This window comes from Schistocerca piceifrons, chromosome 2 (assembly GCF_021461385.2).
Source record: "Schistocerca piceifrons isolate TAMUIC-IGC-003096 chromosome 2, iqSchPice1.1, whole genome shotgun sequence".
Classification (NCBI taxonomy): Eukaryota; Metazoa; Arthropoda; class Insecta; order Orthoptera; family Acrididae; genus Schistocerca; species Schistocerca piceifrons.
In genome coordinates, this window is record NC_060139.1 from 695,830,776 (window position 1) to 695,902,864 (window position 72,089).

Sequence of the window (72,089 nt, forward strand, 5' to 3'; positions counted from 1 at the left end):
TTGTTTTTCAATAAACAATGTTGGGCCCACAGTGTTCTTCATATTAGTTCCTTTTGATGCTTTTTGCACTGTGCCCAATTAACGCCGCAATTATGTCTGCCATAACATGCAATTCTTGCAGTTTGGTACCCCACAATATACCGCACTACATGCCCCTAGCAACCACTACTCCTTGGGCACTTCTGTCAGACTCTGTTGCATTACAGCTCGCACCAGACTTCACTGCACTTTGCGCCTCCTCGGCCAGCAACAATGTACCATACCTCAAATATACTCCTTGACTGTTCACAATAGCAAATTTCGCTGACTAGACCAGCGTGTTTACTACATGTTATAACATAATTATTTATTAGAAATCCCATTTAAATTACATAATCATATTCAGTCATAAGAAAATTTTTAAAAAGTATATTACATGAAAAATTGCCCCATTACTGAAAATTACAACACTAATACGGCGAAAATTTCTTATGTGAAACACTGTGCTGTGGTGTTACGATGCCCATCTTCGTTTCCGTTATCTTTTGTAAGAGATTAAACCACAAAAACGTGGATCCAAGACTTACTCGGGGTGCAGATTCGACATTCATCACACTGTAATACACAATAAAAATAATTCGTTGATATTCCCATTAAATTTATTATTGTTAACGTCTATCAATTTAATTTATTAACCCTGTACACAAATCTACATTTTAAGACATTTATGCAAATCGTCCATCGATTACAGTTCAAATCGTCCGTTAATACTGCCTTTGTCCATCGGATTTAATGAGGGAGCCTTTTGCTATATAAACGGCGATTTTAAAAAATCATCAACTACCTCAGTTTACTCACTCCGTCCTTCTGGGAGCTCTAGTGGTACAACAAAGTTACGGACACTTAATTCTGGCCACCTTCCCGCACGAACTGAAGGTGCATACCCACTCATCCGCTTCGTAGCCGCTGTTATTTCGCACAATTGTTTAGTACCTGCCACGTTCCAGAGAATATGGGTCACTGCCTGCTATTTCATTCTAGAGCAGGCAAGTCAGCGTCTCAGAATCAACCATCAGCAAATGCCAAGCCCTATGAAACACTCGCGATACACTCTGGTGGCAACCGAAATGGTAGTTTCTGTCTTACGTATCTAATGAGCGACTTGGCAGGGCTTCACAACCAACATCTCCACCGGCAGACGGTGAGCGCGGCCCTGTGAGCAGTGAGCACTGTAGCCCCTCTACAGTCACAGCACAGGAGGGGGAGGTGGGAGGGGGGGGGGGGACCACCGGGAGACTTTAGAACAGACGAGATGACGTGTGTTTATCAGGCTAATTATGCACTCAGAAGGATCTAAGTCACTGTAAATGAGTTTCACTGCTACAAATGTATCAAACTAAACACGTACATCTGTCACATAATTCTGTTGTTAAGTAGGTACATATTTCTCATTTAACTACTACGTTCTCTTTCTATGTTGTTTTTCTCTTTGGAAGAAGTATATACAATCCACACAATCCTCCGCGTGCTCTGTATACGCAGCGTACAGTTGAGGTTACTCAAACTCGTTTTATTGTTCATTATTGAAAGCACTTGTTCACTGACGAACGTGAAAAGAAACGTTAATATTATCATTATGCCTGCAGAAATCTCGTGTAAATGAAGGAATCGAACCTTAGGCAAACGTTTGTAGCAATCTCGAACGTTTTTCCTGTTATTAGAGTTGCCTCTATATTCTCTGTCGCATACCAGGTCAGTTAGTTCAAACTGGTGAATGTTACCAATACTCAATATAACGAGCAAAACGGATGAAAATCAGGCTCGAGAATCGTCACACCCGTAAACCGTCTGTGGTATTCTTCCTTAAGGCTATGTTGAATAGGTGGATAGCTTTCGAATTCTACGTTAGGCAAGAAGCCCTCATGAAGATAACTTTTGGACATTTACTTTGACGAACTGACTCCTTAAAATTGACAGGATCATTTTGAATCAGGCCATCGGCTGATATTTACCCAGAATTCTCTAAGTCGTTCAAGATGGCAGCATGTATTGCAGTTGTGTCCTAATCACCGAACACCGGGATTAAAACAGGTAGCAACATATTTACCATGCCATAGCAACTATTTCTGCGTTTTAAAACGTAGGTTTGACACCTGCAGGGAATTTTTGAAATATAAAAATATAACTGAGTCATGACAGAAGAAGTCAGTCAACTTCCTTCCTATATCAAGGTGATTCTAATTAATTAAGAAACCGGGGAATGTTGACACGGGATTAGAACTAATAAAACAGAGACAATCTACGAACATTCATAAATACGAGTATACAGCCGAGAACAACTTAGCAACTTTCACTAACGAGTTAGCAGTACTTACAGAAAAGGTAAGTATGCGGAAATCTGGGAGTGTTGAGTGGCCTATTAAACTAAACGTTCGTAATATCTAATTTGCTTAAAATCACCAATAGCAGACCAGACACTCTAAACAGCAAAACACTTTCTTTCTCTGTGTCTCATCCGTCAATTAATTCAAAACTAATAACTGACAGAATTCCAGTAGCAAGAGTGAAATTACAGTGCACAATTATAATACCAAAATAGCAGGTCAACAGCCGACGAAGGAAGTTAAAGCCTCATCCTGAGAAACTTCGTTCAGAAGTTGGTACAAGAATTATTTACATTCGCCACAAATTTCAACGTGCCTTCCCACCAGATTCAGACAAGTATATTGAAACAATTGGGTTTTAGAGCTCTGAGACAGAGAAAAACGACTTTACTACACATGCCACATTTTAAAACAATTACACTAAAGGAAGGCAGCAGAGTTGCACATTTTCCACAAATCAACAAAAACTCTACGACAGCCAACGACCACCTCAGCCTGTTCAAAACAAAGTGAAGTTTGTGGTAGGGCCCCACCCATGGGGTGCAGTATTTACAGATCAGGTTAAATCACAAGAGCGTACTCCCTTTGGAATTTTAGATAGAAGAAAATATAAATTTAACATGTTGTACCACAATAGCTCCCATCCAATTTTTAAGGATCAAAAACAGAACTACTTTTCGTCAGCAAACGTTACAAGAGAGGCTTTGTGCATCACGGAGAGATTTACTGTTGAAATTTCGGTACGGCACTTTTCAGGAGGAATCAGGCAACATATTACTTTCCCCCACATGCATCTCGCATATTGACCACAAGGAGAGAATTCGAGAAATTAGAACAAATTCAGAGGCTTACCGACACTCATTCTTCCCACGCACTATTCGCGAGTGGAACAGGGTTGGAGGGATCAGATAGTGGTACCGAAAGTACCCTCCGCCACAACCATTAGGTGGCTTGCGGAGTATGATGTAGATAGTCAATGTACGTAAAAAAAAAAGAAGAGGGTAAAACAAATACTGACTTTCCATATAAAATAATAAGAAAACAAAAACATTTGAAATATTAAAGAATATATATAGAGGCTGTGGCAGTACAAAAACAGAAAGCACAATTGCAAAGGACACAGATAATAGACAGTCACTTTACGATGGCTTCCCTTTCTTTCTTTTATGACAGTTTTCGGAAGTGAGGGTGGGAAACGTGACTTAGTCCTGTTGAGAACAAGGAGCCTTCTGTCTTTTCTCTTTTTTTTTTTTTTAATACAAAATGTTGGCACTTCTGCTATCCACATCATTGGTGAGGGATAGGGGGTGTCGAGTCTATGTCAGGAGATTAGTCATATAAACAACAACACGTTTCTCAATGTGACATCTTTCATCCTTTTCTCACAAATTCTCCGGGTCTATTACGCAGTGAACACCCCTGATTTCATGGAGTACTAAATATATCATTTTTCACTTACTCCCTCAATTGCTCTACTAATTCTTTAATTATTTACTAACATGGCTGCAGACCCGTTTATAGACACAGAGAGTACTAAATTCCGTAATGAACCTGTATTTTCTACACTTTTTTCAATACTACTAAGACTACTGTTACTAACAATGGGTCTAGGAGCTCTTCTCTGAGCTAGAGTTCGTTGTTTATGTCTCCGATATAGCGCCGGCCACTGTGGCCGAGAGATTCTAGGCGCTTCAGTCCGGAACCGGTCTGCTACTGCGGTCGCAGGTTCGAATCCATCCTCGGGATGGATGTGTGTGATGTCCTTAGATTAGTTAGGTTTAAGTAGTTCTAAGTCTATGGGACTGATGACCTCAGGTTTCCCATAGTGCTCAGAGCCATTTGAACTACTTTGTTGCCTCCGATATAAGTGGGTAACTGGACTGTACCAGTGGTGTCTACACTTTCATCGAGCACTGTATATTTTAAAGTTTATTCTGCATAATGTATGCTCTGTCCTACGTATACACTATGTGATCAAAAGTATCCGGACACTTCCAAAAACATATTTTTTTCATAATAGGTGCATTGTGCTGCCACCTACTGCCAGGTAGTCCATATCAGCGTCCTCAGTAGTCATTAGACATCGTGAGAGACCAGAATGGGGTGCTTCGCATGAACTCACGGACTTCGAACGTGGTCAGGTGATTGGGTGTCATTTGTGTCATACGTCTGTACGCGGGATTTCCACACTCCTAAACATCCCTAGGTCCAATGTTTCCCATATGATAGAGAAGTGAAAACGTGATGGGACAGGTACAGCACAAAAGCGTAGAGGGCGACCTCGTCTGTTGACTGACAGAGACCGCCGACAGTTGAAGAGGGTCGTAATGTGTAATAGGCAGACATCGATCCAGACCACCACACAGGAATTCCAAACTGCGTCAGGATCCACTGCAGATACTATGACAGTTAGGTGGGAGGTGAGAAAATTTGGATTTCATTGTCGAGCAGCTGCTCGTAAGCCACACATGACGCGGTTAAATGCCAAACGACGCCTCGTTTGGTCTAAGGAGCGTAAACATTGGACGATTGAAGAGTGGAAAAACGTTGGGAGTGATGAATACGGGACACAATGTGGCCATCCGATGGCTGGGTGTGGGTATGGGGTTTCTTCGTGGAGGGGCTTGCACCACTTGTTTTGCGTGGCACTATCACAGCATAGGCCTACATTGATGTATTAAGCACCTTCTTGCTTCCCACTGTTGAAGAGCAATTCGTGGATGGCGTCTTTCAATACAATCGACCAGCTGTTCATAATGCACGGCCTGTGCCGGAAGCGGTTACATGACAATAACATCCCTGTAATGGACTGGCCTGCACAGAGTTCTGACCTGAATCCTATAGAACACCTTTGGGACGTTTTGGAACGCCGACTTCGTGCCAGGCGTCATCGACTGACGTCGATATGTCTCCTCACTGCAGCACCCCGTGAAGAAAGTACTGCCATTCCCGAAGAAACCTTCCAGCACGTGATTGAGCGTATGCCTGCGAGAGTGGAAGCTGTCATCAAGGCTAAGAGTGGGCCAACACCATACTGAAGTCCAGCATTACCGATGGAGGGCGCCTCGAACTTGCAAGTCATATTCAGCCAGGTGATCGGATACTTTTGATCACATGGTGTAATACCTGATTGTCATGTTCGATAAGGAAACATCCGAATCCGTTGCACTTGAAGGGGACGTAAATATTCACGTACTACTACCAAGCATTGTTATATTAAACACTGGCAGTGTAAGTGTGCAAGTACTTTGCTTGACGTAGAGCGGCCTTTTATCTCCTGAACGGCAGATTCACTTTCTTTTGCTTTATCTTCTTCGCCCTCTTCAGAGAGCTCCTTTCACATTTTCAAATTTTGTATACATAGTCATTTCTCCACTTTTCTGTTTCCGTATTTCTTCACATAGTAAGACAAGTAATGCCTTTGTGAACTGAATTTACTAAAAATACTATCACATAGTAGCACATTTTTCTATAGAAAATAAGGTTCGTCCCACTGTGGACTGAAACGCGAAGACATTGTTCGTGTTACTTGACGGCGTTTCACCATTGTTCCTAGTTCGCGTCTCCACTGTCAAGGGGATGCCCTGTTTCGTTTCTACAGCGTCGTCACATTGTGTGTGCACCTGTCCCTCACACCCAACAAGTGCAACGACTTCAGAACTGGTCGCGCTCAAGAGCCCAACCGGCGAGATTTTATAAACGATGCGTTTGAAAACAATTGCGTGCAGACGAGTAGACATGAAAAGTGATCGTTGTGCACACATATATCTTAGCTCAGCGAGTAGCAGTCGTGACCCAGTAGCAGCCACGCGGTTCGCAGCGGCCGTATTAGAAGGCAGGCACACTCGGGATTAGGGCGGCGCGTCCCAGCGACCGCAGAACAGCCCTGCGGTTTAGACCCTAACTCGGCGACCAGGCGAGGCCCCGTTTCCTGCCCTCTACCAGCCGCTACCTCCACCTGGAGTCTAATGCACAGGCGCTCGACCGCCGCTACTCACAAGGGAGCCTCCCCATCGCACCCCCCTCAGATTTAGTGATAAGTTAGTACAGTGGATACGCCTTGAAAAACTGAACACAGATCAATGAAGAAAACAGGAAGAAGTTGTGTGGAACTACGAAAAAAATAAGCAAAATATACAAACTGAGTAGTCCATGCGTAAGATAGGCAACATTAAGGACTGTGTGAGCTCAGGAGCGTCGTGGTCCCGTGGTTAGCGTGAGCAGCGGCGGAACGGCAGGTCGTAGGTTCAAGTCTTCCCTCAAGTGAAAATTTTACTTTATTTTCGAAATGTTATGATCTGTCCGTTCGTTTATTGATGTCTCTGTCCACTGTAATAAGTTTGGTGTCTGTGTTTTGCAACCGCACCGCAAAACCGTGCGATTAGTAGACGGAAGGACGTGCCTCTCCAATGCGAACCGAAAACATTTGATCGCAAGGTCATAGGTCAACCGATTCCTCCACAGGAAAACACGTCTGATATATTCTATACGACACTGGTGACGGCATGTGCGTCACGTGACAGGAATATCTTGTCGACCCACCTAACTTGTACACATGGCGAATGGGTAAAAAGATTCTTCTACCTAGCCTGATTTAGGTTTTCTTGTTAATGTGATAATCACTCCCAAAAAAGTTATGAAAACATAAGAGTTTGTCACATATACTGCAAAAAATGAATTAACAGTTTCACAGTCGCACAGTTTTCCCTGTGCTCTGTCAAAACATATGTATTTAACGTTTTCATACAACGTCCCCATACTACGGCGCAGTTACGTCGCATCGGACGGACGGACGGACAAATAATAATAGTCTGAAAATAAAAAAATAAACTTTTCACACGAGGGGAAGACTTGAACCGAGGCTCTTTCGTTCGGCAGGTGCTCACGTTAACCACGGGACCATGGCGCTCTTGGGCGCACAAAAGCCTCGATGTTGACTATCTTCCGCATGGACTACTCAGTTTGTATATTTTGATTATTTTTTTCATAGTTCCACGCAACTTCTTCCTGTTTTCTCGATTGATCTGTGTTCAGTTTTTCAAGGCCTATCCATTGTGCTAACTTATCACTAAATCTGAGGGGGGTGCGATGGGGAGGTTCCCTTGTCAGCAGGTACTAGGTGTAATCACGTGTCAGTCTCAAGATTTTTATTTTCAGTTTTTTGGGGAGGAGGGGGAGGGGCGAGAGGTGACATCAGTTTTCCAACTGGTCTGACGAGGCCTCCACGAATTTCTCTGCTGTATCAACCTCTTCATATCAGAGTAGTATAAACAAGAAAGTTGGGGAAGCTAAGTGGAAATGGCTGAATGGAAAACGTGAAGAAATTGAAAAAGAAATTATTGTCCGGAGGACTGACTCAGCATACAGAAAAGTCGAAAAACCTACCGCGAAATTAAAAGCAACATCAAGAGTGCAATGGGAATTCCACTGTTAAATACAGAAGAGAGAGCGGATAGGTGGAAGGAGTATAGTGAAGGCTTCTATAAGAGAGGGTGGGGGGCAGGGTGGTAGACTTGTCCTACAACGTGGTAGAAGAAGAAACACTAGTCAACAGGGAAGAGATATGGGATCCAGCATTTCAATCAGAGTTTAAAAAAGCTTTCGAAGACTTAAGATCAAACGAGGTCGAAATGAGAGGCAACATTCGATCGGAATTCCTAAAATGATTCGAGGAAGTGGAAACGAAACGACTGTTCATGTTGGTGCGTAGAATGTATGAGACTGGTGATATACCATCTGACTAGGAAAAACGCCACTAGCCCAACTCGAAAGTTGCAAGAGCCGACAAGTGCAACAACTATCGCACAATCAGCTTTACAGGATCTTTGGAATGATGTGAACGAGTATGGATAGGGACTAAACCGAAGAAAATCCCAAAGTAACGAGAAGAAGCAGAAATAAGAACAGCGAGAAACTTTACATCAGAACTTGTGATCATGGAGTAGATGAAGTTAAGAAATTAGGCAGTAAAGTAACTGATGACGGAATTAGCAAGAAAGACATAAAAACAGACTAACACTGACAAAAAAGCATTCCTCACAAAAAGAAGTATACTAGTATCAAACATCGGCCTTAATTTCAGGAAGATATTTCTGAGAACGTACGTTTGGAGCACAGCATTGTATGGTAGTGAGACATGGACAAAAAAAAGAGTCGAAACATATTAAATATGATGCTACAGAGGTGGAAAAATAAGGTAAGGAATGAGAAGTTCATCGCAGAATCGGCGAGGAAGGGAGTTTACGGAATACACTTGCAACCAGTCCACTATATACGTTTCTGTATGCAATTTAGCCCAATTTTATCTCCCACTCTATAAAAATCTACATATTACCAAAGGTATGTACCCACAAACTGTTAAACAACTTAAACTCGTATGGTAACCACTGACTGCAGAGAACCTAATTTGAACTGAACTGTAACTGTTCTCAACACTACTTTATGTGGAACATTTAATGTGCAACTGACGTAAAACAGTTATCTGGCCCTAATCAAAATTTCCACTTACCTCTCGTCTTGAGAACATTGTTCCACCTTTTCGAAAGCACAAAAGCAAAAAGCAAGCTAGATTTCTGTTTCTAAATAAATATTCAAATTATTGCATACCACATGGTGCAGTGTGGTAAAGCGTAATGATAAAAAGTGGGATGGGGAGAGAAACTAATCCTATGAAATGACATTCCAAGACAACGATTTTAGAATGAAGTATGTATTCAAAAAGACAGAGTAAAACCTTACGTGATCACACAAAGCATTCATCTAAGCAATATTACGCTTCACAAAGTGAACGATGATTTAAATAGGGTACAATATTAACAGAGTATTTCTACAAAAATCAAACAGCTTAATCAGCTGGTATCTTAGTGCCTGGTTAAGGGAAGTGGGGTGGTCTTTCTCTCAAGCTCTGAGCAAATGACCAAAGTTAACTAACTGCCCATAATCATTCCTACAAATTAATTTCGCAGAGCTGCAGTCTTACCTCAATCTTCTTCAAAAAATAAGTTTATTCAAAATTTATATCCCTTTCGCCTTTCAGTATACACATCACATTCATCCTTGCTGTCTTTTACAATACCCTTCCGTCGGAGGTTCGAGTCCTCCCTCGGGCATGGGTGTGTGTGTTCTTAGCATAAGTTAGTTTAAGTAGTGTGTAAGTCTAGGAACCGATGACGTTAACAGTTTGGTCCGTTTTGCAACCTGCACCACGCAAGTAACGAGCAGCCCTTAGTGGCTCGCCATCACAGTTTTCTTTATCTTAAATATCTTTATGACTAATTCCGTTTTGGCATATTTATTTTTTTAAATGACATAATAGTACGATAATTCCGTACTTATACTCTACCATACGCTTTTAGTCATAATTCTGTGACCATGTTATAGAATATAGACCATTCTTTGATTTTAAATTCTGAGGAGGACACTCCAAGCAGTGTTGAAACCCGGTTAATTCGTTTAAATATAGTGACCGAGGGCTGTTTTTCTTTCAGTTGTGACAGTGGGAACTGCCATTTCTCCTTATCGTCGTGCATCTGTTTTGTTACTTAAATGTTACTCGCTCGTTCTGTTTTTTTTTTTTTTTACAGTTCGACAATTTGTCTGACTGCTTTGCGCTTCGTCAGTATTCTTCCCAATACTATACAGCCTTCCTCCTCTTCCGTAACTTCCATGTATTTTCGGAGTGTCAAAATCAACAGCTTTTTAGATCGATCACTGCGCTGCATGTTTCGTCTCAGCTGTATCCGGTACTACTGTCGCGCAGCACTGTACCGCGTCTGTACTAGCGATATGTTCCTCCCAGAGCTCTGGAATTCGCTTCGCGCCAATGAACTGCACAATACTGCTGTCGTCTGAGAGAAACTGTGACACACATCGACTTCCAACAAACTGTAAAAATAAATCCACACCTTTCCCTAAGTTTTTCTCGCTTTGACCCCCACATAAAGTGTAAAGGGAAAAAGTTTGTCGCTTATTACATTTCGGATGTTGGTTTGCTAAAAATTTCGCGTCATATGTGATATTTTAATTTATTACTTCAGTGTTACTACCTATTGGACATATACTACTGAAGCCAACTATAAACGTACGTTGTTGTATAGTTTACGACATATCGCGTGATAGATGTTGGTTAGCATGAAAAACCAAATTTTCTTAAAAGCTAAAATATTTCTCTATTTCAATACTCCAAAGTTTTCATTGAATTAAAAAAAGATATCTGAAAGTAGTTCTTATGACACTCTCACGTACGGCTGTCAAATTATAATAAACACCACTTCCATTTTTTACGTCCTCATGCGGACCGCCCTGTGCCTGGAAAAACGTTTCACACAGCGTCCTGTGGCCCGTATTGGACAGCGGAAGACGCAAGCGTATTCCTCACCAGGCTGCGATAAATTTTCGCTCTTAGGAAAGCTTGCTATAGCTTTAGCAAATGAGACGGGTTTCGGGCATCAGGGGACCAGCGATTGTGAGCAAAAACAGCTATAGAGTTGGATATGAATGGCATTCTACTTGCAGGCTTCTGGAAGGACGCTGGTGCCCAAATCTATAATGAGTAGTGATAATTTTAGCTCATTTTTAAAAATGAGCCCTGGAAACAATACATTCTTTGTCGTAAGTGGACACCACCGCAAAACTTACACAGGAATTTTCTAATGTTGTCCGAGCTAGTCGTAATATGCCGATCAGTTAGAATAGGCCTCTATGATTACCAACAGCAAAGTAATTTATGAATATTGTATCTTGTAAAGTAATTAATTTTTCTTACAGTGCTTTTTACACGAGCTACCTAGGATCAATGTCTCTTTCTTGTTGGAGGACTCTTGTTGTATAACGTGTTGTAGTTTCGCTATTACTGGATTTATTTTATGTCGTTTCTTCGGCTGTCGCTGTGGAATAAATAGCATACAGTACCACTGTATAAAAATATAAGATATTAAGAGAGTGAAACATAATTTTATTCAGTGACGGCAAAATTTGCCGAAACGAGAAGTACTGAAGAATAAGGTAAGCTTAACTGTTTTTTTATATGCACAACCGAGTTTTAAAAACTGGATTTTTTGTGCAATGTATGTAACAATGACGGCATCATTTATCGGTGTTTCATATGATCATAAAATGATATTGGCACTATGACACGAAGGATGGCGATGAGTTTTTGAAACTACCCATACACTGGTATAGGACTGGGTGTCAGGTTTCAAAGCGTGCATCCATCCACCCAAGTGGATACTCGTTTGTGACAATGTGCTCCGCAGCATAATGGCTAAAGTTCTAGGCTCGTAAATTCGTCATTTCTATGGCCATAGTATCCGTAGTTGCTTTATAATGCTTGAGGATATTTTTGGTCTGTCGTTGCAACTACAAAAATGCGTGTTTTTTTCACCAGAAGTGTTTCACTTTATTGAGGTAAAGCATCGCCTTTGGTGGTGAGTTTTCGGCTGATTTCTCCCTTACATCGGGAAGTGCGGACTGCTAGCACATCGTTGTTTTTCTGTTTTTGACATTGATAATTTTCGTCTAATTTTTAGATGTTCTGCAGCACTATGCGTTTCTCACATCACACTTTTACAAACACCATTTTATGCTGCAGAACGTATAAAAATTAGACGAAAATTATCAGTGTCAAAAACAGAAAAACATCGATGTGTTAGTAGACCGCATTTCCCGATGTAAGGCAGAAATCAGACGAAAAATCACCACCACTGATGATGCTTTACCTCAACAAAGCGAAACGCGTCTGGTGAAAAACATCAGGCATTTTTGTAGTTGCAACGACAGACCAAAAATATCCTCAAGAATTTTAGATTCGTATACCGAAGCTCTCGTTTTCAATACTTAAAGAACGATATTTGTTTAAAATCTTCATATAAATAACTGTGGTCTTTATTTTTATTCTTTTAATTTGATTTTAAATATAATTATTTTCTTAAACTTTATATCTCAATTCAATATTTGCAGTAAATAAACTATTTTTCAAAAATTTAATGAAATGAACTTTCATTAAAAATGTGGTTGCAGTAAGATAGCATTTATATTTTGTCACGGTGCGAAAAGAATTTATATTTTAAATATTTATACGGCGATAACAATACAAGAAACTTTACATAGCGTTTTCGGACCAATACATGGCAAATATGCAGTCTGTAAAACTTTTAGTAAGTCTAGCCGTTCTAGTTCCGTTCGGTATATGTCGGAAAAATTCGGTAGGCATCGTGTCACTTCTCACTGCTGCCGATCTTTGGCTAACTTAAGTGTAGACGTGTTAATTTCATATTTAGTATTACAATTAAGTACCACACCTCAAAGTGAGCGTCTTTATATCGAATATATATATATATATATTCGATATAAATCTTTATATCGAATATATAAACTTTGTTAACTTCCGTGACATTTCGTCCGTAACAGGAACATTGGTTGTCAAGCCTGACGCAACAGCAACTCCGTCTGATGTAGCCACATCTCCTACAAGTGATATTGTAACCAAACGGACAACACCCCCGCCCACCCTTCCACCAAATTCAGCCATATCGTCCTCCAATCAAAGTTAAAAGCACGGTAAGCTCTCTCGTCGAGACGTCTTCTTCAAGCCAGAGAGAGATGGAAAGTCTATTACATGCTGCTAATATTATTACATGTTCCACAGGCCAAATATGACACGAAAGTAAATTGCACTCCAACAATATTGGTGAACGGCTGAGCAGCTTTGATGGACAGTATTAGATTGCGAATGGTCACATATGAACAGCAATTTTTGTCTTCAAAGAAACTGCACGACAAAGAAAATAAACCACGATTCTGTCATTTTTCACATTTAGATATGAAATAACGAATAAAACTCATGTTAAAGAGCATTTGTGTTATACAGAATCCAAAGGGAAGCATTTCTGTTTTGTTTTCAAAGCTATGGATTCAAATGATTCGTCAGTGTACATCAAAGATGGATTACGTGACTGGAAGAATACGAATATTTTTTTGAAACGACGTGAAGAAAGCACTTCACATACGCCATCTCTAATTTCGTTGTTAGTTCACAAAAACAAGGATGCGCCTATCGATTCTCAACTTGTGATTCACATTGAGACCGGACAAAACTATTGGCGGACACTATTAGAAAGAGTTGCTGCAGTTATAACTCTTTTAGCAGAAAGTAGTATCGAAATTGTTGTATCATCTCACAATAGATATTATTTAGGTTTATTAGAATTACTAGCCATATCAGAGATTTTCCTTGTCCAATATATACATATTCACGCAAATGAAGGAACAGGACGTATGACATTCTCTGAAGAGCCAAAGAAACTGGTACACCTGCCTAATATCTTGTAGGGCCCCCGCGAGCACGCAGAAGTACCGCAACGCGACGTGGCATGGACTCGACAAATGTCTGACATAGTCCTGTAGGGAACTGACTCCATGAATCCTGCAGGGCTGTCCATTAATCCGTAAGAATACGAGGTGGCTGTGATCTCTTCTGAACAGCACGTCGCCAGGCATCCCAGATATGCTCAATAATGTTCATGTCTGAGGAGTTTGATGGGCAGCAGACGTGTTTAAACTCAGAAGAGTGTTCCTGGAGCAATTCTGGATGCGTGGTGTATCGCATTGTCCTGGTCGAATTGCCCAACTCCCTAGGAATGCACAATGGACATGAGTGGATGCAGGTCATCATACAGGATGATTACGTACGCGCCACCTGTCAGAATTGTATTTGACGTATCACCAGTCCCGTGTCATTCGAGCTGCATACACTCCACACCATTACAAAACCTTCACCATTTTAACAGTCCCCTGCTGACATACCCCATGCCCGTACAAGTCCACTCGATACAATTTGAAACGAGATTATCCGCCCACGCAACATGTTTCCAGTCATCAACAGCCCAATGTCGGCGTTGACGGGTTCAGGCGACCCATAAGGCTTTGGATCGTGCAGTCATCAATGGTACACTAGCGGGCCTTCGGCTCCTCCGAAAGCCCATATCGATTATACACTCCTGGAAATTGAAATAAGAACACCGTGAATTCATTGTCCCAGGAAGGGGAAACTTTATTGACACATTCCTGGGGTCAGATACATCACATGATCACACTGACAGAACTACAGGCACATAGACACAGGCAACAGAGCATCCACAATGTCGGCACTAGTACAGTGTATATCCACCTTTCGCAGCAATGCAGGCTGCTATTCTCCCATGGAGACGATCGTAGAGATGCTGGATGTAGTCCTGTGGAACGGCTTGCCATGCCATTTCCACCTGGTGCCTCAGTTGGACCAGCGTTCGTGCTGGACGTGCAGACCGCGTGAGACGACGCTTCATCCAGTCCCAAACATGCTCAATGGGGGACAGATCCGGAGATCTTGCTGGCCAGGGTAGTTGACTTACACCTTCTAGAGCACGTTGGGTGGCACGGGATACATGCGGACGTGCATTGTCCTGTTGGAACAGCAAGTTCCCTTGCCGGTCTAGGAATGGTAGAACGATGGGTTCGACGACGATTTGGATGTACCGTGCACTATTCAGTGTCCCCTCGACGATCACCAGTGGTGTACGGCCAGTGTAGGAGATCGATCCCCACACCATGATGCCGGGTGTTGGCCCTGTGTGCCTCGGTCGTATGCAGTCCTGATTGTGGCGCTCACCTGCACGGCGCCAAACACGCATACGACCATCATTGGCACCAAAGTAGAAGCGACCCTCATCGCTGAAGACGACACGTCTCCATTCGTCCCTCCATTCACGCCTGTCGCGACACCACTGGAGGCGGGCTGCACGATGTTGGGGCGTGAGCGGAAGACGGCCTAACGGTGTGCGGGACCGTAGCCCAGCTTCATGGAGACGGTTGCGAATGGTCCTCGCCGATACCCCAGGAGCAACAGTGTCCCTAATTTGCTGGGAAGTGGCGGTGCGGTCCCCTACGGCACTGCGTAGGATCCTACGGTCTTGGCATGCATCCGTGCGTCGCTGCGGTCCGGTCCCAGGTCGACGGGCACGTGCACCTTCCGCCGACCACTGGCGACAACATCGATGTACTGTGGAGACCTCACGCCCCACGTGTTGAGCAATTCGGCGGTACGTCCACCCGGCCTCCCGCATGCCCACTATACGCCCTCGCTCAAAGTCCGTCAACTGCACATACGGTTCACGTCCACGCTGTCACGGCATGCTACCAGTGTTAAAGACTGCGATGGAGCTCCGTATGCCACGGCAAACTGGCTGACACTGACGGCGGCGGTGCACAAATGCTGCGCAGCTAGCGCCATTCGACGGCCAACACCGCGGTTCCTGGTGTGTCCGCTGTGCCGTGCGTGTGATCATTGCTTGTACAGCCCTCTCGCAGTGTCCGGGGCAAGTATGGTGGGTCTGACACACCGGTGTCAATGTGTTCTTTTTTCCATTTCCAGGAGTGTATATGAAGGTTGTACCTGTTCCCGAAAAAACAGATACCATTGATGACCGTACAGCTTCTCTATAATGAAATTATAATTAAATCGACACCCTAGCTGCAAACAGGCGTTGATATACATCATTGGGGACATTCATTCAAGAGAAGCTGTATGGTCATCAATGGTATCTGCTCTGTCGGGAACAGATACCACCTTCATATAAGGTTAAAATGTGGCTACCCGGCCACTTACCTTCTTGTGCGAACGCACACGCTATGCCCCATCTCGTATGAGACTTGGTAGATTAATCTGTCGCGAGTAATTAGTGTAATGGCAAACATCTATTAGGCGCACTACGAATGTAGTGGTGCGGATATGTTGGGAATGTGGGTCTCACGGGGAGCGTGAAGTAATAAGTCCCTGCAGGCGCACTATCCTCTGTGCCCTCGCTAGCTCGGCTAGATGCCTGCACGGTAGCTCAGCGTGTTCGGTCAGAGAGACGATTGGCCTCTGTAATAAAAAAAAAACTGAGTGAAAGGGTGAACAACGACCTTGAACGGATGTCATCTGTCGTCCGCAACGACCAAATACAACGATCATCAACGAACAAAACGCGAAAAAAAATGGATAGAGTGTATGCTATGCAAGCAGGAGATCCCGGGTTCGAGTCCCGGTTGGGGCACACATTTTCCACATCTCCCCAATGATTTACATCAACGCCTGTTTGCAGCTAGGGTGTCGATTTAATTATCATTCCATATCAATGATGTTTCGTTGAATGTTTCGCATGCTGAGACTTGTTCATGGCCCAGCATGGAAATCTGCAGCAATTTGCACAAGGGTTGCACTTCTGTCATGATGAACGATTCCGCTCTTGCAGGATCCTTTCCCGGCCTCAGCGATGTCGGAGATTGGATGTTTTACCGGATTCCTGATATTCAAGGTACACTCGTGAAACGGTCGTACGGGAAAATCCGCACTTCATCGCTACCTCGGAGATGCTGTGTCTCATCGCTCGTGCGCCGACTATAAAACACGTTCAGACTCACTTAAATCTTGATAACATGCCATTGTAGCAATAGGAACCGATCTAACAACTGCGACAGACCCTTGTTGTCTTGTATAGACGTTGCCGACCGCAGCGCCGTATTTGCCCGTTTACACATCTCTGCATTTGAATACGCGTTCCTATACCAGTTTCTTTGGTTCTTCAGTATATATTGTCCGCAGCTCGTGGTCGTGCGGTAGCGTTCTCGCTTCCCGCTTCCCGCGTCGGGATATCCCGAGTTCGATTCCCGGTGGGGTCAGGGATTTTCCCTGCCTCGTGATGACTGGGTGTTGTGTGATGTCCTTAGGTTAGTTAGGTTTAAGTAGTTCTAAGTTCTAAGGGACTGATGACCATAGCTGTTAAGTCCCATAGTGCTCAGAGCCATTTGAACCATCAGTATATATTGACGGAAAAGAATCACACCACAAAAAGCAAATAATATAGAGTACTGAAATTTCGGGAATAAGTTTGTCTAGGTAACATATTTAAGTGATCAGTATTGCAAGATCACAGGTTAATGTAAGCGCAAGGTAAGCCATTGTAAATGTGGACTGTTTGTGCATGTGTAACCGGCAGAACGTTGGATACAAGAATGAAAATGTGCATGCATCGTGTTCTACAGGAGGCAGATGTCAGATTGTGGTATGGAGTTCCATGCATGTTGCAATTGGTTGATCAACACAGGGACGGTTAACGATGTATGTGGAAGACGCTCGAGTTGCCGTCCGACGATGTCCCATACGTGCTCGACTGGAGACTGATCTGGCGATACAGCAGGCCAAGGAAACATGTTGACACAGTAGAGCATGTTGGGTTACAACAGCGGTATGTGGGCGAGCGTTATACTGTTGGAAAATACCCACTGGAACGCTCTTATGATTGGCAGCACAACAGGTCGAATCACCACACCGACGTGCAAGTTTACCGTCACGTTCTGTGGGATACCACGACAGCGCTCGTGCTGTCATATGAAAACGCAGTCCAGACCCTAGCTCCAGGTTTGTTCGCAGGCCCTCAAGTCGCCTCCATCTAGCCAATATACGGCCTTCGCTGGAAGCGAGGCAAAACCCGGTTTCATCAGAAAACACAACAGACCTTCACCCTGTCCTCCAAGGAGCTCTCGCTTGACACCACCGAAGTCGCAAATGGCGGTCGTTTGGGGTCGGTGGAATGTACGCTACAGAGCGTCTGGCTCGGATCTGTCGTTGAAGTAACCGATTTGTAACAGTTCGTTGTGTGACTGTGGATCCAAGAGCTGCTCAAATTGCTGCTGCAGACGCAATACTATGCGCCAGAGCCGTAAGACGAACACGACGGTCTTCCTTTACGGTAGTGCTACGTGGCCGCCCAGACCCCGATATTCTTCCTAATGTACTTTCCCGTGGCCACTGCTGCCAGTGATTGCATTCCTGTCAAGATTTTCTGCAATATCGAAGAAGGATCATCCAATTCCTCGTAGCGCTTTTACACGACCACGTTCAAACTCGGTAACGTGTTGATAAAGGCGTCTTTGTCGACTTAAAGGCGTTTTTGACTAACATCAACTCACCACGTCCAGTGTCAAAGCTAACTAATACTCAAGACGGTAACAGCGCGAATTTAAAACAAACCTTACTTGCATCGTCATAGTGGGGCTACTGGCGCCACTTGTGTACGATTGGCGCGAAATTTTGAATAGACACCATTTCTCCGATTTAGAACACGCCTACCAACTTTTGTTAATGTCGCAAAACTCCTCTTCGGTGTTGCGGTATTTTTTTCCGTCAGTGAATTTGACAAAAGGAACACGCGAGAAACGTATCCATCTAATTGCATCAAGCATACGGGCTCATATTATTTGCCAAATGACGAGATTCAAATATTATTCTGTTCCATTGGATTGCACTCTAGATATATCGCATGCTAATGAATGGTGCGCTGCTACCTGGAACAGCGTAAAGATACATAAGGTTCTTGAACATGTAAGGCTATACTGCTGAGCAACTCGCTCACTGCTTACTAGATTTTTTGAATGAGAGTAACACTGATGTCGAAGATTGTTATGGACAAACCTATTACAACGCCAGGAACGTAAGTGGGAAGTACACCGTCTTAGGTGCACAAATTAAGAAGGTAACTAAATACGCAGGATACGCTCCCTGCTTTGCACATTCATTAAATTTGGTTGCCAAATGCGCTGCAGAATGCCATACAGAAAAATCGTTTTTCTTCGGCAGCGCTGAAAGCATCCATTCATTCTTCTTCCGCTTCTTCAGCTGCTTCTGTCGAAAACATTGAAAGAAACTGGTTGCATAACCGATTTTGGAAAGGTTGTCGTACACTCGGGGATCGAGTCGAGCAGATGCTACCCCTATCAAAAAAGGTTTGGATGATATACCTAATAACAAGAATCAAAAGATGCAGTGTCGTAATCAGGCTTACGGAATAGTTTCTTTAAGGTGAGTGTGGTGAAAACTGGAACGCTACCAAGTGACTAACGCTTCGCTGCATTTCATTTACTCAACATGCCCCGTTACTGTATTTGTAATACCGTACGTTTAGATACTAAGATACATAAAGAAGAAGAAGCCTAATTGTAAAAAGTTACAATAGTATGGATCGAAAGGGTTTACAGTAGAAAACTTCTGTATAATCGATATAAGGATTTCAGGTAGAACATGATCTATTTTAATTTTAGTAACATAAATATTCATATACTGGGAAAAGTTATTAAATTCCAAAATTCGTTCATGTATTGCGTTACTAAAACTGGTTTATCGACGGGCCAGCTGCCTCCGCTTCGCTGAAGTCATTTGATCAAGATCTTAAAACGAGATACGCCCCTTATAAATCATTGCTTGAATAGGTCCAAATAATGCATTGTACATTTACAGATACTGAAGGAAAAGGCAAAGTGCTGACCGGCTATGAATAATACTACAAGCAACAGACTTCAAGCAGACGGAAGCTAAATACACTACTTGCCATTAAAATTGCTACACCACAAAGATGACGTGCTACAGACGCGAAATTTAACCGGCAGGAAGAAAATGCTGTGATATGCAAATGATTAGCTTTTCAGACCATTCACACAAAGTTGGCGTCGCTCGCGACACCTACAACGTTCTGACATGAGGAAAGCTTCCAACCGATTTCTCATACACAAACAGCAGTTGACCGGCGTTGCCTGGTGAAACATTGTTGTGATGCCTCGTGTAAGGAGGAGAAATGCGTACCATCACGTTTCCGACTTTGATAAAGGTCGGATTGTAGACTATTGCGATTGCAGTTTATCGTATCGCGACATTTCTGCTCGCGTTGGACGAGATCCAATGACTGTTAGCAGAATATGGAATCGGTGGGTTCAGGAGGGTAATACGGAACGCCGTGTTGGAACCGAAGGGCCTCGTATCATTAGCAGTCGACATGGCAGGCATGGCTGTAACGGATCGTGCAGCCACGTCTCGTTCTCTGAGTCAACAGATGGGGACGTTTGCAAGACAACAACCATCTGCACGAACAGTTCGACGACGTTTGCAGCAGCAGGGACCATCAGCTCGGAGACCGTGGTTGCGGTTACCCTTGACGCTGCATCACAGACAGAAGCGCCTGCGATGGTGTACTCAGCGACGAAACTAGGTGCACGAATGCATAACGTCATTTTTTCGGATGAATCCAGGTTCTGTTTACAGCATCATGATGGTCGCATCCGTGTTTGGTGACATCGCGGTGAACGCACATTGGAAGCGTGTATTCGTCATCGCCATAATGGCGTATCACCCGGTGTGATGGTATGGGGTGCCATTGGTTACACGTCTCGGTCACTTCTTGTTCGCACTGACGGCACTTTGAACAGTGGACGTTACATTTCAGACGTGTTCCGACCCGTGGCTCTACCCTTCATTCGACCCTGCGAAACCCCACATTTCAGCAGGATAATGCACGACCGCATGTTGCAGGTCCTGTACGGGCCTTTCTGGATACAGGAAATGTATGACTGCTGCCTGGTCAACACATTCTCCAGATCTCTCACCAACTCAAAACGTATGGTCAATGTAAGCCGAGCTACTGGCCCGTCACAATACGCCAGTTACTACTCTTGATGAACTGTGATATCATGTTGAAGCTGCATGGGCAGCTGTACCTGTACACACCATCCAAGCTATGTTTGACTCAATGCCCAGGTGTATCAAGGCCTCTATTACGGCCAGAGGTGGTTGTTCTGGGTACTGATTTCTCAGGATCTGTGAACCCAAATTGCGTGAAAATGTAATCACATGTCAGTTCTAGCATAATATACACTCCTGGAAATTGAAATAAGAACACCGTGAATTCATTGTCCCAGGAAGGGGAAACTTTATTGACACATTCCTGGGGTCAGATACATCACATGATCACACTGACAGAACCACAGGCACATAGACACAGGCAACAGAGCATGCACAATGTCGGCACTAGTACAGTGTATATCCACCTTTCGCAGCAATGCAGGCTGCTATTCTCCCATGGAGACGATCGTAGAGATGCTGGATGTAGTCCTGTGGAACGGCTTGCCATGCCATTTCCACCTGGCGCCTCAGTTGGACCAGCGTTCGTGCTGGACGTGCAGACCGCGTGAGACGACGCTTCATCCAGTCCCAAACATGCTCAATGGGGGACAGATCCGGAGATCTTGCTGGCCAGGGTAGTTGACTTACACCTTCTAGAGCACGTTGGGTGGCACGGGATACATGCGGACGTGCATTGTCCTGTTGGAACAGCAAGTTCCCTTGCCGGTCTAGGAATGGTAGAACGATGGGTTCGATGACGGTTTGGATGTACCATGCACTATTCAGTGTCCCCTCGACGATCACCAGTGGTGTACGGCCAGTGTAGGAGATCGCTTCCCACACCATGATGCCGGGTGTTGGCCCTGTGTGCCTCAGTCGTATGCAGTCCTGATTGTGGCGCTCACCTGCACGGCGCCAAACACGCATACGATCATCATTGGCACCAAGGCAGAAGCGACTCTCATCGCTGAAGACGACACGTCTCCATTCGTCCCTCCATTCACGCCTGTCGCGACACCACTGGAGGCGGGCTGCACGATGTTGGGGCGTGAGCGGAAGACGGCCTAACGGTGTGCGGGACCGTAGCCCAGCTTCATGGAGACAGTTGCAAATGGTCCTCGCCGATACCCCAGGAGCAACAGTGTCCCTAATTTGCTGGGAAGTGGCGGTGCGGTCCCCTACGGCACTGCGTAGGATCCTACGGTCTTGGCGTGCATCCGTGCGTCGCTGCGGTCCGGTCCCAGGTCGACGGGCACGTGCACCTTCCGCCGACCACTGGCGACAACATCGATGTACTGTGGAGACCTCACGCCCCACGTGTTGAGCAATTCGGCGGTACGTCCACCCGGCCTCCCGCATGCCCACTATACGCCCTCGCTCAAAGTCCGTCAACTGCACATACGGTTCACGTCCACGCTGTCGCGGCATGCTACCAGTGTTAAAGACTGCGATGGAGCTCCGTATGCCACGGAAAACTGGCTGACACTGACGGCGGCGGTGCACAAATGCTGCGCAGCTAGCGCCATTCGACGGCCAACACCGCGGTTCCTGGTGTGTCCGCTGTGCCGTGCGTGTGATCATTGCTTGTACAGCCCTCTCGCAGTGTCCGGAGCAAGTATGGTGGGTCTGACACACCGGTGTCAATGTGTTCTTTTTTCCATTTCCAGGAGTGTATTTGACCAATGAATACCCGTTTATCATCTGCATTTCTGCTTGGTGTAGCAATTTTAATGACCAGTAGTGTACAAAAGGAAGACCATTTCAGCGGCTGTAGTACACTCGATGAAATTGGAGAAAATTAAACATTTGGACAACATTGTGAAATTCATATGTTTATTGTCATAATTGATGATGTCCTGTCTGCATTAACCAATTGCGTGGAAGCCAGCCATTTGGTGACTAGTGCATTTTGAATACTTCACCAATTTAAGCGTTCAACAGCAGAAGAGATCTTGAAAAGAGCCTCATTTATTATGAGTTCTTACCCAGACGATTTGGAAGAAAGCCTGGGTAACTAACTGGTGCAGTTCGCTGAACTACCCAAAATACGTGTGGTTACTGATATTAGCAGCAAAAAGTACGAGCCCTTGGAACTGTAGTTTTATAAACTTTTAATGAAAAATTCATTAGAATCACGTTTCCAAACGTACAAATAGTCTTAAGCATGCTTCGTTTTTGATGATCAGAAGCTGCAGTCGGGAACGTTGTTTTTCAACATTAAAGCGTAGTAAAAAGAATTTACGAACACCACTGCGCAAGATCATCTGTACGACCATACCTTAATGAACATAGAAAGTGATTTTCTTAGAGACACTGTTTTAACTAGTGTTATCTCTAAATTTGACCATATTAAATAGAGAAAATATTTTTTTCCTTTATATATATCCTCAACTTTGAGATCTGAGGGAAAGCAGTGTAATCTTCTTTGTATTTGCTTCTGGCCCCACGCTCGCTTAATCCAGCATTGTGGTTCACCCAGACTGATTCAATGGCACAGGTGCAATAATTACTACGCAGGGCAAGCGACAGTGCGATGCACCAGTAGCCGGCCGTAGTGGTCGAGCGGTTCTAGGCGCTACGGTCGCAGGTTCAAATCCTGCCTCGGGAATGGATGTGTGTGTTGTCCTTAGGTTAGTTAGGTTTAAGTAGTTCTAAGTTCTAGGGGACTGATGACCACAGCAGTTAAGTCCCATAGTGCTCAGAGCCATTTGAATTTGATGTACCAGCTGTTTGGACCATTTCCTTGTTTCATCTGAAATAGAAATTAATAGTGAGTTTTGTTATCTTCTTTTCATATACATGACTTCATATTACTCACTGTTCATTCATGTAATCAGATCCACTCTTAATAAACAGATCCTAGTCTGTGTCAGTTCAGCTGTAGAACGCCCATAAACCATTAAAATGATGATATGACAATAAATTGACATGATTAGGTTGTCATGTTGAACCCAGAGAAAGTAACCATCACTTAGTTGCGGCACCCACAGTGTGATTAGCTAAGTATACCACAACGAGATTTTTTTTTTTTTTTTAGGTCACAATGAGAATACTTTGACGTACCAGTTTTTGTACAAACAGGTCGAGGTGTTAAACTTCAGTCCTTGATCATTATCTAGTTTTAAACTGAACATATAGATCTACTGCGGGCTTGAGAGCGATTAAACATACAGGCAGCTGCTTCGGAAATGGTTGTCCGTATTTTCCTTGGTATGTAAACTCATGGACGGTGCACTCTTGACTTGAAGCGAGTAAGCACACTTTGACACACTGTTTCCAAACGGTCCACCGACGTATGAAACTCAGTTTTACTCACAATAGTTCGAAGATGAAATATGTTGAAACTAAGCGGAACTTTGACAATGGACATATTCCAGCTCAAACGGTTAAAACCGAACACAGTGATTTTGAAATAAGGAGACGTATTGTCCTAGCACCCAGAAATATCACTCATCTGTGTACGATCGATGCTTGAAAGGTAAGAGTTCTAAAGACAAGAGAACCGAAAGTTGCTGTAGAAAGAATACTGCGCAACAGACGTTTAGGATCATCAGATTTAAAGAACACATTAATGAGGGGTTATCTAGCCAAAAGGTAGACATTTGCTTGAAACAACGTATCTTAACACACGATTGACTTTCAACATCTTCACCTTGTTGCCGAAAAACAGCTCTTCAGCAGCGACGTATGTTAAAACATGTGTGCCGAAGATTTGATTACGAAGCTGATATTCCTGTTGCTTCGTTTGATAATTCTGTCACTATGGCTATTGGTACTGGACTACCGCAGCGCGGTTGCACCCAAAATGAGGTAGCATCTCCACATTCGTTCCTCGTCGAGTGTGGACATTCCCCTCTGTTTTAATCAGTTCAGCCCATTATTTGCAATTCGATGACGAATAGGAAACAAACCTAGAGCAAGCAACTCTTTCTGAAACTTAACTCTGTAAGTACTACGTGCGACAACACAAAGATTATTTCAACCGTGCTACCTCCTTTATAACTCCCGAATATGCTGTTTAACGGTATGCTTCTTTTGCGGCTAGTGATTCTCTATTGTTCCGTTAATCTTGAAAGATCAATTGCACACACATGCAGCGTTTTACAACGTCAATGAGTAGTAGAATGGCATTTTAAAATTATTATTATTTTGTTTTAGCCGTTCGAGCTGTGCTACTTCCCTTGTGACCTATCAATGGTTTCGGACTTCACTCGCAGCCAAAATGCATACCCAATACCTTAACTATTTGTTGAACTACGTGACGAACGGAGTCATTCGTATATGTTGTATAGCTGAGAAACATGTCAACGTTACATGTAGGTACATATTTGTAGTAAGTCTACAGCTCTTCTTCTGAATCATCCGAAAATTTTGTAGAGCATAAGAAAATTTCACCGTTCTTACGAAGTACAACGCAAGTGCGAACATCGCACCCAAACATTGGAAAATTTTACATAAGGTTAAAGCTTTCATTAAATGTACATTATACACGCTTGTTGAGGGAGTAATTAACTGACAGCCGGCCGCGGTGGTCTCGCGGTTCTAGGCGCTCAGTCCGAAACCGCGAGAGTGCTACGGTCGCAGGTTCGAATCCTGCCTCGGACATGGATGTGTGTGATGTCCTTAGGTTAGTTAGGTTTAAGTAGTTCTAGGGGACTGATGACCACAGCTGTTAAGTCCCATAGTGCTCAGAGCCATTTTTAATTAACTGACATGATATATTTAATGAATTGCGCGTAAGTTGTTACGAATTTATTATTAAGAACAGCAATCAACTTAATAAGTGAAGGAGACTGAGTGACAAGCCTCCGTCCCAGCTCAACAATTATAGTCTAGAAAGGGGCTTCAAAGCCACACTGGAAAAAAATTAACAGTAACGAATCACTTTGCTTTGTACAACGTTTTGCACTCAGTTCGGATTATTAAGTTTCAGAAAGAGAGCGGCCACCTGAGTCTGAAAGCGCTAAAATGTCATTTCACACGATATAATCTGAAAACAATTAACAGTAATTTACCCTCCAATACTCTGGAATTCCTAGTGAAATTGTTAAATATGTTAGAGTTACGTAATTGGCCGGTGCGCGATAGTGATCCATGCATGACGCGATGTAGATGCTGTAATACAAGTATTGTTTCTGAAGTTCGAAACATTGAAAGCCATTTAAAAAGTAAGCAGCAACTCAACATTGAGCAGTCTGTTATTGTGCGACAACGTCCAGCTTCTCAATTTGTGTGAAACGCGCAATCAGTTAAGAGGAAGGTCGCTAATGTTGAAATTAACAGCATTCGTAGCAGGACATAGAGTGGCATTTTTGTCAGTTGATCATCTGTCCGATTTTTGAAAGAAATATTTTCAGACACGGATACTGTCCGGGCCATGACTCAAATGGCAAAAAGCACGGGCCGTAATTTCTAATGTGACTGAAATGTCAAAGAAAGAAGCAATGTTGAAATAAGTATAGCGTGCCACATTTAGGATAATGAGGTACAGGTACTGGAACTGTAAAAAATTCCTGTGTGGCGATCCGTTTTTATGCAAAAGTTTCAGGTGATTAATGATGAGAGCTCATCTTGAAATAATATACAACTAAATTCTAACATAAAATTTCCTCTTAAGTTATAATTTTGTATGATTTCTCTTACAGGTTGCATTGAAAGTAAGTTATTGGAATTATATAAAGTTTACGATCATGCAGGCGTAAATATTGAGAAAACTTGTGTTGCAGAGAATTTCTACAATGGCCCAGTAAAAAGGTTCCAACAACAAAACTTGGCTTTGGAGCAGTTGGTTGAAATGCCATGATGGGAGTTCGTAATTTGGTGGCAAGCAGATTACGAGATACTTGCCCGGTAACTTTTTTAATGACGTGCGTTTGATACTCGGCGCATGTATGCGCAAGCGAGGCGTGCGAAAGCCTTCCAGAGGCTTTTTAGACCTCGAAAGGAATATTTACGGTTTTTTCAAACTCGGCGCAAACAGGCAGGCGGAGTTCAAGGAATCTGAGCGTTGTGTATCTCACGTATTTTATTCTACGTCGGGTCGAGTGAAATAGGCTAAGCGTAATGCTTCATTCCACGCGTTTTAAAACGTGGAACCACATAAACTGCTTCATCCTTCGCAAATACGTTGGCTATGGATGATCGCAGTGTTAGGGCAGAGTTGCATAACTAAAATGCCCTAATGTTTTTAACGAAGAATGGCTTTTTGAGTGAGTTCTAAATTCTGAATTAACTATTTACACTACCCATTCCTTCCCCCCATGAGCCATGGACCTTGCCGTTGGTGGGGAGGCTTGCGTGCCTCAGCGATACAGATAGCCGTACCGTAGGTACAACCACAACGGAGGGGTATCTGTTGAGAGGCCAGACAAACGTGTGGTTCCTGAAGAGGGGCAGCAGCCTTTTCAGTAGTTGCAATGGCAACAGTCTGGATGATTGACTGATCTGGCCTTGTAACAATAACCAAAACGGCCTTGCTGTGCTGGTACTGCGAACGGCTGAAAGCAAGGGGACACTACGGTCGTAATTTTTCCCGAGGGCATGCAGCTTTACTGTATGATTAAATGATGATGGCGTCCTCTTGGGTAAAATATTCCGGAGGTAAAATAGTCCCCCATTCGGATCTCCGGGCGGGGACTACTCAAGAGGATGTCGTTATCAGGAGAAAGAAAACTGGCGTTCTACGGATCGGAGCGTGGAATGTCAGGTCCCTTAATCGGGCAGGTAGGTTAGAAAATTTGAAAAGGGAAATGGATAGGTTAAAGTTAGATATAGTGGGAATTAGTGAAGTTCGGTGGCAGGAGGAACAAGACTTCTGGTCAGGTGACTACAGGGTTATAAACACAAAGTCAAATAGGGGTAATGCAGGAGTTGGTTTCATAATGAATAGGAAAATAGGAACGCGGGTAAGCTACTACAAACAGCTTAGTGAACGCATTATTGTGGCCAAGATAGATACGAAGCCCACACCTACTACAGTAGTAAAAGTTTATATGCCAACTAGCTCTGCAAATGACGAAGAAATTGAAGAAATGTATGATGAAATAAAAGAAATTATTCAGATTGTGAAGGGAGACGAAAATTTAATAGTCATGGGTGACTGGAATTCGAGTGTAGGAAAAGTGAGAGAAGGAAACGTAGTAGGTGAATATGGATTGGGGCTAAGAAATGAAAGAGGAAGCCGCCTGGTAGAATTTTGCACAGAGCACAACTTAATCATAGCTAACACTTGGTTTAAGAATCATGATAGAAGGTTGTATACATGGAAGAATCCTGGAGATACTAAAAGCTATCAGATAGATTATATAATGCTAAGACAGAGATTTAGGAACCAGGTTTTAAATTGTAAGACATTTCCAGGGGCAGATGCGGACTCTGACCACAATCTATTGGTTATGACCTGTAGATTAAAACTGAAGAAACTGCAAAAAGGTGGGAATTTAAGGAGATGGGACCTGGATAAACTAAAAGAACCAGAGGTTGTACAGAGATTCAGGGAGAGCATAAGGGAGCAATTGACAGGAATGGGGGAAATAAATACAGTGGAAGATGAATGGGTAGCTTTGAGGGATGAAGTAGTGAAGGCAGCAGAGGATCAAGTAGGTAAAAAGACGAGGGCTAGAAATCCTTGGGTAACAGAAGAAATATTGAATTTAATTGATGAAAGGAGAAAATATAAAAATGCAGTAAATGAAGCAGGCAAAAAGGAATACAAACCTCTCAAAAATGAGATCGACAGGAAGTGCAAAATGGCTAAGCAGGGATGGCTAGAGGACAAATGTAAGGATGTAGAGGCTTATCTCACTAGGGGTAAGATAGATACTGCCTACAGGAAAATTAAAGAGACCTTTGGAGATAAGAGAACCACTTGTATGAACATCAAGAGCTCAGATGGAAACCCAGTTCTAAGCAAAGAAGGGAAAGCAGAAAGGTGGAAGGAGTATATAGAGGGTCTATACAAGGGCGATGTACTTGAGGACAATATTATGGAAATGGAAGGGGATGTAGATGAAGATGAAATGGGAGATACGATACTGCGTGAAGAGTTTGACAGAGCACTGAAAGACCTGAGTCGAAACAAGGCCCCCGGAGTAGACAACATTCCATTGGAACTACTGACGGCCTTGGGAGAGCCAGTACTGACAAAACTCTACCATCTGGTGAGCAAGATGTATGAAACAGGCGAAATACCCTCAGACTTCAAGAAGAATATAATAATTCCAATCCCAAAGAAAGCAGGTGTTGACAGATGTGAGAATTATCGAACTATCAGTTCAATAAGCCACAGCTGCAATATTCTAACACGAATTCTTTACAGACGAATGGAAAAACTAGTAGAAGCCGACCTCGGGGAAGATCAGTTTGGATTCCGTCGAAATACTGGAACACGTGAGGCAATACTGACCTTACGACTTATCTTAGAAGAAAGGTTAAGGAAAGGCAAACCTACGTTTCTAGCATTTGTAGACTTAGAGAAAGCTTTTGACAATGTTGACTGGAATACTCTCTTTAAAATTCTAAAGGTGGCAGGGGTAAAATACAGGGAGCGAAAGGCTATTTACAATTTGTATAGAAACCAGATGGCAGTTATAAGAGTCGAGGGACATGAAAGGGAAGCAGTGGTTGGGAAGGGAGTAAGACAGGGTTGTAGCCTCTCCCCGATGCTATTCAATCTGTATATTGAGCAAGCAGTAAAGGAAACAAAAGAAAAATTCGGAGTAGGTATTAAAATCCATGGAGAAGAAATAAAAACTTTGAGGTTCGCCGATGACATTGTAATCCTGTCAGAGACAGCAAAGGACTTGGAAGAGCAGTTGAACGGAATGGATAGTGTCTTGAAGGGAGGATATAAGATGAACATCAACAAAAGCAAAACGAGGATAATGGAATGTAGTCGAATTAAGTCGGGTGATGTTGAGGGTATTAGATTAGGAAATGAGACACTTAAAGTAGTAAAGGAGTTTTGCTATTTGGGGAGCAAAGTAACTGATGATGGTCGAAGTAGAGAGGATATAAAATGTTAACTGGCAATGGCAAGGAAAGCGTTTCTGAAGAAGAGAAATTTGTTAACATCGAGTATAGATTTAAGTGTCAGGAAGTCATTGCTGAAAGTATTTGTATGGAGTGTAGCCATGTATGGAAGTGAAACATGGACGGTAAGTAGTTTGGACAAGAAGAGAATAGAAGCTTTCGAAATGTGGTGCTAGAGAAGAATGCTGAAGATCAGATGGGTAGATCACATAACTAATGAGGAGGTACTGAATAGGATTGGGGAGAAGAGGAGTTTGTGGCACAACTTGACCAGAAGAAGGGATCGGTTGGTAGGACATGTTCTGAGCCATCAAGGGATCACCAATTTAGTATTGGGGGCAGCGTGGAGGGTAAAAATCGTAGGGGGAGACCAAGAGATGAATACACTAAGCAGATTCAGAAGGATGTAGGTTGCAGTAGGTCCTGGGAGATGAAGAAGCTTGCACAGTATAGAGTAGCATGGAGAGCTGCATCAAACCAGTCTCAGGACTGAAGACCACAACAACAACAACTACCCATTCGCAAAGATGTACTACTCGTTATTGGAACGGATTCCAACAAAATTTACGTTTCAATGAGTATTTCCAGTTTAAAACAGTAGTAATCACTAATCTGCATGACAAGAATGAAGCTCGCTGCACAGAAATACTTTTGTATTTCAAAAAGGGTCTTATATCATGGGAAGAAATCTGAATGATGCACACCCAAAATATGTAGCTGATCACCTTAACGATTCACAACTACATTGAGGTGTAAATATTGTAAAGAGTACTGGGATACCGAAATAAAAAATTACCCACACCTTCTTAAGGATTTTTATAATCGATACAGGAACCTTCTTGTGGTGAGTACACCGTATCTTTATTTTACCTGTACGATACAGAAAATGAGATAATTTCATTTTTATTTTCCATTGAATTTTAATCAAAAATGTCCTATTTATTTTGTTTACTTCTACTGTAATGTTTCTCCTTTCGAGCAGGTGTGAATATTATTATGTTTGCAGCCATAAGAGCTGTTAATATGTGAATTATGAAACACATAATGCGTACTATTAATTCTAAAATATTACAGAGAGCTTCGTGCCAGATCAGATTAAGATATGGTACGGGTGACAAACTGATGTCCAAAGTAGTGGCTCTGAAACCTGAAAATGTCCTGCCACGAAGTATCAGAGACACACCACCTTCGCTTATGCCCTTGATGGTATTATTGTCACGTATTATTCCTCCCACAGATGTTGATTTAGCGCAGGCTAGATATGAGCCATGGAGGCTTCAACCACTGGTTTTGGCTTGTCTCACAGATCCACTACAAAAGGAGCAATCACTGGACAAAATGCGGAATATTTTAAAGCATGAATTTGAAGAATTCAAGGAATTGAGCGATTTCGCTCTCACTATTTTTAGCTTAGCTTATTCGAATGCTGACTGCGACAGAGATTCGTCCACGGAATGTGAAGCATTAAAGCTCATAAACTGTTTTATAACTCGTGTTCAAATTTTTTAGGTTATTGATTTTTATGTTAAATTTCAGGTAAACCAAAATCAGAAACCGAATGCAAACCAATACTTTGGATGGAGCACTTCTTGCCTCAGATTGTATGAAACATGGTCCAGAAAATGAATTTGGCTACTCTGTATAAAACGGAGGTTAAGGCGGGGAAGAAGTGGCCTTCTAATCTGAATCATAGGTACAAAATCTTGTTATTTTAATCATAGTTCTCTCGGAAGTCAGCTTTTAGGTACTACTTGTAGTTTATAACACAGCACGAAAAGAATTTTTTTCAAAATATACGATAATTTTTACGAAAATACGAGATTAAAATTTTCACTCTGCAGGAATACGAAACTTCTGGGCAGATTAAAACTGCTTACCACACCGACGCTCGAACTCGAGACCTGTACCTTCCGCAGGCAGACGCTCTACCGACCTTTTTTTGTTGTTGATCTAATTTTGTTCTATATTGTTCGTTGAATTTGTTCGGGGTGGACGTCCGATAACACCCGTTTAGGTTCTTCGTTGATCCATCCACTTAGTTTTTTGTTAGAGAGGGTAGCTAACCCTCTGACCGAACACGTTGAGATACCGTGCTGGCTGAACTACCCAAAAACGACTCACAATCCTTCCTCACAGCTTTACTTCTGGCAGTACCTGGTCTCCTACCTTCCAAAGCAAGGTCCGCAGCTCGTGCACTAGTGGCTTGTGTTGCTACCTCTGGATCACGGGGTCCCAGCTTCGATTCCCGTCCGGGTTGAGGGATTTTCTCTGCCCGGGGACTGGGTGTTTGAGTTGTCATCATTTCATCATCATCATCATCATCATCATCATCATCATTCGTGACAGTGGCTAAATTGGACTGGGCAAACAAGCGGACTGTGTAAAAATTGGGATCTTGTACGGACGCTGATGATCGCGCAGTTGAGCTCCCCACAAACCAATCATCATCATCTAACGTTAACAGGAGTACTCCTGTGAAACTCGCAGAACTAGCGCTTCTGGAGAAAAGGATATTTCAGAGACGTGGCTTAGTCACAGCCTTCCAGCAGTGCTAGTTTTGCAAGATTCGCAGGAGAACTTCTGTGAAATGTTAGAAGGTAGGAGACGAGGTGCAACCGGCAGTAAGACTGAGGATGGGTCGTGCGTCTTGCTTAGGTAGCTCAGTGGGTAGGGCACTTGCCCGCTGAAGACAAAGATCCAGAATTCCAGTCTCGGTCCAGTACACAGATTTAATCTGCCAGGATAAATACGAGAAATTTAGAAGTTGGTACGCGGATCGCGCGCTCTGGATATCAAAACCTTCTTTTTACTCTCACGGAAGAAATCGTTTATCGAGAGAAACCGTTATGAATGCATCATGGAAACCGGCGATACAAATCTTCACTAACTGCTGACGTTTGAAAAGGGGCTGACTGACAGTCGATACTTCGACGCGTGCTTGTCTGTTCAGAAATAAGAGGATTTGTTTTAACGTTGTTGACCGTTCTGGGAGCTCTTAAGTGTGGAAACCTGCAACGGATACTGTTGTGAATTGGCAGGAGAGCCAACCTACTAATGTGAGAGGAAGCCGAAAGGCACGCGTTTAAGCTCACACAGGCTGGCGTGAGGTCTGGAACAGGACAAGGAAATTAGAACTTAGAAAAACGGACGCAGATGGGGGAATACTTAACTTTAATCCATTAATGTTGAACGTAGCTCTTGTCTGTACGTTATTTACAATAGCAATAGCAACTGAACATGGCCCCTTGCTAGGTCGTAGCAAAATACATAGCGGAAGGCTATGCTAACTATCGTCTCGGCAAATGAGAGCGTATTTTGTCAGTGAACCATCGCTAGCAAAGTCGGTTGTACAACTGGGGCGAGTGCTAGGAAGTCTCTCTAGACCTGCCGTGTGGCGGCGCTCGATCTGCAATCACTGATAGTGGCGACACGCGGGTCCGACGTATACTAACGGACCGCGGCCGATTTAAAGGCTACCAACTAGCAAGTGTGGTGTCCGGCGGTGACACCACATTCCTCCCCCGCAAATCGGCGTACGGTTGTGGCATAAGGCTTCCGCCTGCCGTGGGGAGGACCCCATGTTGACGTATGCGAAGAGGTGGGGAGCCTAACAACAGGCGAGGCTGTGCCACCCGCACCCTGCCATTCGGTCGGAGGGGAGCTAGGAAACGCCTGAAAACCTGCTCCAGGGTGCACGCCAACATGCGATGTATGCGCCCGCAGAGAGACAGGAGGGGCCGAAGGGTCGACCTCCATTGGGTCGGGGCACCCGACGGGCGAAGACGACATATGGTCCGGAGCGGGCAAGAGGTCCATGTCGGAGGACATCCGGTCACGGGAAGCGATCGGCAGCGCGTGACCCAGGGAGGCGGCCGGCGTTTGCAACGACGCGTCCACTGCGGGCGTCGCCGGCGGGAGAACAGGCGGCGGCGGCGGTGCGTCGCCATGGGGCAAAATGGAAGGCAGCGTCGGAAACACCTGGGGATGAGGCATGCCAGTAGATGGTTCCCCAGGGCGCTGACCGGACGGCACCGTCGCTGAAAGCAGACGGCGAGCGGCAGATCCCATGCAACGACAGAGGCGCAGCTGGTTGAGATGCCGGCGCACCTCACCAGAGGCCCCCAAAACCAGATACATAGCGCGGCCGAGGCAGCGAAGAATGCGCCCTTCGAGCCAACGCCGTGAACCTCAATAGTGGCGATAGTAGACAACGTCGCCTGGAGCAAAAGCAGATGTCTGCCGCTGCACAGGAACCTGATACGGCGGATGTAGCAAAGACATCAAGGTTCGATGATGACGACCGTGGAGCAACTCAGCTGGCGAGCGACCATCTCGGGGCTGAGAGCGATACGAGGACAAAAAGAGCAATAACGCGTCCTCCCGAGAATGCGACTCTTTCAACTTCAACATCTGTGACTTGAAAGTCCTGACCAATCGTTCAGCGGCACCGTTGGACTGTGGCGAAAACGGCGCGGACGTCAGATGTTGAATACCATTGGCCTTGCAGAATGACTGAAATTCTGTAGACATGAATTGTGGGCCATTGTCGGAAACAATAGTCTGTGGAAGACCTTAAATGCAAAAGATAGCAGACAACGCTTGGATGGTGGCAGATGACGTCGTGGAAGACATCCGGACAACATAAGGAAAATTACTGAATGAATCGACCACAACCAACCATCGAGCATTCCAGAATGGACCAGCAAAATCTATGTGTAAGCGTTGCCAAGGGGAAGTGGCTTTTGGCCACGCAAAAAATTTCCGCGGTGGTGCAGATTGTTGTTTGGCACCTGCCATGCAAGAAGAGCACATATTCGTAATCGCGGCATCGATTCCGAACCAAGTAGAGTGCTGACGAGCAAGTTGTATCGTTCTCACTATACCCCAATGTCCTTGGTGGAGAAGCTGTAAGACAGAGGACTGTAACGAACGTGGGACCACGACCCTGGACTGATCATTATCAGAACGCAACAGCAAAACACCACGTCATACAAAAAGTCTCCTTGTGAGCAAAAAATCGGCAAACCAACGGATCCCCGATCCGTGACTTTGACAAGGACCATTGCATAGCAACAAAACGCAGAACGGTAGCAAGGACAGGGTCAGCAGCTGTGGCTGTAGCTACACGACGAAAATCAATCGGAAACGATTCGACCACGTCATCGTTTTCCACATCAATGAACATGCAAGCAAGTTCGGAAGAATCGAATGCTCTGTCCTCAGCAACAGGCAAACGGGACAATGCATCGGCGTTTCCGTGCTTAGCAGTGGACCGATACAAGATATCGTAGCGGTACTGCGAGAGGAAAATAGACCAGCGAATGAATTTCTGCGCTGTACGTGGAGGTACAGGCTTGTTCGGATGAAAAAGCGATGTCAAAGGTTTGTGGTCTATGATGATGGTAAAGTGACGACCATACAAGAAATCATGAAACTTAGTAACACCAAATACGAGAGCCAATGCTTCCTTCTCGATCTGTGAATAATTTCTTTGCGCAGACGAGAGCAATTTGGACGCAAAGGCAATAGAGCGATCGTGCGATCCATCTTTGTGCGCAAGCACAGCACCGATCCCGAATTCCGATGCAACTACCATCAATGAAAGGGGTTTCTGGGGATCGAATGGCGTAAGGCAAGTATTGGAAAGCAACGCCGATTTCAACTGGCGAAAGGCGCGTTCGCATTCCGGCGTCCAGACGAACGGAACACCTTTACGGCGTAAGCGATGAAGCGGTGCTGAAATGGAAGAGGCATGTGGCACATATCTGTTATAGTAATTTATTTTTCCCAGCACACTCTGTAGCTGCTTCAAATTCTGCGGCGAAGGCAAGTCTTGTATGGCACGGAGGTGCTCGGGACTGGGATGTATGCCTTGGGCATTGAGGACATGGCCCAGGTAGGGTAAGTCACGAGCAAAAAACACACATTTGTCCTTCCGCAAGCGAAGACCATTTTGTCGCAAGACCTGAAATAATGTTCTGAGATTGGCTAAATGTTCTTCCGTCTTTCCGGAGATCACAATATCGTCCAGATAGTTTGCTGTAGTAGGGACCGACGCACAAACAGCTTGCAGATATTGCTGAAACAATGCAGGGGCGGATGCACACCCGAATGGCAGTCGGTTGAATCGATACAAACCAAGATGCGTGTTAACCACCAAAACGTGCTGGGAATCTTCGTCCACCAGTATTTGCAAGTACGCATCTGCTAGGTCCAACTTCGAAAAATATTTACCCGGGCACAGTTTGTCAAAAAGATCTTCCGGGTGGGGTAAAGGAAAAGTTGCAATCACTAGTTGTGGATTCACTGTTGCCTTGAAGTCCACACAAAGTCTCAATTTTCCAGAAGGTTTTGGCAAAATTACTAAGGGTAATGCCCAGAGAGAAACCTGCACACGTTCAATCACACCTTGTGATTCCAAATTGTGTAATGTTTTTGCGACCTCATCACGAAATGCGTGGGGAACATTGCGCGCTCTGAAAAATTTCGGTTGCGCGTTTACTTTCAGTTCCAAATGTGCTGTATAGTCCTTAGCGCAACCAAGGCCCGGTGCAAAAATGTCTGCAAATTCTTCACATAGACGAGAAACACTGTCTGAAGGCACAGTCTGGTTCACTGATAGGACCTGATTTACTATAGACAAGTTAAACAACTGAAATAAATCGAAACCAAACAAGTTCACTGCAGAAGAAGAACGAAGGACGTACAATGACACAAGTTTTGTTTGTCCCTTGTATGTTGCAAGAAGGCTGCATTGTCCAAGCACAGGGATAACTTGTGAGAGGCACCCACATGCCTTGCTCATACTGTGGCATCAAGCAGTCAGGCCTGCAAGATGAGTGGTCTGACAAGCGAGTGGATTCATTCTTATTTATCGATTAACATGAACTCTAGTACTCACACTTAAGTTATAAGTTATCCTCCTATATGATTAATACGCAACGGAAACATGCATCTGACTATCAGTAATTTACAGAGCTCTGATTGTACACTACGCACTGCAATACCACATTTTCTTTTTGTCTTTTATTTAACTGCTTTTGTCACCACGTGGCCACCGCACTGAATATGAATGGCGCACGCATTATAAATTCGGGACATTATGACAACATACAATTCGAAGGAAAAGTCCACCAATCTTTTTCTTTTCACTATCTTATTTATTCCGATAAATTCTCTAACCTAAACACACAAATTCTACAACCTACAACAATAACACATGAGAAATTCCGACCAGTGGGCATGGCTTTACAATAGTGAAGCTCTATATTATGGTCTCGTAATTATTTTTAACGCTACAGTGCACTTTCTGGATAGGATGGTGGATCTTTTATTATACCTCAGGCTTCGACTCTCACAATCATCATCACTAAACTTTCCTCCAGACCGAGCGGTACCGAAGGAACAAGCATAACCCACTAATCTTTTGAAACTACCTCGCTACTCTCCCATGCAAACCACACATACCCAAATTACATGACATACACCACACTACAACATGAAATACTACACAGAGAATGGTCACAACATTATCACTTTCAGCTTTCCCACTTCAATTAATATTTATCCCAGTTTCACACGACACTGCCCCACTTTGTAATTCTACTTTCCTACTGTGAACTCTGGAGATATATGCACGTCTTCCTGTGCAATGCAAGCCAAGTGGTGTTGCTGGATAGACGGCCGACTCACCTTGCTTCTCTCTCAGAGTTTGAATCTAGCGTCACACGGAATTATATCACGCAAGGTAATATTAAGAACGTATTCATCACACACGCGAGTCCTCAACTGACACCATGGACGGGTACTTCTCTTTATCTTTTGTCTCGTACACAGTTTGAGACTCACACAGTACTCACCACGTGGAAGTACTCGTCTCTAATTTCAAGTCCTACACACGCCATTTCTTAAATGTTTCAACTTATGGTACACACGCTAATTCTTAAATATTTCAACTTATTGTACACACGCTAGTAATTCAGCTTAACTTAAGCACACGGAAGTATTTCAACTTATTGCTACACGTGGTTTCATTGTGACCGTTGGTCACTTCCGAAGATTACTACAATCCCATTAATATTACCTGCCTGACATTTAATTCTCCCCACAAAAGTTCCTGAAATAGAGAAATTATTATTTCAAACCACTCTTAAATATTCCACATGCATACCATGTCTCCACTCTTTCGTCCTTAGGAGCACAACTAAAACAGGTCTTAACAGCACCAGATCCAGCGGAAGAGTGCTGAAACATGGCCGTTCTCTAGGTCCTCTCCCATCTCTGTCGAGGTGGGGGAAGCACCTTGCTATCGTATTGGTCAGCCACATTTCAGGCGCTCAAAGCTCTGGTAAATTTCATCTCTTTGGTCCCACCAAAGGTGGCCAAAGGATCGACTCAAAGATGATCATATATTCACATTCACTATCTGCGGTTAGCAGACGACCATACATTCATTCATTTCACAGATCTCACCAAACTGGATGTAGGGACTTACTTTGTGGGAGTGCACATGTGATCAATTAAATAAATAAATTGTCATTCTTTCCCACACTGGTATCCGGCTTCGCTATATTAATTGAAATTGAGTTATTTTACAAAAAAAATGTGTTCTTCTGACAAAAATAATGAAGTATGTTGTACCTATTTTCAATGTCGGGCGGTACTCTACCCTTTCACTTGTCCTGAATAGCTACTTAACTTAACATTTGCGGCACGTAATGGAGGTGTGCCCAGCTGTTTGTACGTGTCTTGATTGATCAGTGAAACTGCAGCTCCGGTATCGAGCTGGAATGGTATCACTTTGCCGTTAATGTCCAAATCTACAAAAAGTTTATTGTCCTGCTGATGACAAGAGCGACTGTCTCGTGCAACGTGAACTGACACTGGTACAGAATCACTTGCGACTTGACGGGATTTCCGGCGATGTCGACACACACTTTTTGTGGGACGAACACAGTCACTGTTAGAGAGAGTGGCACTGAGCGGAGTGGAGTGAACTACATGAATTTCCATGGGCGATGTTTTGCGAGCCTGAGTATCCTTGGTCCGATTCTGATTCCGGCGCAAAGGAAAGGGCCTGGAATGATTGTGAGTGTCCGATCTGAGCTTTTTCTGGCAGACACTCTGAACATGTCCTTTTTTATTACAGAAAAAGCAAATAGCCTGGCGTGACGGGCAATTCTCACGCGAATGTTTAGTAGCACACCGCGGGCATGATTTTAGCACTGCATTTGCTTGCCTGCGCGGCACACGTGGCTGAGAGCCTGGCAGCAGTTGCGCAGCCGAGCGCGAGGACTGTTTACTGTTCCGTGCAGCGCACCCGGCGGGCCGGTTAACCTGACACACGGCTGGCGAAGTTTCAAATGATTCCTAAGCAAAGTCAAGTGTGTCCTGCCGATCCAATATGTCCATCACTTGTTGAAGGGAGGGATTGACTAGTTTCAAAATCTGTTCCCTTATACGAAAATCAGAAACGTTCTGTGCAATTGCATCACGTACCATAGTATCTGAATAAGGGAGTCCACATTGTCACTCAAAAGCACAATCCCCAGTAAGGCCATGCAAAGTTGCAACCCACTCCCTATTAGTCTGACCTGCTGTACGTTTTGTACGAAAGAAGGTATACCTTTCTGCAACTACATTGACTGATTCTTTGAAATATGCATCTAATGCAGACAAAATTTCGTCGTAGGACAGAGTTGCTACGTCGCGTCGGGGAAATAATTTGACTATCACACGGTACGTGTGCACCCTGATGGAGGACAACAAAAATGGCTGCCGCTCGTTACCTTGAATTTTGTAGGCGGCGACATGGAATCCAAATTGGCGTGACCACTCCGTCCAGCTTTCCAGTGGAGCATCAAAAGGTCGAAAAGTTGGTGCAACTGCGTGTTGTGGCTGCGTTAGCGGTGGAGCGGCGGCTGCCGCATCGTTTTGCATTGCACGTTGACCCTGGACGAGCTGTCCAAGGGCATCCAGTAAGGCCTACGTCTGCTGATTCTGTAAGCGATAAAATTCGGACAGTACATCTGGAGATGGTGGTGAAGCCATTACACAACTAAATCGGGGCAGTAAAGGGAAGAACGCAGAAAACCTCTTCGCCAAAATGTTGTGGATTGGCAGGAGAGCCAACCCACTAATGTGAGAGGAAGCCGAAAGGCACGCGTTTAAGCTCACACAGGCTGGCGTGAGGTCTGGAACAGAACAAGGAAATTAGAACTTAGAAAAACGGACGCAGATGGGGGAATACTTAACTTTAATCCATTAATGTTGAACGTAGCTCTTGTCTGTACATTATTTACAATAGCAACAGCAACTGAACATGTCGCCTTGCTAAGTCATAGCAAAATACGTAGCTGAAGGCTATGCTAACCATCGTCTTGGCAAATGAGAGCGTATTTTGTCAGTGAACCGTCGCTAGCAAAGTCGGTTGTACAACTGGGGCGAGTGCTAGGAAGTCTCTCTAGACCTGCCGGGGGCGGCGCTCGGTCTGCAATCACTGATAGTGGCGACACGCGGGTCCGACGTATACTAACGGACCGCGGCCGATTTAAGGGCTACCACCTAGCAAGTGTGGTGTCTGGCGGTGACACCACAGATACTGCATGCTCTGATACTTCGTAACTGAACTTTAGTGAACTTCCATTAAATTCCTGTTGCTTACGATATCTGTATTAGCTGTGATCTAACTAAATCAACTGTTCTTCATCTACATGATTACTCAGCAATTCACAATTAAGAGCTTAGTAAACGGGTCATCGAACCACCTTCAAGTCATTTTCTCTACTATTCCACTCCCTAAAAGCACGTGGCATAAACGAACACTTAAATATTTCCGTTCGAGATTTGATTTCTCTTACTTTATTATGATGATCATTCCTCTCTACGTAAGCGGACGCCAACAAAATACTTCCATACTCTAAGGAGAAAGTTAGTGATTGAAATTTGAAGAGAAGATTATGCAGCAGCGAAAAACGCCTTTGTTTTAATTATTGCCACCCTAATTCGAGTATCATATCTCTGGCGCTCTCTTCCCTGTTTCACGATATTTTTTTTCGATGTCCTCCGTCGTCCTATCTGGTGTGGATCTCCCACCGCACATCAAGACTCTAGATTCTAGAAGGTGGCGGACAAGCGTAGTGTAAGCAGTGTATTTAGTGGGAATGTTTCAGTTTCTAAGTGTTCTACCAATAAACCGCAGTCTTTGATTTGCTTTCCCCACAACACTATGTATGTGATTGTCCCAATTTAAGTTATTCGTAGTTGTACTCCGTAAGTATTTAGTTGAATTTACAGCGTTTAGGTTTGTGTGTTTTATCCTGTAACCGAAATTTAGCGGATTCCTCTTAGTACTCAAGTGAATTACTTCACACTTCTCACTATTTAAAGTCAATTGCTAATTTTAAGCACATTATGTTGTGCATCATTTACAGTTGAGAACTGTAATGAGTAAATGGGTATTACTCATGCCCCTAATTGCAGTGATTAGTTTACAGTTGCCGGCCGGTGTGGCCGAGCGGTTCTAGGCGCTTCAGTCTGGAACCGCGCGACCACTACGGTCGCAGGTTCGAATCCTGCCTCGGGCATGGATGTGTGTAATGTTCTTAGGTTAGTTAGATTAAGTAGTTCTAAGTTCTAGAGGACTGATGACCTCAGATGTTAAGTCCCATAGTGCTCAGAGCCATTTGAACCGTTTAGTTTACAGTTATTCGTCAAGCCATGTACGTTTTCAAGATCAATCAGTTGGTTGCATATTTTATTTTGAGATTCAGTATTGCTTGTTACATGGGTAATGTAAGAGTGTTCACTAAACCCCACTCCAAAACTTGATGAGCCATAGCAGTTGATGGGTCCCAAACACCATTTATTTAATTATAACAATCTCGCAATATATGAGCGTCTACAACCATTTATTAGTACTACGAGGGTAAGTCAATTATTATCCGCAATTTAGTTATATTTTTTTTTATTTTGGTAATACTGTCGTTGTACGATGATGACGCATGCTTTGATTATTTGTTGTTATATCTTTGCTAATTTCAAGCCGCTAGGTTCGTTTCGTTATCGCTGCCGTGATGTTCATGGCTGCTCCGCTGTCTATTTGCACCAAAGAAGAGCAACGTTCAGTGACTCTTTTTTTGTGGTCGGAAGGCGTATCAGTGGCTGAAATTCATCGAAGACTTTCGGTACAGTACGGGAACAGTGTTTTGCCACAACGGAGTGTCTAGGAATGAACTGAAAAATCCTGTAATGGTTCCACAAGTGTTACGCACGATGAAGGAGCCGGACGATCGTTTACCGCCACCAATGAAGAAACCTTTGAGCGTTCACGTGAAATGATTCTCTTAGACAGACAGTTAACTATTGACGAACTGGTACATCGTCTGCAAATTAGTCACGGTTCTGCCGACGAAATCATCCACAACATACTTGGGTCCAAAAACAACTCACACAGTTGCATAAAACGTGCGCTTGGACATCTGCAAAAATCATTTGGATCGCTATGGTAACGAAGGGGAGAACTTCTTAAACAGGATCATTACTCGTTACGAAACATAGAGCCATCATTACGAGCCGGAGAGTAAACGGCAGAGTATGGAATGGAAACATCCAAATTCGCCGTGCAAGAAAACGTTCAAGACCCAACCGTCCGCAGGAAAACTGAGGCTTACGGTTTTTTGGGACGCACAAGGTCCAGTACTGGAACAGTGTGGGGAAAGGGGCACAGCAATAAACAGTGTACGTTACAGTGATATGTTTACTGCCAGGCTAAGCCTGCAATTTGAAGCAAACGCCGAGGATTACTGTCAAAAGGTGTTGTGTTGTTGCACGATAATGCCCGTCCGCATACTGCTGCCCACAATGCTGAAACATTCCAATTCCAGAAACTCAAATTTGAATTACTGGATCATCCTCCATATAGTCCCGATCTTGCCCCTTCTATCACTTGTTTGGTCCATTCTAAGAGGCATTAAGGGGCCGTCGATTTGCCTCGGACGAAGCAGTGAAAGAGGCGGTGCATTCCTGGCTCGCAGATCAACCGAGAACCTTCCTCTATGAGGGTATCAGGAAGGTGCAACGATGGACCTAGTGCGTTGAAACGCAAGAAGACTATATCGAAAAATGATGTTCTTGTAAGTTTCCTATTTGATTATAACAAAGTTTTATAACTACTTTGTGGGTAAAAATTGACTTACCCTCGTAACATCGACGGTAGACTTTTACTCCTACCTAAGATAGGGCTTTTTTAGTCTACTTAAATTCGCGGAGGGAGACCAGGGGTTATCATTACGTTAATGTGGAAGTGTTCTGGGTGTGGTGCTGCGTCACGATACAAATAAGTATCACTGATTAAATCAACGGCTACAGTGGTTTTCTTATGGGTCTTCCGATGTATTTAAGCCGCAAGAGACCAATAAAATACACGGTTTTAAAATTTCGAGGTAATGTCATGATCAGTACAACAGTCATAACAAAATATAATGGGCTCTAGTCAATATAGTACACCAGTAACTGCACCGTAACTATCACCGTATAAACCAAACGTTTCGACAATGGTTGCCATGGCTTTCTTCTGGGTTTACTCATGTATTTCCGCCATAAGCGACCAATAATGTCAATTTTCTTTTTTTTAATTGTGACTTAATGTCAGGCGCAGTAGAGAAGTCATGACAAAATATAATGTAGTTTTATAATAATTGTAGTCAATATATAGTAATTGTATTGTATGAAATATAATAATTGTTGTCAATAAAATACAACAGTAACTACACCGTGAATATAACTGATCAAACCGCCGTTTCGACAACGATTTCAGTTCTTTGTTTCTGATCCTGCTGATGAATTTCTGCCACAAGGGAGTAATAATATCAACGTTTTTAAAACTGTGACATAATGGCTGTAGTACACCAAGAGCATGCCGTTGTAACCGTGGCTGAAACGCTAGACCAATCAGTGATAGTTACATACAACACGACGCAGTACCATAAGCAGAAAACGTTGATGTTAACTCACTTTGGTAGTGCAGGGTTGGCACAGAAATATGACGAAGAATATTCCATAATATGCAGTGACAAGTTTGCCTCACGATGCGCGTTTTAGTTGCTTGTACCTGTTGAGTCTGCTGATTGCACATAGACTCCTAGTGATGCAAAATGCACGGCATAGAAATGTACTCGCTGCGTGCGTAAAACGCCGTTTGCTATAAAAGCAAGCAAAGGGAAAGAAACCCAAGAGCTCAGTCTGTTATATCTTCTTCCTGCTGGTAGCGATTTCTTCCCCTTTATCGCCGAAAGAAGTTAATAGGTTTCATCACAGAGAAATCAGGAATCGCGATTTTACTTGCAGCTTCTGTTAAGAACGCACGAAGCTCACATCCAAAAGCATCACGGCAAATTTTCTCATTTAACAGGATGGAGGAAAATCCTCAAGGTACAATTCAGGGTAACAAAAACATTTAAAACTAAGGTTTTGGCTATAATTCTAAGTGAGAGGTATATTTTTATATTCTCTCCGCAAGTTATGCAGATGCTGTCTACAATGATTTTATTCAAAATGCACATCAGATTACAGTGCGTCGTCCTGTAAATAAGAGGAAGCCTTTGGTTTACTCATGACGGGCTTACAATACAATTTAGCGACATTGTTTGAGATGCATTGTTTCACACTTTCGCTTGATGGATACATACCCGAAACAACCTTGGGAACACGTTGCCGAGGAAGGTTGTTTCGACTATGCTGTAGAATTTTCTCTGTAGAGCCGTCACAAATCGTCCATGAACTTCCAATTTCTCCACATGCGAACTTAATCTTTTTGGATACCTGTGGTCTAGGGGTAGTGTCTTTGATTAATAATGAAAACTTCCTCGGTCCCAAGTTTGAAACCTGCCACCCCTTAAATTTGCAATAAAAATCATCAGCAATGACGGCCGAAGACTTCCGGCATAAGAAAACACCCCCATGTGCCAACAGCCTTGTCAAAAAGGGCGGAAGAGCGGACAGAGGTTCAGGGTACTCTCTTATCCTTGGGGTGGGAAACTGCCCTTAAAGGTGGAAGAATCAGCAGTAATCAACGGCATGAGGATGGAAACCACTGCATTAAATATACATAATGTATATCCGCAGGACATGTGGACTGTAATTGAAAAAGTGTCGAGATGATCTCCCCATTCGCAGAACATTCTCGATTAGTCCCCCCTTCGGATCTCCAGGAGGGGACTACTAAGAGGGAGGTGGCCATGAGAAAAAGTTTCAATAGTTAACGAAAGTATAACGTTCTACAAATCGGGGCATTGGTGCCCGAAGTTTGAGCAAGGTAGGGAAATTAGAAAATCTGAAACGGGAAACGCTAAGGCTTAATCTAGATATAGTGGGGTCAATGAAGTTAATGAAAAAAAACAAGGATTTCTGGACATGTGAGAAGAGAGTAATACCGACAGCAGCAGAAAATGGTATAAATCGATTAGGATTCGTTAGTAGTGGGACTTGGCGGTTTCTGGCGCAACTTGCATTGCAGCCAACATGATGTAGGATCCAAGATGGCGGCCTTTGATGTGGAGACTTCACACTGACATCATGGCGAGAAATTCAAATTTTTCTGGGAATTAGAGAAATCGAGTTACCTAGAATGACTTAACTCCCTCACTCCTCCCCCTCCCCCACCCCTCCTATGAAGTCTCCCCATACCACTCCAACCCTAAAAATGGCGGGAAATGGTAAGTTCATGGTGAGCTGCAAGAGACAAAGGGCTTAAGATATTTAATTAATTTATTAATTTTAGCGGTAAATGTGTTATCATTGGTGTTACCCTGGTGGTGGATTGCCTTCCCTATTCCCCCACCCATACTTTCCGCCATGCTCCACTCACACTTTATTCGATTGCACGTTTGAAGACTGACGGCAGTAGTCCACAATACTGCCGCCAAAGGCTGCACAAAACTATCATACAGAACCATTCCCACATTCCACGCTCCCCCTCCCCCCGAGCCCATCGCTTTCGCAGTTTCAGCTGCTTCTTTGGAGCCATCGTCAGAGAGAAATAATTTCAGAGTAGTGCAGCTATTGTGGAGTTCATCACTTTTCAGAAACGCTAAGTGCGCTTAGTTTACGTTTTCAGCTGGAGTCAGGGACGTTAAGGCACTTATTTATTTTCCTCACATTTTGGAGCACAGTTCTACAGCGGGAAACACAGACTTCTGTCAAAGCGCATTACATATCTAAAAATTCCTGACGTCTTTCGAAACCCACAACAGATAGCGAAAAAAAAAACAGACACACAGTAGATCGCATGTGTGAAAGATTCTCCTACAATTCGGAGCAATCTCCTTCAGATGAGAAAAAGAGTTGGAATTTTCGTTGAATTTCCGATGTCCTACAGTTGCTGATCTGGAGATGCTCTAAAGCCACCCACCTGTCCAAACCACAGGAGGCTGGTCTGCCTTGACTTGTCTCTGAACACTCGAACAAAGAAGACATCACGTGACTCTCTGACGCTACGGAACTGTCTGTAGTTGTCTTGTTCGGCCCTTGTGTTGCTCAAACCAGTCTGTAGAGACTCCATTGCTGCCCAAAAAGAGTGTCTTGTGATTGACGTCATGGAACTTACTGTGAATGGAGCATCCTGATTGGTTCTTACTAAAATTATCAGCCAAACCGCTGCTTTTGGTGTAGGAAGCATCGTCCACCACTTTCTGCAGATGGACAAATTTCTAGAATATAGCAGTCATATTGTAATGACAGTTAAATCCTGTAAAAGTAGCCTAAAAACCATGAAATATAGAAACTATTGCCAAAGACGCGTAATCAATTACGCTGCTCTGCTACTGTCGAGGAAAGTTTGAATTTTTAGGAATGAAACCGATCTCCAACCAACCTATATCGCCGGCCGGAGTGGCCGAGCGGTTCTAGGTGCTACAGTCTGGAACCGCGCGACCGCGACGCTCGCAGGTTCGAATCCTGCCTCGGGCATGGATGTGTGCGATGTCCTTAGGTTAGTTAGGTTTAAGTAGTTCTAAGTTCTAGGGGACTGGTGACCTCAGAAGTTAAGTCCCATAGTGCTCAGAGCCAACCTATATCACCACAAACGACTGCACCATCACATCAAATAACTATTTCACTGTAGTAAACACAATTCATATCCTACTCCATACAAAATTATCACTTGTGCATCCTTGTTATAGCCATCGGCCACCAGACACTCCTACATACACTGCAAAGACATACAAGTCCCAAAAACAGAACAAAATGCACTGTATTTAGTCGCAAGACTAGATACGCCCCACGAGATCGGTCGGCCATCCACCACGGCCAACGCTCACGAAGCAAATGCTCCTTCACATACTGGCGTGATGCGCGACCAGGGCGCCCTTAGCAGACAGCGGTCACTCACCGAAATGCTGTACAAAGGCCGGACTGGTTCATCCTGCACAAAGGCGTCTGCTATCAGTACTATTTCTGGCCCGGCCTGTTTGCTACCGTGGCTGCTACAATGAGTTGTGACCATCTCCAGACTCTGGGATTACAAGAATATTAAGATTCTGAGCTCTGTCGGTGAGAAATGCTTCGTCAACCACAAATTATTTACCAATCTCGAAACCGATATCAGCTGCAGTATCCGACTTTATACACCATAAAATGATAATATTCGTGACACTCTTAAGCTGAAATGGAGTAAGATATGAAAATTTTAAGAATTTCATGAATTTTCACGTGATTTGTCGAAATACCATACCGTTTATGCAGGTGTTCTCGATATTAACCACATACCTGTCGAAAACCATTATTGTACATGGTGGCGTTGCTGTTAGGGTTCCTCCGAGCCATAATCCTTAGGTAGCGGTCATCCGCTGCAGTAGTAGCCCGTGGGCGGCCTGAGCGAGGTATGTCATCGACAGTTGCTGTCTATCTCTCTCTCTTCCATGTCCGAACAACATCGCTTTGGTTCATTCTGACACGCCTGGACACTTCCTTTGTTGAGAGCCCTTCCTTTCACAAAGTAACAATGCGGACTCGATCGAACCGCGGTACTGACCGTCTAGGCATGGTTGAACTACAGACAACACGAGCCGTGTACCTCCTTCCTGATGGAATGAGTGGAACTGGTTGGCTGTCGGGCCCCCTCCGTCTAATAGGCACTGTTCATGCGTGATTGTTTACGTCTTTGGGCGGGTTTAGTGACATCTCTGAAGAGTCAAAGGGACTTTGTCTGTCACACAATATCCACAGTCAACGTCTATCTTCAGGAGTTCTGGGAACCGGGGTGATGATAAACTTTCTTTGATGTGTGTATAACAAATTCCAGATCTTCCTAAGGTTTTAATGTTCATAATTGTACGTGTTTCTCACGTCTAGACGACCAGCTATTTTCTGTTGTTTCACCATATCGTTGCGAACAACATATCACAGTCGGTGTTCTCTCAACGAAATTAAGACTGGAAATGTGTAGAATGTCAGTATACCTCACAATCGAACAAGAGGCTTCTGTAATTTCAGAGCTGCTGGACCGGTGGATCAGAATGCCACTTCTAACGACGTATCTCACTACAGTCCTGACAAGTGTGACGTCACTCATCACATCACCTCACAGTCTAATAGGAGGCTTCTGTTTTCGATGTGCAGAAACCAGTCACAGATGGGCAAAAGACTCAAGAACAAGACGCTTTCTCAAATCATTCAACGTAGTTTTCGGAAAGGATGGCCCCCCACTAGAGCTATAGCGCAGTATCTGACTATTCGTCATTGATGAAGAACTGAATGGTGAACAGCAGTGTTCTTCCAAACGTTCTGGATATTCCGGCAGTGTCTGAAAGTGGTCGTCTGCTAAGTAAAATCTGGCTAATATAGGAAAAACATTAGGCTGGTCGACGGTACTCTTTGACGCTTCTCACTGCTGACACCTTCATACCTATATATCCACCGGATACATTATGGACTCGTTTATTGCATTTAGTTTCACGTGAGACATGTTGGCGCTATCGAAAAGAATGGGAACGTTGCATTGCTGTATAACCTAGTCATGAATTTGACGACGGAGTTCACAGAAATATCCTTCCTCAACGCACAGGTCGTGTGCAAAGATTGCTGCCCGGCCCCACTCCGCGGCGGCCGGCGAGCCTGACCTCAGCTGCCAGGTGACTGGCGACCATAGCTGCCTGGCTGACCACACAGGCATGTATAGAGCGCGAGCTCGTACTTGGGTGGTCCCAATACCAGCTATCAAAAACCTAGTATTCGTATCGCAATTCTTGTGACAAAAAAAAATCAAAAACACTTGCCCCCTACTCCACCAAACGCATCCACTCTAAACGATGCTCCCTCGCGACCCTGCTTTATTCCACTATCTCAGTAGGCTCGTGGAGAGTCAGTTCACTATACAGCCTTCGAAAACCTCATCCGCTAGGAAAAGCACCAAAATTACATTTCTTATAACTAAACTGTTGAACAACTTTGTTGCTCGGATCACACAGATAATGATGCCACAATTGAAGGAAAATGAAGCATCATGATGATCTAAAGCAACCACCATTTTAAAGTGTTAAGAGAAACCATTCTGATTACAGACACAGCTAATACATTAAATACACCAAAGAGAGCGCCGAGAGAAGAAATCTCCCAACCACCTCCGTCCCCGCTCCTAACCTTAGAGCTGGTTTCCCCGAAGAAGTGGTCCATTCTTCAGGATCCGAACGCAAATACGCAATTAGCCTCACGTGTATAGATGAAGTAAACAGAAGCTGGTGCTGGTCTGGAAGAATAGCAAGCCAGCCGCTATGGCCGAGTGGTTCTAGGCACTGCTGCCACGGTCGCAGGTTCGAATCCTGCCTTGGGCATGGATGTGTGTGATGTCTTTAGGTTAGTTAGGCTTAAGTAGTTCTAAGTCTAGGGGACTGATGACCTCAGATACTCGCATTAAGTCCCGTAGTGCTTAGCGCCATTTGAACCATTTGGGTGCTGTATGCGGCAAGCGGAGCCAAACACTTCTTCGTATACAGAATTACCACGTAGAACATTCCATGAACCGTTAAGCGTTCTGGCTTCAAAAGCATTCCTGAGGACTGCTTTTGCAAAACGAAACTATACCTGCATTATGAACGATGGAAAAATACCTGTCTGCTGAACAACCCTTTCTAAATGGATATCCTCATCTCGCATTCTTAGCGACTGGGCAAACACATGTTTTCACATACCTAAAGTGTCGTGAAAATCGTGTACAACATTATGTCATAGACTGTATGTTGCTTCAAAGTATTCCCTCATCTGTTAAAAAAAATAATCTACCTTTATCAGCTCAATATCTGTTACGTCTTGCATCGCAGGACTACAATATTAAACTCATTTTTCGTTCATAATAAGAAAAACCTCCATCCAGAACAGTGGAGGCAGCTGCAAGTGTTTTTCTATCCCTTTCCAGTCGGATACGTAGTGGTCGAGTAAAAATGAATGTCTGCCTCGGTATATACTCTAAATTTTCTCTATGCTCGCTACGCCTCGTACAGGTTTTTTAATGAGCAATGAAGCCTTACTGCTGCACCTTTACTACGCGAGGACTGCACAAAGATAATCAGATACATCTGCTATTCATCGCTGTCGAATGATTGGTTATAAATATGTCCCTGTACGTGTCCTAATCTTTACCGTATTTCTATGATTGCTACGGTAGAAATACGACAGTATAATGGTGTCAGAGTCATCGTTGATAACAATGTTCCGCGAGAAATACATTATCTTTTTTCCTGATGGTGCATACCTCCATAATATGAACCTGATAGTATTACAGAGTTTCCAGCACACTACCCATTGAATTAATTACTATTGTGCAGTAACTTCACACCTCCACTCATAATTCGGAGCTCTTGTAAGAGTAGGTGGAGATTCGGGACTCAGCATCGCCCATTTTTTACCCCTACACGCTGTTCGATAGTGGACCAACCATGGTACTGTATTTCGTCTAGAGCGGACGGAGTATATGCACATGCATAGTACGCGTAAGCGTAGGTGTAATTATTTATTTAGAAACAAATCTAGTACTTACACACTTATCCAACTATCTACATCAAGAACCAATTAACAAACAAGTACAATCCGGAACGAATCAATGTCAATGTTTGCTCCAGCAACAGCAGTCGTCTTACTATCTCTTATACTTCGATCCGAATTGTAGCTCCACAGTCTCTAGATGACATACCGACGGGATACGCAGTCACTCGCTTCCTAATACTCACTTCTTAGTGGGCGGAACACATATCCCTTAAATTCCATGCAAATGAATTTGACCCTGACGTATTCTTCTGCTTTAGCCCACCGACTTGTCAGTTCCTACTGCTTGGATTGCTTTCCTTAAGATTCCATCAAATGAATCCGAAACTGACACAAGCATTTTACTTCATCTCGCTCCATATGCTTACTGCTAGGCATTTTACGGCAGTTAACGCTTCCGATGACAGTGTACGGCATTCTTAGCCCTATTAATGTACAATGGATTTAGTTACGTTCAAGTCGACAACCACCTCCAGCACAAGTCTACCCGCCTAATTTCAGACAAGTCTATCACCTATGAACATCCAATATCTAAAACAAACACATTGTAAACGGCTGTACGGTGAATGGTGGGCGGTGCATCACACCAGTATTATCGACTACCCTTCTATCCCAATATCACACGCTGACCGAGAACAAGGCTGCCTATACACTTCCATACATATCCCAATCTGTTCCTACGTTTCTGGGAGAAATACGTCGTCTTTTCCAGAGACATTTTTTTCCGTTACATATTGGAATGGAGTGTGCAGACCTACCAAACGTCTTTCAGGGCTTTTTAAGTCAAGCGATGTTGTGTGTACTACTCCCTCCCACTTCTAACAAACGTAGCATTAAAACTACGGTCTTCCATGCCATATATTTGCATATAGATCCTCTTCTGATTTCGAAAAGTGATTTGTTTAGGAAGGGAAAAAGTACTCCATTAAAACTAGAGTCTTCCATGTCATATGCATGCATACAGACTCATTCTAATTTCGAAATGTAATTTGCCTACGAAGAAAGAACAAAATCCGCCGGCCGTGGTGGCCGAGTGGTTCTAGGCGCTTCAGTCCGGAACCGCGCTGCTGCTACGGTCGCAGGTTCGAATCCTGCCTCGTGCTTGGATGTGCATGCTGTCCTTAGGATAGTCAGGTTTAAGTACACTACAGGCCTCTAAAATTGCTACACCAAGAAGAAATGCAGATGATAAACGGGTATTCATTGGACAAATATATTGAACTAGAACTGATACGTGATTACATTTTCACGCAATTTGGGTGCAGAGATCCTGAGAAATCAATACCGAGAACAACCACCTCTGGCCGTAATAACGGCCTTGATACGCCTGGGCATTGAGTCAAAAAGAGCTTGGATGGCGTGTACAGGTACAGCTGCCGATGCAGCTTCACACGATACCACAGTTCATCAAGAGTAGTGACTGGCGTGTTGTGACGAGCAGTTGCTCGGCCACCATTGACCAGACGTTTTCAGTTGGTGAGAGATCTGGAGAATGTGCTGGCCACGGCAGCAGTTGAACATTTTCTGTATCCAGAAAGGCCCGTACAGGACCTGCAACATGCGGTCGTGCATTATCCTGCTCAAATGTGGGGTTCCGCAGGGATCGAATGGAGGGTAGAGCCACGGATCGTAACACATCTGAAATGCGAACAAGAGGTGACCGAGACGTGTAACCAATGGCACCCCATACCACCACGCCGGGTGATACGCCAGTATGGCGATGACGAATACACGCTTCCAATGTGCGTTCACCGCGATGTCGCCAAACACGGATGCGACCATCATGATGCTGTAAACAGAACCTGGATTCATCCGAAAAAATGACGTTTTGCCATTCATGCACCCAGGTTCGTCGATGAGTACACACCATCGCAGGTGCTCCTGTCTGTGATGCAGCGTCAAGGGTAACCGCAGCCATGGTCTCCGAGCTGATAGTCCATTCTGCCGCAAACGTCGTCGAACTGTTCGTGCAGATGGTTGTTGTCTTGCAAACGTCCCCATCTGTTGACTCAGGGATCGAGACGTGGCTGCACGATGCGTTACAGACATGCGGATAAGATGCCTGTCGTCTCGACTGCTAGTGATACGAGGCCGTTGGGATCCAGCAGGGCGTTCCGTATTACCCTCCTGAACCCACCGATTCCATATCCTGCTAACAGTCATTGGATCTCGACCAACTCGAGCAGCAATGTCGCGATACGATAAATCGCAATGGCGATAGGCTACAATCCGACCTTTATCAAAGTCGGAAACGTGATGGTGCGCTTTTCCCCTCCATACACGAGGTATCACAACAACGTTTCACCAGGCAATGCCGGTCAACCGCTGTTTGTGTATGAGAAATCGGTTGGAAACTTTCCTCATGTCAGCACGTTGTAGGTGTCGCCAACGGCACCAACCTTGTGTGAATGCTCTGAAAAGCTAATCATTTGCACATCACAGCATTTTGTTCCTGTCGGTTAAATTTCGCGTCTGTAGCACTTCATCTTCTTGATGTAGCTATTTTAATGGCCAGTAGTGTAGTTCTAAGTCTAGGGGACTAATGACCTCAGATGTTATGTCCCACAGTGCTCAGAGCCATTAGAGCCATTTGAACCATTTGAAAAAATATCCAGTAATCCCACATACCATTGGAGTCAGTTGACTGTAACTTGAGTCCCAACGACTGTCAGGGCTATTTAAGTACAGTGAAGTTGTGTGAAGTACCCCTTTCCATAGCTAGTAAATGTTCCATCAAAGCTACAGTCTTCCACACCATATACACCACATATTGATTTCTGAAGCGTACTTCCGCTTCTCTAGGATTTAGACAGAATCAAACCCGAACAGTCCATTTCCATAGCTTCAATAAGAGCTTAAAAACCAGATTCATTTTAGCGGAAGGATGTTCCTATCACATTCCTGCAGAAGCAGGAAGTGTCTGCGATACAATCACTGCCAGGAAGGTAGATTTCTGATGAGATGGTGACGTGATGTTTGAAATACTAAGAAAATAAGCTTGTTGTAGAAAAAAAAGTGTAAGAACTGGTCGCTACTGCAATTTGCCAGACAGCTGCTCCATCAGAATAGCAATTTTAACGTCAGCCATTTCCAACTCATACGGTCTGATCGCGGATCTTTAGATGCTTTCCCACAATCACTTTTTACATGAGGTGGAACTTAAGAGTTCCTCAGTTATGGTACAAATGGCTCTGAGCACTATGGGACTTAACATCTGAGGTCATCAGTCCCCTAGAACTTAGAACTACTTAAACCTAACTAACTTAAGGACACCACACACAGCCATGCCCGAGGCAGGACTCGAACCTGCGACCGTAGCAGTCGTGCGGTTCCGGACGTAAGCGCCTAGAATCACTCGGCCACCGCGGCCGGCTTTCGCTGATAGTATGGCAGACAGAGTTATCAGTTTCATACTACTTCTGACCTACATCATCCCTCTACCGGTACACCTGCAAAGTCCAAGAGCTATATTTTCAGGTACGGCTTCTCACAGTTTCTTTTAAGTTGTGGCCATTATCAAGAATGTTCCTATCGCATTCCTGCAGAACTTGGAAGCGTCTGTGACATAGTCGCCGCCAGGAAGGTTAATTTCCATTGAAGTGGTGAATAGATGTTCGAAATTCTAAGAAAATATTCATAAGGTATAGGAAAAAATTGTAGGAACTGGTGGCTACTGCAATATTCCAGGCAGTTGCTCCATCATTACAATAATTTTTAAGGATGGCAATTTCCAACTTACGTGGTTTGATCACGGGTCTTTAGATGCTTTCTTGCTGGTTTTACTTAGTGTTCCGACCGCCATCACATTGTCATCCTCATGTAGGAGACAAGCCTAGACAGAGGAGGAGGGGGAGATTTAGTGTTTAACGTCCCGTCGACAACGAGGTCATTAGAGATGGAGCGCAAGCTCGGGTTAGGGAAGGATGGGGAAGGAAATCGGCCGTGCCCTTTCAAAGGATCCATCCTGGCTTTTGCCTGAAGCGATTTAGGGAAGTCACGGAAAACCTAAATCAGGATGGCCGGAGACGGGATTGAACCGTCGGCCTAGACAGAGATGAATTTGATAAATTCACCACGTAAATAGCTGCCAAGGCCACCACACGCATTTGGAAGTGTTCGTCGGCTGAACTCATCTTACCAAGAAGTTGAAGGCTGCTATACCCTATAGAATAGAACAAGCAGACACAAAGAATGAGAGACATGTATATACTGAACAAGTGAAACACACACACACACACACACACACACACACACACACATACGGTGTTTATGGCAGGGAGCGAGGGACTGCCCCTCGTGAGCCTCAACCTGTCCAGTAACGCTTAATCACACAGTGCGACCGGATACAACGCTACACTGTACCGTAAAATGAGCTGTGCCACCCCATTCGAAATCGCGTCCGGGCACACCGTTACAATCTAGTGGCCGGCTAGTGTGCTGTACCACACCGTGCGAATCGTGTTCAGCTACGGTGCTGTAGTTCACCGCCTGGCTAGTGAGCTGTATGAATCCGTCCGAAACGACCTTCGGTTACCATACTATTCTCCACCGTCCACTCACGAGGGCAGTATCTCCCTGCCATAAACACCGTTTGTGTGTGTGTGTGTGTGTGTGTGTGTGTGTGTGTGTGTGTGTGTGTGTGTGTGCGCGCACGCGCGTGAGGGCGAGCGCTTCACTTGTTCGGTGTATATACATGTCTGTTAGTCATCGTGTTTGCTTCGCTATTCTATAGTGTCTAGCAGCCTTCAGCTTCTTGGCAGAAAGAGGATTCTAACTGACGAACATTCTCAAGTGTGAGTGGTGGCTTTAGCAACTATCTGAATTTCTCAAGTTCATCTCTGTCAGGGGTGGGAAACCATGTATACTACGTGAGGATGACAGTGTGATAGCGGTAGGAATATTAGTTAAAAATAGCAAGAAAGCGCCTAAGGACCGGTGATCAAACCATGTAAGTTGGAAATGGCTGACGTTAAAAATTTCTGTTATGATGCAGGAGCTGTCTGCAATATCGCAGTAGCTGCCAGTTCTTACAATTCTTTATTCGATTATCTAAGCTTATTTTCTTAGAATTTCAAACATCTGTTCGCCACCTCATCGGAAATGAACCTACCTGGCAGGGGCTGTCACAGACTTCTATAGGAATGCGATATAAAGATCCTTGATAATGGCCATAGCTAGAAGAAACTGAGAAGCCGTATCAGAATATATAACTCTTAGACCTTTCAGGGGTAGCGGTATAGAGAGGATGTAGGTCAGAAGTAGTAGGCTTAGTGTAAGTGATTGGAATGTCGTGTGTGAATAGCAAGCTCGAATCTGGTTTTTAACCTCTGATTTAAAACTATGAAATGGACTGTTCAAGTTTGATCGAGTCTAAATGGTAGCGATACAGAAGTACACTTAAAAAATCAGTATGGGGTGTATATGAGGCGGAAGACTGGATTTTAATGGAACATTTTTAATTGTGGAAGGAAGTAGGTTAAAGAGCTTCACTGCACTTCAATAACTCTGACGGTCGTTTGGGACCTGTGTTACGCGCAATGATTCCAGTGGACCCTACGATTGTTGGGTATTTATTTTATTCATAGGCAAATTACGTTCCGAAATTAGAGTGAGGTCCGTATGCATGTGTACGACATGAAAGACTCTAGTTTTAATGGAACGTATGTTAGTGGCGAGAGGGAGTACCATCCAGAGCATCACTGAACTTAAATCGCTCTGACAGACGTTTAGTAACTATGATACAGACATCTGAGTCCATTACTACGTTCGATGGGATGCACTTTCATCGTTAATGGTTGGAGGGAGTTCCATGCATGGCATCACTGTACTTAAATAGCACTTACTGACGTTTGGAAACTGTTAGACAGTATTTCGCTAATAAATTTTTTTCTATGCTTTGAATCGACACTTTTTTGCGTCTGCTTCAACGCTTCGAACTCCGGAATAATTTCAGCGAATACGCAGCTCAGTAGACCACGCGTTAATCGATACAACAACCGAAACAAAATATTGTGGGAAACTCCTAAGGCATCGGCATGAAGTTCAAATTAGTCAGCCACGACATGGATTCTACTTGGCTCAAACTTTCGTCAGAACGTTCCTCATTCCCTGAGAAGAAAGCATTATCGTGTTAAGGAATTTACCAAAGGACTCCCCAGCTGGCTCCTCCACTGCACCTATGACATTACTACTACTTCCGACAGGTAGCTGCTCCCCACGCATTGGCACTGAGTCCTCTAATCCGAGCCGGCTTACGCTACGTTGCAAGTTTCGCACCTGCGCATTCAAATGCTGGGCCAGTTTGGCGTGCTCAACATTAAGCTCAAACCGCTCAATATCAACTAAACGCTTTTTTTTTAATGAACAATGCCGGCCGAGGTGGCCGAGCGGTTCTAGGCTCTTCAATCTGGAACCGCGCGACCGCTACGGTCACAGGTTCGAATCCTGCCACGGGCATGGATGTGTGTGATGTCTTTAGGTTAGTTGGGTTTAAGTAGTTCTAAGTTCTAGGGGACTAATGACCTCAGCTGTTAAGTCCCATAGTGCTCAGAGCCATTTGAACCATTTTTTAATGAAAAATCTGCGTATAAAGCCCATAAATTGGTTTATGGGTGAGCTGGCTAATTTCTAAATATCCCGTGTTCTGACTTTTGTATCCCATCTGGAAGGCGAAGCGTGGGTCTGCTCCTGTAAACTCAAGGATAGGCCGAATATTGGAAGCGAGTAGGAGCAGGTGAGGTAAAATTTTCGGTACTGCTTTTAACGTAAAAGTACATTCAATAGAGAATATTAGTCAATGACATATACGTAACTTTTGGTAAAGATGAGCACGTAGGTGCGAAACCGGATGTATTAAAGCTAACACAGTCAAAATCTGTAGTGGCTCGCCCACTATGAAAATGAAAATGTTGACTGGACGTTAGCGCGCGAACAAAATCTGAATCTGGAGCGGTGCTCGTAGAGCTGCACAGCACCGGCTAGAGGAAGCTGTCGTCGATGTCGGTGTCGTAGTGCCAACCTAAGAACTTCTACCTACGCCGTGTCATCGTAGCTATCGATACCACACTGACCTAACAAGGGGAGGCCACGACGTTTGCAACGCGGATTTACTTCAAACTTCGTACACTCATAATACTCCATTAGGACAACAAAATGTGTAAGCAGTAGCGCGTACTTCTCAAGCGTTATTGAGAAAATCGCAAGATAATTTCGGTCGTCAAATATATACCTCTTCGTGGCCATTTTAACTACGAACCGGCGGCAGCCGAGTGGCAGCCGGCACGGTAGCTCAGCGTGTTCGGTCAGAGTGTTTAGCTACCGTCTGTAACAAAAAAACTGAGTAAACGGATCAACGAACGTTAGCGTTCAAGCCCCGTAATCACTGGGTCGCTGGATCGAGTCCTGTTCGTCAGTTTCTTTTTTTTATTTTCAACAGAGTCATTTTCTGCACTATTAATATTACAATTGATATAATGGGAAAAATGCGTATATTCGGATGAACTTTTATTAAATTTACAATGTTATTTGGCAGTGTACAAATTTTTGTTGTTGTTGTAGTGGTCTTCAGTCCTGAGACTGGTTTGATGCAGCTCTCCATGCTACCCTATCCTGTGCAAGTTTCTTCATCTCCCAGTACCTACTGCAACCTACATCCTTCTGAATCTGCTTGGTGTATTCATCTCTTGGTCTCCCTCTACGATTTTTACCCTCCACGCCGCCCTCCAATGCTAAATTTGTGATCCCTTGATGCCTCAGAACATGTCCTACCAACCGGTCCCTTCTTCTTGTCAAGTTGTGCCACAAACTCCTCTTCTCCCACATTCTATTCAATACCTCCTCATTAGTTATGTGATCTACCCATCTGCTCTTCAGCATTCTTCTGTAGCACCACATTTCGAAAGCTTCTATTTTCTTCTTGTCCAAACTGTTTATTGCCCATGTTTCACTTCCATACATGGCTACACTCCATACAAATACTTTCAGAAACGACTTCCTGACACTTAAATCTATACTCGATGTTAACAAATTTCTCTTCTTCAGAAACGCTTTCCGTGCCATTGCCAGTCTACATTTTATATCTTCTCTACTTCGACCATCATCAGTTATTTTGCTCCCCAAATAGCAAAACTCCTTTACTACTTTAAGTGTCTCATTTCCTAATCTAATTCCCTCAGCATCACCCGACTTAATTCGACTACATTCCATTATCCTCGTTTTGCTTTTGTTGATGTTCATCTTATATCCTCCTTTCAAGACACTGTCCATTCCGTTCAACTGCTCTTCCAAGTCCTTTGCTGTCTCTGACAGAATTACAATGTCATCCGCAAACCTCAACGTTTTTATTTCTTCTCCATGGACTTTAACACCTACTCCGAATTTTTCTTTTGTTTCCTTTACTGCTTGCTCAATATACAGATTGAATAACATCGGGGATAGGCTACAACCCTGTCTCACTCCCTTCCCAACCACTGCTTCCCTTTCATGTCCCTCGACTCTTATAACTGCCATCTGGTTTCTGTATAAATTGTAAATAGCCTTTCGCTCCTTGTATTTTACCCCTGCCACTTTTAGAATTTTAAAGAGAGTATTCCAGTCAACATTGTCAAAAGCTTTCTCTAAGTCTACAAATGCTAGAAACGTAGGTTTGCCTTTCCTTAATCTTTCTTCTAAGATAAGTCGTAATGTCTGTATTGCCTCACGTTCCAATATTTCTACGGAATCCAAATTTTTGTTATCACAAATAATATAATATTCATAACTATCGACTAGTAAACGACCAAACGCGTAAAGTGATATTGAGGATGTATGCTTGTCTGCGATTTGAGAAATCTCTTATGCCTGGAAGGAGCCCGAAACGATTTGTTACGTCCAAATTTTGACCGGCACAGACGGCTTTCGAGATATGTATAATTAATCGTCGCTTTCGTCATTACGAGTAAAAGTTGCAGGATGGTATTTTTCGTAATAACATCGAAAACATAAAGTTAAACGGTACCAGCTGCATAGAATAAATGCTATGTTTCCGCATATGCAAGGTCTTTTGAGGTTTTCCGTGGAAAAACAAACCTCGTTAACATCTTCAAAAACCTCTTTTTTAGCCGATAATTTGGAAGTGAAACATGCATAACGCACATTTCCATAAATATCGGCGCTGATAATTGGTCATGTACTATCGACTGTATTTTAATAGAGTCTTCACGAGAAGCAGTTTCTCGTTCTCTTTCGATTAAATACGAGCAATTTTGAAGACACGGACAAACATACATCTTCAGTATCACATTATGCGTTTGGTCGTTAAGTAGTCGATAGTTATGAATATTATATTATTTGTGATAACAAAAATTTGTACACTGCCAAACAACATTGTAAATTTAATAAAAGTTCATCCGAATATACGCATTTTTCCCATTATATCAACTGAAATATAAATAGTGAAGAAAATGACTGTGTTGAAAATAAAGAAAAGAAACTGACGAACAGGACTCGATCCAGCGACGCAGTGATTACGGGGCTTGAACGCTAACGTTCGTTGATCCGTTTACTCAGTTTTTTTGTTACAGACGGTAGCTAAACACTCTGACCGCACACGCTGAGCTACCGTGCCGGCTGCCACTCGGCTGCCGCCGGTTCGTAGTTAAAATGGCCACGCACAGGTATATACACTCCTGGAAATTGAAATAAGAACACCGTGAATTCATTGTCCCAGGAAGGGGAAACTTTATTGACACATTCCTGGGGTCAGATACATCACATGATCACACTGACAGAACCACAGGCACATAGACACAGGCAACAGAGCATGCACAATGTCGGCACTAGTACAGTGTATATCCACCTTTCGCAGCAATGCAGGCTGCTATTCTCCCATGGAGACGATCGTAGAGATGCTGGATGTAGTCCTGTGGAACGGCTTGCCATGCCATTTCCACCTGGCGCCTCAGTTGGACCAGCGTTCGTGCTGGACGTGCAGACCGCGTGAGACGACGCTTCATCCAGTCCCAAACATGCTCAATGGGGGACAGATCCGGAGATCTTGCTGGCCAGGGTAGTTGACTTACACCTTCTACAGCACGTTGGGTGGCACGGGATACATGCGGACGTGCATTGTCGTATTGGAACAGCAAGTTCCCTTGCCGGTCTAGGAATGGTAGAACGATGGGTTCGATGACGGTTTGGATGTACCGTGCACTATTCAGTGTCCCCTCGACGATCACCAGTGGTGTACGGCCAGTGTAGGAGATCGCTCCCCACACCATGATGCCGGGTGTTGGCCCTGTGTGCCTCGGTCGTATGCAGTCCTGATTGTGGCGCTCACCTGCACGGCGCCAAACACGCATACGACCATCATTGGCACCAAGGCAGAAGCGACTCTCATCGCTGAAGACGACATGTCTCCATTCGTCCCTCCATTCACGCCTGTCGCGACACCACTGGAGGCGGGCTGCACGATGTTGGGGCGTGGGCGGAAGACAGCCTAACGGTGTGCGGGACCGTAGCCCAGCTTCATGGAGACGGTTGCGAATGGTCCTCGCCGATACCCCAGGAGCAACAGTGTCCCTAATTTGCTGGGAAGTGGCGGTGCGGTCCCCTACGGCACTGCGTAGGATCCTACGGTCTTGGCGTGCATCCGTGCGTCGCTGCGGTCCGGTCCCAGGTCGACGGGCACGTGCACCTTCCGCCGACCACTGGCGACAACATCGATGTACTGTGGAGACCTCACGCCCCACGTGTTGAGCAATTCGGTGGTACGTCCACCCGGCCTCCCGCATGCCCACTATACGCCCTCGCTCAAAGTCCGTCAACTGCACATACGGTTCACGTCCACGCTGTCGCGGCATGCTACCAGTGTTAAAGACTGCGATGGAGCTCCGTATGCCACGGCAAACTGGCTGACACTGACGGCGGCGGTGCACAAATGCTGCGCAGCTAGCGCCATTCGACGGCCAACACCGCGGTTCCTGGTGTGTCCGCTGTGCCGTGCGTGTGATCATTGCTTGTACAGCCCTCTCGCAGTGTCCGGAGCAAGTATGGTGGGTCTGACACACCGGTGTCAATGTGTTCTTTTTTCCATTTCCAGGAATGTATTTGACGACCGAAATTATCTTGCGATTTTCTCAATAACGCTTGAGAAGTCCGCGCTACTGCTCACACATTTTGTTGTCCTAGTGGAGTACTACGAGTGTACGAAGTTTGAAGTAAATCCGCGTTCCAAACGTCGTGGCCTCCCCTTTTAAGACCGATAAAGTAACGACGCAGTGGGCTAACTCGGCAACTACCTCGCCAATGCTGCCAGTACCGATAATCAAGGGACTGTCCGAAACCGCGTGCAATCGGCCCGCCATCACACGGAAGACGGCGTATTCTGAGCTCACACCCCAAATGTTCCTTTTTCAAATGGGACAAGCAAGGACAGCGACGAGACCCCATGCTCAGAAATAATTATCTAAAAAAGCACAATCAATTAATGCCAATATAAGAGACCACCAACAAAATTAAAATACAAATGGAAGCAAACAAACAATCGTAAATGATGAAACTTCCTGGCAGATTGAAACTGTGTGCCGGACCGAGACTCGAACTCGGGACCTCTGCCTTTCGCGGGTAAGTGCTCCACCAACCGAGCTAACCAAGCACGAGTCACGCCCCCCCCCCCCTCTCAGATTTACTTCTGCCAGTACCTCATCTCCTACCTTCCAAACTTTTCAGAAGATCAGTTGGTAGAGCAGTTGCCCGCGAAAGGCAAAGGTCCCCAGTTCGAGTCTCGGTCCGGCTCACAGTTTTAATCTGCCAGGAAGTTTCATATCAGCGCACACTCCGCTGCAGAGTGAAAATCTGATTCTGGAATGGTAAATGATGTTACGAGGGCAAACTGCCCTCTGTCCCCCTCCCTTTTCCTAGGAAAATGAACGCTCTGTTACGATTCAAATGTCACCCAGGCGCCCAGAGAAAATGATGTGGAAGAACAAGTCAGGTTTCGGGTAAATATCATTTACCATTTGTAAAACATTTATTACAAAGGATTATAAAGAGGAGATTTCCAGTTTCATATTAAGCAAACTGATTATAAGGAACATTTTTTTCAGTTTCACTTTAAGTTAACTGTCAACATATACCCAACGGCATTTGCCGCTTATAAGTTTAAAACAGAGTGACTCCAAAAAACAATTTAAATACAAGCCTACAGGGCCTTTCATAAAAAATGAAGACTAAACAAAATTTAGCCTAATTTGCATATTCACACATCTGGGAACAGGAAAAAGACTATCAATGGCAACATGTGGCGTGATTATTCTGATAAAGACGACTGCCTGGGGGCTCTAGAATCATATACCACAATTCAAACCTACAAACGGGATCCCGACTAATATGAAACCAGGAACGTGGTGGATAATAATGACAATTACTTATAAATGCAACACCATTAACAAACTGCCTCTACATCTAAAAAACCCTTCAATTAAAAACTTGAGCAAACAAAAATTTAACATATTAAGAAACGGCCAACCACAGCCTTCGGAAATTTAAACCTGGCCGACGCCAAACAATAGAATTTAAAGAAATATTAAAACAGCCGTTCACTGCAGTTGCTAGGACATTGGACTCGCATTCGGGAGGACGACGGTTCAAACCCGCGCCCGGCCATCGAGATTTAGGTTTTTCATGATTTCCGTAAATCGCTCCCGGCAAACGGGCACGGCCGATTTCCTTTCTCATCCTCGACACAATCCGAGCCTGTCCTCCGTCTCTAATTACCATGATATCGACGGGCCATTAAACCCATTAGCTGTTACGGCCCTGTAAAATATTAATCCAACCAAGTGAAACTCTTAAACTCACATTAATTAAAACATGAGATAGGATGATATGCCTTCTAAAAAAAGGCAGAATGAAACAAAATATTAAAATTATTGCGGCAGAATCCCGCAACAAAGTTACATTAATTTTATTCCTTGCTGCTTGAGGTGATGTAGGAGGCGGCAGGCTCGGCGAAGACGATATCGGAACCGATACACGAAGGCGGCCTGTTCACAAGAGAACTAGAGGGCCAACATGTTCGATGTCTGAGTGTGTCACGACAGCCATAGGACTGAACAAACTAAGAAAGCGTCCAAGTTGTGGCACCACAGGCCCCTTTCACGATATCCCGTAGTCGGCCGTTAAGCCAGGAAAGGGTTTCCTTAGCAGGCGCGACGTCCACCGAAGTCAACAGTTCTCCACACTCTGAATTACCAGTTATTTACACAATGTTAAATACTTTTGCCCTGACAGATTTACTGCTGAGCATGCGATTACTAAAGCCTCAGCTCAGGCATTGCAGTCCCCTTAATTCTGTTTAGCAGCGGCAGGCAAGGTACCGGGACAGGAAACAACCCCAGACACCAGAAACATTGCCTTCTCCTGACTTAGGCCGCCTAACGTGATTATCCAGCTCCAAGCTCACTCGGCCAACGGACAGCGAGGTGATCTCATAATCCAAATGCAAAGCATCTACTTAATCAGACTCTCCATAACGCCAGACTCTCTGTACTTTAATCCATAAAAACTGAATCCCGAAATGAAAGTAAAATGACTCAAACACACAAATTAAATTAATTTTGGTGCTCAAGGGACACAAAGGACCAAGGTCACTGAAATAATGCACACTTGGGAGTAACATATGTTTAGCTAAAACTAGAGTTTTTCATGTCATTTACATGCATATAGACCCCGTTCTAAGTTCGAAATGTAATTTTTCTACGAAGAAACGCCGTATCAGCAGACCACGTACCAAATCGTAATGGCTAGTGTGACCAGATCCGGGTCCGACGCAGCGCATCACTCCGAGCGGAACAGAGACGATTTGATGCCGCAAACTGCACAGGCGCTGAGCCTGCCCCGTAGTTGGAAGGCGCTCTCTCTAGCAGGAAACCGCTAGTTCTCTAGTGCGCAAGGCGGGAGATTTGAAAGAACGAAGCCACCAATGTTCATTCTCGATGAAGGAAATGTTTAACTTGTTTGAAAGTTAAATGACACCTTTAATCCTAAAGTGCTTTATGTGCATACTTTTATAAAAGCGAATTGTTCTTTTGAAAATAAAAACTTTGTAGTCGTATGCGTCACATAAAGTTCACCCAATGTTTCTTTTCATTGTGGTAAGATCGTATGAGACCAAACTACTTAGGTCAACTGTCTCTAAGGCTACACACTACTGAAATCTAAATGAAACTAAATTACGCTATCGACAACACGCACACACACATGCCCGAGGGAGGACTCGAACCTCCGACGGGCGGAGCTGCACTGACCGTGACAAGGCGCCTGAGACTGCAAGACTGCCAAGTGCGGCGCAACGTTTCTACCACAGGTTTGTGAATTCCAATGAATTTTTCTGAAACATCTTGTATCTTTGGGATACGACCGGACAGCAGATAATTTATCATCGTCCTCTAGCAACCGCAGTTGTTGCTTTGTGGACTCCTAAAGAGACAGCTCAGAGAAATTTATCAACATTCTCAAGAGCTGTCTTTCAAGACTTCAAGCTACTTTCCATGAGTTATATGCAGTTACTGAATCGAGTTAACTTTCTTCCTTTTATTTTGTACAACAGCTTAATTCTTTCAAATACAATTATTCTAAAAGCAAACGCACTTCTTCAAGCCACAACATCATTACGAAGTGATGCTGAAAAGTAATGTCTCAGAACTTTTAATGTGAAAACCCTGCAACCTTTTTAAATAAAACAACCGTTATTAACATTTCACATCTTTAGTCTTCATGCCTACATATTTATTAATTAACATAGTCACCCTGACAGCGAATACATCTCTCCTGGCGAGAGACCAATTTGTAGATACTATTTACATAGAATATTTAATTTTATTGACGGAGCGAAAGCGTTACCTCGGCTTACAACGCTTCATCAACATGAAGTTCCCGAAAGTGTTCATTAAGTTTTGGAAACAGATGAAAATCGGTTTGGGCCAAGTCGGGACTGTGTGGAGGATGATTAATGACAGTGGACCCAATATGTCAGTTAGCTTCTTTATTAGCAGAAACTGTAAGGGTGGCCACAGTCACAAAAGGTGTGATCCCTGTGGTTAATGGATGCAGGCAGACAGGTTTTTTAGGTTACAGCCAGTGTCCAGACAACAATCAAGATCAATAAAATAAAAGAAACTTCATGTACAGTAAATAGGGGCAAAGCTAAGGGCAGTATCAACTTACTTCATCAAAATATCAGGGGAATAAAAAATAAAGTAAATGAGCTGTTAGAGTATTTAGATGATCTCAAAAATAAGAATGAGATTGATATACTCTGTCTGTCTGAACACCATGTAACTGTGGGGATGGATAGTGTCAGTATAAATGGGTGTAATTTAGCATCTTACACTTGTAGATCTAGGATGGATAAAGAAGGAGTTTCCATATTCATGAAACAAAGGTATAAATACAAAACTGTAGAAGTAAGCAAATTTTGTGTTGATCACACCTTTGAGGATTGTGTATGTGAACTTCAGTTAGAGAATCTAGTATTGTTATTAGCAATACTGTACAGGCCCCATTAGGAGACTGGGAGCTATTCATAAAAAAGTTTGACTCCCTATTATCCGGTCTGTCAGACAAAAAGAAGAATTAATCTGTGGTGATTTCAGTGTAAACTTTCTAAGTAACTCTGATAGGAAAAGTGAACTAGAAGTGTTATTAACAACATATAACTTAGAATCAGTGGTGAATTTTCGTACACATGTAGCTCAAGACAGTAGCACTCTAATAGATAATGTTTTTGTACAGAATATACAATATGGAATGTTGTTAGAAGGGAGACAGGAAAAGTAACCACTGGGATAAATAGTATTACTACTAAAGAGAAAGAGACCATCCTAACCAAAAGTACACAAGTAGCTAATGTATTTAACAACCATTTCTTAACTGTAAGAGAAAACATTGGTGAGAATAGCTCAAAAGAAAAAGCCAGGCAGTACACAGAAGAAGAGTCAGTTTTGAAAAATTTTATTCACATTAAGTTTCACCGAACAACCTCTTATGAAATAAGTAAAATTATTAAATCTTTGAAAAATACATGTTCTGTTGGAGTAGATGACATCTGTAATAAGATATTAAAACAACGTGGAGCAATTACAGCTGATGTTCTGAGTCGCATATGTAATGCATCACTAACTCAAGGTATTTTCCAGGCAGGTCAAAACATGCAATTGTCGGGCCTCTCTACAAAAAGGGGGACACCACAGATGTCAATAACTATCGGCCAGTATTCTTGCTTACAGCATTTTCAAAAAAAACTTCGAGAAAGTAATGTACTCAAGAGTGGTTAGCCATCTCAACAGTAATGGGATACTTAGTAAATCACAGTTTGGATTTCAAAAATGCTGTTCCACTGAGACAACAATAAGAAGTTTCACTCTCCACAGTCTTTAAATAGTAAAATGCGACCGACAGGAGTTTTCTGTGACTTGTCCAAAGCATTTGATTGTGCGAAGCATGACATTCTGTTACAGAAATTACAATTCTATGATAACAATGGAATAGCATATGAGTGGTTTAAGTCATACCTACAGAACAGGAAACATAAAGTTTCTTTATATGGTCAAGTGATTTAAATAAGTTTGTCACTTTTCTAACTGGGGTGAAATTACATTAGGTGTTCCACAGGGTTCAATCATGGGTCCCCTTCTGTCCTTGATATATGTGAACGACCTCCCTTCTTATCTGAAATAAGAAGCTGAACTGACACTGTTTGCTGATGATACAAGCATCATTATTCATCCAGTGAAAGAAGCTCCAACTGAAAATGATACAAATAAGGCCTTTGGAAAAGTCAATAATTGCTTTTCTGCAAATGGGCTTGCTTTAAACTTTGAAAAAACACAACACATCAAGTTTTCTGCTGCAAAAAGTACAGTTCCTGCAATAAATATAACACATCAACAGAAGTCAGTAGACAGGGTAGAGCAAACTAAGTTTTTGAGTGTACATATAGATGAGAATCTTAACTGTAAAATTCATATTTTGGATCTTCTAAAGTGACTAGATTCAGCACCTTTTGCAATCAGAATAATTGCCAATTTTGAGTTTATAGAAATTAGTAAGCTAACCTACTTTGCATACTTTCACTCTCTGATGTCATACAGAATAATGTTTTGGGGTAACTCAACACTTAGACAAAAAGTATTCACTCCTCAAAAGGAAATGGTTAGAACAACGTATGGGGTTCATAGTCACACATCCCGTAAGCACCTTTTTAAAGGATTGGGAATTCTTGCAACAGCCTCACTGCACATTTACTTACTAATGAAATTTGTTCTCAACAACATGGACCATTTTAAAAACAACGGTGACATTCATGATTATAATACCAGAAAAAAGAAAGACTTGCACTATCCTTTACTCAACCTGTCTTTGGCACAGAAAGGGGTAAAATATGCTGCTATAAAAATTTTTGACAAATTACAAGATGAAATAAAATTTCTGATAGACAGCAGTAATAGCTTAAAAAATAAATTATAATCATATCTCCTTGACAACTCATTCTATGCCATAGATGAATTCTTGAATAGGAATAAATAAATCTATAAATACAGTATATGCATGTTGTGCCATTTAAGGGAATGGGGTAAATAATAGAAATAATAATCTTTAACACTGTACTGTAATATACACTCCTGGAAATTGAAATAAGAACACCGTGAATTCATTGTCCCAGGAAGGGGAAACTTTATTGACACATTCCTGGGGTCAGATACATCACATGATCACACTGACAGAACCACAGGCACATAGACACAGGCAACAGAGCATGCACAATGTCGGCACTAGTACAGTGTATATCCACCTTTCGCAGCAATGCAGGCTGCTATTCTCCCATGGAGACGATCGTAGAGATGCTGGATGTAGTCCTGTGGAACGGCTTGCCATGCCATTTCCACCTGGCGCCTCAGTTGGACCAGCGTTCGTGCTGGACGTGCAGACCGCGTGAGACGACGCTTCATCCAGTCCCAAACATGCTCAATGGGGGACAGATCCGGAGATCTTGCTGGCCAGGGTAGCTGACTTACACCCTCTAGAGCACGTTTGGTGGCACGGGATACATGCGGACGTGCATTGTCCTGTTGGAACAGCAAGTTCCCTTGCCGGTCTAGGAATGGTAGAACGATGGGTTCGTTGACGGTTTGGATGTACCGTGCACTATTCAGTGTCCCCTCGACGATCACCAGTGGTGTACGGCCAGTGTAGGAGATCGCTCTCCATACCATGATGCCGGGTGTTGGCCCTGTGTGCCTCGGTCGTATGCAGTCCTGATTGTGGCGCTCACCTGCACGGCGCCAAACACGCATACGACCATCAATGGCACCAAGGCAGAAGCGACTCTCATCGCTGAAGACGACACGTCTCCATTCGTCCCTCCATTCACGCCTGTCGCGACACCACTGGAGGCGGGCTGCACGATGTTGGGGCGTGAGCGGAAGACGGCCTAACGGTGTGCGGGACCGTAGCCCAGCTTCATGGAGACGGTTGCGAATGGTCCTCGTCGATACCCCGGGAGCAACAGTGTCCCTAATTTGCTGGGAAGTGGCGGTGCGGTCCCCTACGGCACTGCGTAGGATCCTACGGTCTTGGCGTGCATCCGTGCGTCGCTGCGGTCCGGTCCCAGGTCGACGGGCACGTGCACCTTCCGCCGACCACTGGCGACAACATCGATGTACTGTGGAGACCTCACGCCCCACGTGTTGAGCAATTCGGCGGTACGTCCACCCGGCCTCCCGCATGCCCACTATACGCCCTCGCTCAAAGTCCGTCAACTGCACATACGGTTCACGTCCACGCTGTCGCGGCATGCTACCAGTGTTAAAGACTGCGATGGAGCTCCGTATGCCACGGCAAACTGGCTGACACTGACGGCGGCGGTGCACAAATGCTGCGCAGCTAGCGCCATTCGACGGCCAACACCGCGGTTCCTGGTGTGTCCGCTGTGCCGTGCGTGTGATCATTGCTTGTACAGCCCTCTCGCAGTGTCCGGAGCAAGTATGGTGGGTCTGACACACCGGTGTCAATGTGTTCTTTTTTCCATTTCCAGGAGTGTATATATGTATTAAAAAATCTTGATTCATATGTGCATTTCTTGTGCACTTGACACGTTCCACATCACAACGGTTACCACACCGTGCGACTGAGCAATGGAACACGCAACTGAACAAACTTGGTGCATATTTCACACTGCTGGCAGTGTCGTGCTGAAGGAGAGGCTGTTCCATTGTGCGGACGAACTCTTCGAATTCGAAACTCAATTACAGCACGATGTTTCTTAAGCACCGACATAGTTACATTACACAGTAACATGTTATACACTACAGTCCGGAGTCCTCTAGCGTCAGAAGGCTGCAAATATGTAGACATGAAGAATAAAGATGTATGATGTTAATAAAGTTTATTTTATGTAATTTGGAACCATTACTTTTCATAACACCCTTTTACTTATTGATAACCAGGTTCACTGTTTGAAAGATAGCACGCCACATCACACTATGTTACAACACACCGTCTCTAGTGCACAGCTACATTGCGTTTCACTCACATCAGATCACAAATAAGTTGTACAGCATATAGCGGCTCCGTTGCGGACCCTACTGCCTAAGTAATTAATTAATTAGAATGAGATACGGTGTGTTCCTGCTGTGGAACATTACTGTATCAGACACGGCAACACCGCAAGTTGTTCCTCTAGAATTGTTGCATGTGGAGGGGTGCGTTGACCAATCCGTAGAAAGAAATTACATGCATCGACACCAGGAGCAGTCAGCTGTTTATGAGAGAACATGTGGTCCTGCATTGTATTGGGTGAGTGTTAACGATGTTCTGCCCATCCTCTGTTCTTACCTACGCAATTACAGCAGGGGATTTTGGGGATCAGAACATCGTGGAGCAAGTTACTGCACATACACACTTACACATTATGACCACCACCCACCGCGACACTGGATGCCACCTGGTGGCGTGGCGGTAGTGACTCGGTAACAAATGTATGTTAGCGGAGCAGACACGGGCGGGGATCACCCTAGAAAAGATATAGGCTGCAAATAGGGAAACCCATTGAGATAAGCGACTTTGAGAAAGATCAGATTATTACACTACTGGCCATTAAAATTGTTACACCAAGAAGAGATGCAGATGATAAACGGGTATTCATTGGAGAATATATTATACTAGAACTGACATTTGATTACATTTTCACGCAATTTGGGTGCATAGATCCTGAGAAATCGGTACCCAGAACAACCACCTCTGGCCGTAATAAAGACCTTGATACGCCTGGGAATTGAGTCAAACAGAGCTTGGATGGCGTGTACAGGTACAGCTGCCCATGCAGCTTCAACACGATACCACAGTTCATCAAGAGTAGTGACTGGCGTATTGTGACGAGCCAGTTCCTCAGCCACCATTGACCAGACGTTTTCAATTGGTGAGAGATCTGGAGAATGTGCTGGCCACGGCAGCAGTCGAACATTTTCTGTATCCAGAAAGGCCCTTACAGGACCTGCAACATGCGGTCGTGCATTATCCTGCTGAAATGTAGGGTTTCGCAGGGACCGAATGAGGGGTAGAACCACGGGTCGTAATACATCTGAAATGTAACGTCCATTGCTCGAAGTGCCTTCAATGCGAACAAGAGGTGACCGAGACGAATAACCAATGGCACCCTATACCATCACGCCGGGTGATAACGCCAGTATGGCGATGACGAATACACGCTTCCAATGAGCATTCACCGCGATGTCGCCAAACACGGATGCGACCATCATGATGCTGTAAACAGAACCTGGATTCATCCAAAAAAATGACGTTCTGCCATTCGTGCACCCAAGTTCGTCGTTGAGTACCCCATCGCAGGCACTCCTGTCTGTGATGCAGCGTCAAGGGTAACCGCAGCCGTGGTCTCCGAGCTTATGGTCCATGCTGCTGCAAACGTCGTCGAAATGTTCGTGCAGATGGTTGTTCTCTTGCGAACGTCCCCAACTATTGGCTCATGGATCAAGACGTGGCTGCGCGATTCGTTACAGCCATGCGGATAAGATGCCTGTCATCTCGACTGCTAGTGATACGAGGTCGTTGTGATCCAGCACGACGTTCCGTATTACCCTCCTGAACCCACCGACCCCATATTCTGCTAACAGTCATTGGATCTCGACCAACGCGAGCAGCAA